Source organism: Helianthus annuus, chromosome 13, assembly GCF_002127325.2.
Source record: "Helianthus annuus cultivar XRQ/B chromosome 13, HanXRQr2.0-SUNRISE, whole genome shotgun sequence".
Taxonomy (NCBI): domain Eukaryota; kingdom Viridiplantae; phylum Streptophyta; class Magnoliopsida; order Asterales; family Asteraceae; genus Helianthus; species Helianthus annuus.
In genome coordinates this window covers 64,314,156-64,386,244 of record NC_035445.2, presented here as the reverse complement: position 1 = coordinate 64,386,244, position 72,089 = coordinate 64,314,156, and the positions used below count along the sequence as shown (strand labels likewise).

General features: G+C 35.9%; 1 protein-coding gene and 2 long non-coding RNA genes across 8 annotated transcripts; 1 reads left to right on the top strand and 2 right to left on the bottom strand.

Moving 5' to 3' along the window:
* The first annotated feature begins 9,366 nt into the window (after positions 1–9,366).
* LOC110897950 (UPF0481 protein At3g47200) lies at positions 9,367–11,060 on the top strand. The gene is made up of 2 exons (XM_022144687.2): positions 9,367–9,507; positions 9,674–11,060. The coding sequence occupies exon 2, from the start codon at positions 9,682–9,684 to the stop codon at positions 10,900–10,902; it is 1,221 nt and encodes a 406-aa protein (XP_022000379.1). The 5' UTR covers positions 9,367–9,507; positions 9,674–9,681; the 3' UTR covers positions 10,903–11,060.
* A 24,515-nt stretch (positions 11,061–35,575) lies between these two features.
* LOC110897951 lies at positions 35,576–38,735 on the bottom strand. 5 transcript variants are annotated; one of them, XR_002569114.2, is made up of 8 exons: positions 38,355–38,735; positions 37,889–37,991; positions 37,749–37,801; positions 37,528–37,642; positions 37,366–37,427; positions 37,134–37,220; positions 36,888–37,009; positions 35,576–35,883 (listed from the first exon to the last, which is right to left on the bottom strand). It is a non-coding gene; the product is annotated as an uncharacterized LOC110897951 (long non-coding RNA). The 5 variants fall into 5 exon arrangements; XR_002569113.2 differs by having other exon boundaries at positions 35,576–35,874; positions 36,888–37,000; positions 38,355–38,734; XR_002569110.2 differs by having other exon boundaries at positions 35,576–35,874; positions 38,355–38,733.
* Positions 38,736–41,066: 2,331 nt separating this feature from the next.
* Positions 41,067–43,602, bottom strand: LOC110897953. Of its 2 annotated transcripts, XR_002569117.2 has the most exons (5): positions 43,413–43,602; positions 42,631–42,778; positions 41,899–42,199; positions 41,557–41,776; positions 41,067–41,472 (listed from the first exon to the last, which is right to left on the bottom strand). It is a non-coding gene; the product is annotated as an uncharacterized LOC110897953 (long non-coding RNA). The 2 variants fall into 2 exon arrangements; XR_002569116.2 differs by lacking the exon at positions 42,631–42,778 and having other exon boundaries at positions 43,413–43,600.
* Between the last annotated feature and the right edge of the window lie 28,487 nt (positions 43,603–72,089).

Genomic DNA, 72,089 nt, shown 5'->3' with positions numbered 1-72,089 from the left:
ACATGGAATAACAGGCAAAATCCTGTTTTTCTATGAATAAAAGCATTAAAATGTTTTCAGAAAATAAAAAATCCATCCTTAAAAATAACTAAAAATGAAAATTTTCATTAATCTTTAAAAGTCTGCCATAACCACTGTTTTTGGTTCAAACATCTGTTCTGTTAAATGCTGTCCACTGCTGAAAGTCAACCTCTGTTCTCCCATTTCCTTTTTAATCACTGTTGATCAAACATCAGTGTTTTAACCTACTGATAGGCTATCCACTGATAGTTGAAAATCAGCCACTATTTTCATTGTAACCGTTGCAAACCACTGATATTGTTTTATCATCAGAGGTTGTCACATAGGCAGTATTTGGCCGTCAGATCTTTTGTAACCGCTGCCACGTCAACATACACTTTTTCCCTTATAAAACCCTGATCAAAACCACCATACAGGCTTTTCACTATCAAATAGAATTCAAAATTCCTTTCTCAAAGCAGTTTCTCCCAAATACTTTCTCAAATCACTCATCTTCTTCATTCGTTCTTACCATCTTCAAATCACCATGGCTCTCCCATTCAAAACTCCTCATAATTACTTGGGTTTACTTGAAAACCAAGTCATACCGAAACCTTCAACTCCGTAATTGATGCTCTGTCTTCTTCAAAGTACAAAACTTTGTTGACCTGTGATGCTCCGATTTACCTAGAAACCCAACAAGAATTTTGGAAAAATGCTAAACTTGAAACTAAGGGTAAAAAGCCCTTAGCCATTACTTCTTCAATAAAGGGTATTTCAGTCACCGTCACACCTCAAACCATTTCGGAGGTCTTTGAAATCGATGATCTTACAGGTAAAACATCTTTCCCAAAAACAGAGTATCAAACTGATTTCGTTGAAATTGGGTATGAAGAAGAAATGAAAAAAGACACTTTACAAAAAGGCAATTTTCCACCTGCCAAAAGGTTTTAATTTCACACCCTCCTAACGTGTGTGTCAAACAAGACCACTGCTTTCAATGAAATCCCATTGAAGATCCAATACTTGGGCTATGCTATACTACATAAAGAAAATTTTAACTATTCCCAGGAGATCTTCAATTATCTTGTTACAAATGTTAATAAAAAATCATTTTTGTTATTTCCAAGGTTTTTAAGTTACTATTTTAAAAAGAAATTTTCAAAAGATAATACCCATGTGCTTATCCAGGGCAATCCTTTTTCAATAAACAGCCTAACCTCTGAAACATTTACAAGGCTGTCAAAAACTTCCAAAACACAAACAGAGGTTCCTGAGCAGACTTCAGCAGCAACCACTGCTCCTCAAGCACCTGCTGTTGAGCCCCTTGCTCAAGGTGATCACAGCAGCATAACCACTACTGTGAAACCCACACCTAAAACCACCAAAAAGCCCACAAAGAAAAATACCAAAAAGCCCCCCAAACCCACTAAAAAGGTAACTCTAGAAGATGAGGTCCCAGAGGTTATACCTGTGACAACACAAAAGTCACCAATAACCACTGCTGCTACTTCCTCACAGCAGTTGGAAGAAAGACCTCAACCTGAGCCTAGAACTCCTTCTGCTTCTTCTCAAAAAGATCAGGTTGTAAGAACAGGGACACCACATTATGATGCTCTGGAATCACTTGATTCCTTCATCCACAGCCCACCTCTCGGGGCAAATTCTCTTTCTACCCCCATCCTCACTACACAAATTCCACCAACCATATTACCTCTATTGGACGCAGTTGATTTAGCCCAGACACAAATCAGTTCTTCTCAATCACCTATCACTGAGAATATGCCACAACAAGTGACTGAGTCTGGTGTCTCAATCTCTATTAACCCACCAATAGTTGAGGAGGTTACACTGCAGGAAGTACAAGTACTTCCTGTCAGTAGTTCAAGTGGAGCAGCTACTACAAGTGTTGAACCCACTGGTTTACACTTGGGCAGTAGTTTCATAAGTGAGACTCCCTTGAAGGCAATTTCTTCTTTGGGAACCAGGGTGTTTCCAGTATTCACTGGTTCACTAAAACTGGTTACCCCCACTAAAGGAAGAAGTCCCTAGTACCAAGAAAAAGGGGCATCAGTGGATGATTTCTAGGAATCTTTCCCTAAGTCAACCACTGATACAACCACCACTGGTGGGAAATTAGATGATCCCATTAACTTGGGTGATAGTTTAAGGTTTAATGTACAAAGAATTGACGGAGAGGGTTGATAAACTGGACACATCTGAATGCAGACATCAAATCTATGCTGCAACAGTTGTTACAAGCACAAAAGGCAACACCCACTGCTGCACCAGCTGCAACATCTGCTCCATCATCTACTCCTACTCCCACTGAGCTCTAGAGTTTATTTCAACCTATGCTTCATCAGCAAAGACAATATGCTGATTAACAACATGAAGTTCAAATTCAGAAGATCAGAAATCTGATGGAAGCTAGGTTCAAGGATACACAAGTAGACATCAAGGCAATCAAGGCCCATTTACTACAAACCACTAGTACTGCTCCTCCTACAATCATCTTTGTTGACAAAACACCTGATGATGCCAAAAAGGGGGAGAAAGTCAAGAAGAAAAAGGGATATGAAGATGGTCTATACATTGAACCAGATAAAAAATCTAGTCTGGCTGCAGAAATCCCTAGGCCAGATGGTTCCAAAAAGGTTGATGTAACCTTAAATGCTTTTGCTGATGAAAAAGCAAGGCTGAAAAAGGATATGGAGACAAAGGGTAAAACAAGGTTTGAGCAGGAGAAGAAAGTTTTAATGGAGATGGAAGAACCGGGTACTTCTGAGCCCAAGGATGAGAAGGAAAATCCTAAGCCTAAAAGAAGACAGCCCACTAGAAAAGTGAGGCAACCCAAATTCACACCTTCCAGAATCACAAAACATACTCCCCAAACTCCCAAAAACTCCTCACATCAAACTTCCAAACCAACAGATGTTAAAACACCTGTTGTATCAACAGCTATTGGTACTTCAGTGGTTTCAACAGATGTTATCCCAACAATTGCCACCAATACTACATCAACACACACTTCAACCACTGCCTCACCATAAACATTCTCACTACCACCAACATCACCTACCAAAAAACAGAAGACATTAGATAACACATCATATGTTGTAATGACAACAGTGGTTGAAACACCAGTTGTTTCAACAACTGTTAGTCAGCCACCTACCATTTAAATCACCACCACTCAACCCACCAAAACACCACCAACCTCTCCTAAACTCAAAAGGAGAAGGATAATACTGGAAGATGACCCTTCCCCAACTCAAACATCCACACAACCACTGACCCTTGCTACTATTCCAAACCCTGTTCCACTCTCTTCAGTACAAGTTGTAAATCCAAACACTACCATTGTTCCTGCAGGAGTCCAGTATCCATTAGATCTTCCAGCAGTTAGGGAGGAGATAAAATCCTTCTACTCTGAAGATGACCCTGCAAAAAGGAACTTGCCATCTCTTCAAGGTTATCCTAGGCCTAATAACATAGAAGAATATTTGAAGTTAAAGGCTCAACAGGCAGAGGATATCTCTAAAAGAAATACAAAGGGAAAATCTGACAAAGAGATTCACAGATACTACCAATATCTGCTCACTCAAGTCAGAACTTTGGAGCAGTTTTCAAAAGATCTTTGTCAGAAATTATCAGAAAAGGATGATGAAAGCCTGAGAAAAGATTACATTGAATACATTATGGCATTCAAGAAATACAAGGCAGAAAAAGCTCAATATAAAGAATGGACCATTAGTGAGCTTAAAGAGTTAGAAAGAGTGCAAAAGATGAATCAAGACAAAATAAAACACACTCCTCCTGTTTGGTCAAAGTACATGAAAAATGTACCAGAAAAGGCTTTACAGCTGAAGGGAATGAAAGAAGAGCTTATTGCTGCTGATTATGGGTCAAGGAATCAGGTTAGCAGGTGGAAAGAAGATAAAGTGTTGGCCACTTACAAAAAGTTGGAAGAGTTTAGAAAAAGGGATCTCACTGCTCCTCAAAAGCCTGATTATCCTGAAGCAGTGGTTCCAGTGAGACAACAAAAACTGCCTATCAGGAGATCCATTACTCCACCTGCTGCCATCCTTTATCAAAGAAGGAAACAAAAGTAGATGGATGCAGAAACAGTAGAAGATATAGCATAAGGGGATTACATTATAAAACTGGTCCTTCAGCAGATGATAGGAGAGAATCCTGAATTGGCAAAAGCTATAAACACTGCCCAACCAGTCATCACCAGGCCACAATCTCCAAACTCATCAACAATAAAAACTCTCCCAAGAAACCCATTGGATTCAAAAATACTAAAGTGGAAATATGATAAACAGACCCACGTATTGACTTTGCTCAAATCCAATGGTGAAGTGAAGCACATATAAAGGGAATAAGCACTTGGGCTAGGTGTTGAAGATCTGCAAGATCTCCTTGAGCTTCCACTGTGTAGGGATGAGGATGATACAAATTCCATGGACTTTGAATTACAATTCAAAGGACAAGTTAGGAATATTTGACGAGACAATAAAAATCCAAGAATAATGAAGAGTTTTGGCATCATCTGTTCCAGGGGAGATTGTTGGGATTGAACCCTACAGAGGAACAGTTGATTAAAGCCAAAACTGGATCAGATCAGTGGATTCAGAATAAGCAGATGTTTGTATTTGATCTTTCCCCTTGACAGTGGCTCTAACATCTGATGAATTCAAGCACTGCCCTTCCTAACTACTGCTGACCCAAAAGACTGACGAAGACTAAGTGCTGATGCTCAATCAAGTGTTATGTTTCAAGTACTGCTGAAGACTAAAGCACTGCTAGAGCCTAAGTAGTGGAATGAAGGATCAGTTGTTTTGTTTATACTTTATATATTGTAATCAGTTGTGTGTAATCAGTGGTTGTAATAGGTCAGTAGTTTGAGTTTGTTAGGAGGTTAGATGTCACTATCATGGTGACGTCAGCAAAGATGCCATAGTGGTTTGTTTTGTACTATAAATAGAACAGTCCCATGTACTGTTTTATTAGCTCTTTCTTCACAAGTCATTCTGTACGAACAAACCAGTGTGAGCTCAGGCTGAGGGGAGATTGTATTGCATGCATGCATTGTTATTGAATCATTGTAATAAATATAATCATTCGATTTCATGTTAAACATGTGTGTTGAAAGCAATTCTTCCGTTTGATTGTGTTGAAAGTTTATTTCATTTAATTCCGCTGCAAATTGTTTATCATTCATCTTCACTTTAATCAAACAAACACAATCTTAAGAAACTCAGATCCTAACATTGTCCAAGTTATAATACATTCGAACACACGATACACTCTCATTTTTATCTTCAGCATAAAACATAACTTCACCCCAAAATTTCGCCACACTTTTAAAATCGTTAGGTGTCCAAACACACAAAGGGAATCCCTCAATTTAAATCAACACAAGCCTTTATTTAGGAAAAAGACAGAAAAGCTAGATGTTAACTGAAAAATTTGACTAGATTTTGATTTTGGATGAAAATGACAACAAAATTAAAACCACAGGGACCCAGATTCAAAAGATTTGAGTTTTGGACTAATGTGCCAAATGTGACCAAACCTCAGGGACTTGGCAGTTTACTCCTTTATTTGCAATTGTATTATGTTCAGATACTCAAAAAGTGTCCCAAAAGTATATTGACACGTGTTTGACATTAATAAAAAAACCAAAAAAAAAAACAAATATCGGGTACCTATGTTGTTCGGATGACGCAGAGCCGTTCCTGGAAATTTAAGTGCCTTGTATGAGCCAAAAAAAGACGCTTAGACCTAACGAATTATATAAACTATTTTTTTAATTCATTTTTACAACGCTGAAACATAATTTTTGACTGATACTTAAAATGGTCCTAAAACTCTCAAAATATTATAACATATCTAAAAGGATTTCATAATAGGTTAATACACACATTTATAAAACGGTGGAAGTGCAAATTTTGCCTATGGTGGAAGTGAAATTGTCCATAGGTTAATACATACATACTTACTTCGACAATTCTAATTCTAAGTCTAACAATTAACACATTATTTAATTTTAAGTCTAACAATTAACAAAACACCTAATTTAAGGCTTAACATTCAACAACACACTCAATCTAAGACTCAACGTTCAATAAACACCCAATTTATGGCTAACTTAACAATTATAAATTAAAGCTAAATTGTGTGAATCAAGAAAAGGGAAAAACATATTTTGATTTTGTGCGACGATGGTCGACGGTGTCACGGTGGGATGTGGTGGTTGCCAGCGTGGCGGACTGGCGGTGGCTGGAACTTGAAAGTGTCGTGGGTCAATCGCTGAACTGAAAGTCGATACTTTTTTTTTAATTATTTTTAGTTTTTATTATTATTTAGATTAAGATTAGATGGATTTTGATATAAATCAAAATAAGTTTATATGGGCCCAATAAGTTATAAGGTTTTAGATTTTATAAAGGAAGCCCTTGTAAATTTGAAGGCCTTAAATTTTTATATGGTCCAATAAGTTTTAAGGTTTTAAAATTTTTATAGAAAGAGCCCAATAAATTTTCCAGTTTCACAATTTAAAAACGTGGTACCGGTGCCGTACCAAAAATCGTCAAAGTGGGTATCGGTACTAGTATCGAAAATGTTTGGTACGGTACCGGTACCGGTATTTGAAAGTCGAAATCAGTCTTTTACTGGTACCGGTACCGAAAATGTCCAAAAGTGGGTACTGGTACTGAAAAAATTCGGTACGAGAAATTCGGTAACGGTACCCAGTACCAAATGCTCATCCCTACGCCCCCCCCCCCCCTCAATCCTGCCTTGTCGGATGGTATCGGTTCTGTTCGTCATGGATTCTCTACAATATCGGTACGGTGTGGTAATCAATATAGTTTACGATACCAGAAATACCCACATCAAAATTGAGTAAAAACACAAACCGAAAACTGTATAGATTGGTAGTTCAATACAATTGGTATTGGTCTAGTAGCGGTACGGTATCGGTTCAAAATCCGATACTTGGTACTGTTTATGATATCAAAAATAATTTATTTTGAATACAAGTATGTTTAAAAAAACATATTAGATATTTTCAATTAAAATTATATAAGAATGTTTAAAAAGAAAATATAACTGCGTTTTTATATTTTTTTTAAAACATTATTAAACGCAAGTCATTAAAAAGAAACATATTAAATGGTAAAGAAATATTATTAAAAAATAAACAGTCATTGTTACTGTTGTTCAGTTTTTTAATATTAATAAATTTTATGTGTGCACTTTGAGAGATTATTAAAAGTGTGGGATCTCCACGAAAATGAGTTTTCGGGATTAAACTAACTCAAAGGATAAAATTGAAGATTAAAATAAATCTAAGGGTATCAAAATGTTCTCTCGTTCCTTAATGGCTTTCTATTGCTCTTTGATAGTTTTTGGGTATGTTTGCATGAAACTTTTAAAAGCTTTTAATAATAAAAAATCTTTTTTGATTGAAGGAGCTTGAAGCTTTTAGCTTAGAAGCTTAAAACTTCTGGTTGAACGCTCCTACTAGGGTATGTTTGGCAAAAGTAGCTGGTGGCTGCAAGCTAGTAGCTGGTGGCTGGTAGCTGTTAGCTAGTAGCTGTAGCTTTTTAGATGTATTTGATGTTTGGCAGGGTAGCCGGAACTTTTAATAAAATGTATAAAATGACCAAAATGGACGTAACTAAAAATTTAAAAAGTTCGTGCGTTAAAAAGTTAATTATCTATAGAGGTTAAAATAGTCATTTTATCTCTAAAAGCTAACGCTACTAATAGGAGCGTTCAACCAAAAGCTCCAAGCTCCTAATCTAAAAGCTTCAAGCTCCTTCAACCAAATAAAGTTTTTATTGGGTAGAGGTTTTTTCTTAAAAGCTTAGAGCTAGAAGCTCTTAAAAGTAGAAAGAGCTACAAACTTTTAAAGAAAAAATTATTATTTTAACCTCTAAAGATAATGAAGTTTTTAGGTATGTTCATTTTGGTCATTTTATTAAATGTTTCAGCTAGTTTGCCAAACACCTAAATATATCTAAAAACCTACAGCTAACAGCTTTCAGCCAACAGCTTCCAACCACCAGTTACTTTTGTCAAACATACCCTTAGAGTATGTTTGGCAAAAGTAGCTGGTGGCTGATAGCTGAAAGCTGGTGGGTGGAAGCTGGTAGCTATAGCTGGTAGCTAGTAGTTATAGCTTTTTAGATATATTTGGTGTTTGGTAGAGTAGCTGAAGCTTTTAATAAAATGTATAAAATGACCAAAATGGATATAACTAAAAATTTAGAAAGTTGGTGCATTAAAAAGTTCCTTATTTTTAAAGGTTAAAATAGTCATTTTTTTCCTAAAAGCTTGTAGATCCTTTAGTAGCGTTCAACCAAAAGTTTCAAGCTCCTAACCTAAAAGCTTAAAACTCATTCAACCAAACAAGACTTTTTATTGAGTAGTAGCTTTTTCTTAAAAGCTTAAAGCTAGAAGCTTTTAAAAGCTCCATGCCAAATGCCCCTATTTTAGTATTCGCTTTAGGCTCTCTGAGTCGACCCTAAATCTACATCTCTCTCTGAAATAACTATACTAAGTGAACGCAGACAATGTATGAAGGAACCAAAGTTTCCTCGGTTTAGTTGTCTTCAGGTGTGTAAAATAATGTCTCTATTAATCAGTGGGAGCGTTCCAGTCCCACAGTGAAGAATGATTGAGTGTTAGAATTAGATTAGATTGTTGTTAAAAAAGTATTGAAGGAAAATTGAAGCCTAAGATAAGGGGGTGACGTTTCCATAATTACGCAAGCGTGAAGTAAAAAATAAAAAAATATGTAATCGCTGATTTTTTTAATCAAATATCATAACTTTTTAAACACAGATAACTTTTAAATACTTTATTATTTTAGCGCGTCTTTGTTTATATCCTTTATTTTGGTTAATATTGTTTAACGTGTTAACGAATGAAAGCAAACAATTATTTAATTGACGCAGAGATTAAAACAAAAATCTTATTTTGTGTATTCCGGTTCAGTCAAAACTAAACAAACGAATACAAACAAAACCTTGTTGATGTAATGATGTTTGCTTAAGTTAGATATAATATAGTTAGATGTATATAATGAGATATTAAAAAATGTACTAATCAACGGAATTAATATCATGTGATACAAGCTTACAAAAAGCAAGAATCAAAACCTTAGTATTATATTGGTCTAAAGTGTTGCTCTATCAAAGAATATAAAAGCATTATTTTGTAAGTTTTCTCTTTTCTTTTGCCATTACGAGCAAGTCATCTTTTATTCTCTCTTTCCTTATTTTATACGCTATCAACCTTATAAATATCATAAAATGTAGCCTCCCAATTTAATTAATTTTTAAACTATATGTTTAATCACTGGTCAAACAACCTTAATACAAAAATCATAGTCATTATGAGGTCAAGTTTCATATGACCTACGATTCTAGGCAAAATCTTGGGAGCAAAGATCCTAAATTTTTGATAAATCAACTGTTGTAAACAAAGGTATGTTCTTAGTTGCTATTGTTTATAGTTTATTTGTGTATTTATTTGTTTTATAACTTGTATATATATATATATATATATATATATATATATATATATATATATATATATATATATATATATATATATATATATATATATATATATATATATTTTGGCTAAACAGCTTTAAAGATGGAGCTAGATCCTCAAGGGTCACAACATCGAGCTTCAAAGACGATCCTAATAGAACGCCACACGACTCTTATTTCGTCGATTAAGAAGAAAACGACCGACACATCTGATTTCGGTCGCATATGCAAAGTTTCGGAGAAGTTTTATACGGAGACAGAAGATATATACTTTCCCCGTATGGTCTCTATTGGCCCGTTTCATCGAGGTAAAGAGAAGTTAAATGACATGGAAGAGCGAAAATGGAAGTATCTCAACACGCTTCTCTTGCGTGCAGTAAATGCTGATACGCGTTTAGAGAAGTGTGTTGAGGTACTAAAAACAATGGAAGACCGCGCTCGAAAATGTTATGGAGATGAGATTCACATGACAAGTGACGAGTTTGTGGAGATGATGTTGGTCGACGGTTGCTTCATAATCGAGCTTTTTCATAAGTGTTGTTGTAGAGGAACTCGACGAAGAGGCGATCCTTTTTTCACAACATACCAAGTGTTTCCACAACTAAGACACGACTTACTTTTGCTCGAAAATCAAATCCCTTTCTTTGTTCTTCAACATTTGTTCAATCTTGTCCCCGTTCCTACACAATGCGGCGACTGCTCGTTAATCGAGCTCGCCTTTCGGTTTTTCAGGAAAATGGTCCCGGACGACCCGCACGATCTTCAAGACAAATATGGTCAAGAAATCCACCATTTGCTTGATCTAATTCACCAATCTTTTATACCCAAAACACACATTCTCCAACAACAACCAAAACAACCACATTCTCAAATGAATATTCCAACAGCAACAAATCTTCTCAAAACAGGAAAACAAATCAAGAAAACCAGGTCTCCAAGTATATTGGGATTAAAGTTTATCAAGGGATCACTTAGAATTCCAGCTTTGAGACACCATGACCTCATGGAAACTTTGTTGAGAAACCTTGTTGCAATGGAGAATAACTGTTACAATGCTACAAAGTATGTAACATCCTATGTGTTTTTCATGAGGCACTTGCTCCAATCGAATGAGGACGCGAAAATCCTTCGCAAGAAGGGGATCATTGACAAAGAAGAAGAGTTTGTTAAGTTGTTTGGTAAGATATTCGTCGATGTAGAGGCGAAAGATTTCTACTACGGCGATTTGTTGGAGAAACTCGACGAGTACATAAAACCAAACATAAGTATTCGGTATGCGAAAAAAGCTAGAAAGTATGTTGTAGGATGCCTACGACAACTATAGCTCTAATCAAACGTTGTGTGCATGTCTCCGGTATAATAAGCCATTTGAATTTGTTCGGTTTGAGGTGTGTATATCTATTTTATTTGAGTGAGTTGTGTTTGAGTTTACATGTTCGGAATGTGTAATCTATTAATTTGAATGAATTTGTTCGGGACGTGTCATAAAATAAAGAGTTCTGGAAATAATATGGAAACCTAATGTAAATCAATAGATCATTAAGAGGTATTGGGAAGGGAAGTAAATCTTGGGTGCCAATGGCTCTGAGATCAACTCAATTGGTATGGGAGAATGCATCTCATCATCTTTCAATACAGAGCTTATGGGTTCAAGTCCTATTTATTGTAATTTTTTTAAGTGGGCAAATGATTTTATTATAGTGGACCTTAAGATAGTGGATTTACCCTGAAATGGTGGGCGGGTCAGGTCACCACACTGTGTATATTTGCAGGGCATGTGTGGCCTTTTGACAATAGTTTTTCCCTGCTAACCAGGTTTGTATAGTATTCATTGGCCATTTGAAAAAAAAAAATTAGGCAAATCTTATGAGAAGTGCAGTCACTTTTAGTTTTATTTACTAACAATTTGTATCTACTTTAGAGGTTTTTATTATGAGGAAACACTACCTAAATCGTTCCTTTTTTTATTTATGCAGAATTTGAAGTTCTGAAACTTAGAAGAAATGAAAATAATAAAAAAATAGATGAAAAATGCAAGATTTCCTCATGCACGCCCATGCGCACCTTGGTGCACGAGCATGCTACCTCAAGACCACGTTTTGGAAAAGCAAACAAACTTGGTGGGCAAGTCAAAAGGTACACGCATGCCCGTGTACATTATTGTGCATGGTTGTGGCCTAGAAATGACAAACCAGAATAAGAAAAATCTGAAGACAAGATGTACGCTAGCTGTGGGACCTGTCGGGACACGTGTCCTATATATGGTCGTTCTTAACTAGGTATACCAGTGCATTATACCTGCACAATGACAAAAAGGACAACTTTTGAAAAAATTTACGACAAAAAGTACGTCCACACCCTTACCCTCTATAGTTGTGCACACCTGCCTCCAGAAACATTATAAATAGAGGCATCCCCAGTCATTTTCAACATGCCTTTATATACCTTTTGTGCAATTCTAAGCCTTGGAGTGCCAAGTGTGTAGGAAATAAGTTCACCTTTTGTAAAATATAATTACAAAATATATCATAACAAGACTCTCGTTATTCGTAGGAAATATCATTGTACAATAACGGTTGCAATAACTAAATAAAAGAATATAAATATAATTATATATACCAATCTTGATTCAAGCCGCATCTCTGGTGGGTCCTTCACGCGCACTTGATAGCATCCTAGACTCGAGTATTCATCATCTTGAGTCTTGAAAAATACCCCTTGACTGCAACAAAGAGCACACTAAAACGTTGACGATTTTGGTTGAGGCACGTGTTCAACACGCTTCCCTTAAAACAGATTTCGCGCCTCTACTAAAGATGACGCGTCTGTCTCCCAGGGTACAACAGCCGAAGCAGTCTGTACTGCCGGAGATGGCTCACCGGCCCAAGGTTACATCCGGTAATTGTAGTGTTTGAACTCATGTGGTGGAAACAATTAGAGAGTACTCATCTCTCTAGTTGGTGTTCAAGTGTTCATACTACTTCTAGTATTCTTCATGTATCAAGTAATATCCTATTCTTGTTGTAACAAAAAGAAAGGCACATAGCCTACTATTTGAACAAGACTAGTGAAATGATTCACTTAATTATTCACTTAATTAGTCACTTAATTAGAGACTTAAAACTCTAATAAAACTAATTAAATACTCAAGAGTTACTCTTTTATTTACCACATGAATATTCTAATTAATATTTATAATTTCATTAAATTATAAATATATTTAATATCCATTCACCAAATTTCCAACAATCCCCCACATGAATGGAGATCATTCAAAACACTTAAAATTTCCAATGTAACCTCGACAGTTGAGTTTTGCATACGATAGGTAGGTGTTACCCTTTGAACCTTCGCTCATGAAATGCACTTAGCCCACTAGCTCTAAGTAGATCTCGATGTTTTTGAACTCGTCTGCCGTTTGTGTAGACGACAATACACTTCACACAAGACTCTCCCTAGCCGGGTCATCTCCTCATAGTCGTGTCCAATAATGGTCGTGGAACACTTTCCTGGTTCTGCGAGAGCTCTAGAAATTGTTCCCTCAATTCCATTCGAAGCGACCCCACTTCTCTCTAACATAGGTGATTCTCCTTGGATCATTAAAAGCATTGTGGTTATCATGATCTATCCAAATCGTTTACCACATATTATGCTTAGCCTCACACTTGTCACTTTTAGGAATGGACTAGGAAGTTTATTAATCTTTATAATAAATTACCTTATTAAATGCGTAGGGTTATTCCCCCACAGTGACCTCGCTTATTCATACAATTAGGTTTTCCTATTGAACTCAATTCTTGGGATCTCCAGTCTACTGAGTTAGGTTTCCATCATATGAACTTCATTTTTCAAGGGCTTCAGTCCCATTCCACAACTTGATCTCTAATAAACCCTCAGGTTATTGGATCCATAACATTAGCAAATACCTTTGCGTATTTGAGTTCAGTTGTCATGATGTGTTATTAACTCATAAGTTAATTTTGCCTATTGTCAACTTCTAAGACTATAACCTCAGTGGCCATCTGAATCTGGTTATAATATATGTCTTTGTAAGATACGCTTATCATTTAAGGCAAACACATCTCCATTATGCACTGCGACCTTTGTGTCCTCCACATAGTCGTCTGTTTGCAATGTTAGATTGGATTACAAAATCCTTATTGTCAAACTTTTATGATACAAATGCAAGACACCCTCACATTTAAGTGTTATAGGATATCATCCAGATGGGGTAATGAAAACCATTTCTACATACCCTTATAGGGTTGTTTCTAAATGGATCATCCCCCACATTTCTTGCCATTTGATCAACATTTCCGTAAATTCACTTATGACGACATTTATACACATATGATTGAACAAGATCAACCTCATTGTATCAGTGAATTCAACTCATACTGCATTAGCTTACATAAGCTTCTGAGCTAACCAAAGAAACACTTGCCATTGTCATAAGTTTGTCACCAACTTAGAATAATTCTAATTTAACATCTAGAATAAGCTTAGACAATGAGTTCTCCTCATTAGCTTTTCGAACAAACTCTTAAAAGTTACATGTCTTTTCCTTATAATGAATGAAAAATCCTCTCTCAACTTTGTCTATACACAAATTCTTTTTGTGTTCATACACATTTGAATGTTTAGAGTTAATTAGTCTCCGTCAAGACCCATAATTAACCAAGTACTAGTCTAGCATGCTTTAGACTATAATACTTTAGCATGTGAATAGAAGATGCATCATTCTGATTCTTCACAGCCCTAAGGATATCATAATATCACTTTGCAACATTCATCCCTTGTTAAGACAAAATAATGAGACTTATTAAAATCCTAAAACATCAATATTTAGGAAAGTCTCACAAATTATTGTATATAGCACATAGCTAAATTTCATCATTCATTTAAGGAACATAACTTGTTTACCTTTGATCTCCAACATTCTACCATTGAATCATAAGTACTTAAACATAAGTCTTAATTCAAGTCACTTGGTAAACACATTCATCACCAACAAGATGAATGTTTCTCGTCTACAATCACTATTATGTATGAGATAGAGTCAACTAGATCGACACTCAACAACAGGGCATTCATAATTTGCCATAAGTGATTTGCACACATCTATTGTTATTCATTATGAGATATATATATTTAGAATGCTCTCCTAAATGAAGGTAAAATCTCCATATGGATCTAACAATGATCAAGTGGTAGACGCATCTATTTATAAATCTCGCAAGATTTATTAAAGGTATACAATAACATATAGTACTTTACTTTCATATGTTAGAATTGACACTTGTGAATTTTCCAACGACTTCTAATGAAGTATGTTGACATGAATGTCCTTAGTGTATTTCATCTCAATACACTTACTACGTTCTTTCATTACTCACTCATGATGTGGTTATACATTTGATGTTTTGTTTTGGACTTTTAGTCAATGTAACAACTCTCAAGTTATTTATGTCTAAGTATTTTCATGTACTATCCGTTTAAAACCATATTCTTTTAAACAATATATAACCGACGTTATAATTATTTTCCACAAAAATAATGTATACGTCACAACCATTAGTGATTTATTTTTTGTAAAAAATTGCATGTGTTATCCGAAGATATTGAACACAAAACAATAAAATACATTGGAAACTAAATCATAAGTGCCAGTCACTTTTGAAATTTAAATGGAACATAGACAATTTGTAGACATCAAATAGTAAAGGCTTTTATTTTCAACACTTTAAAATCTGACCGAAATCTTCTCAACAATATCGTCTCATGGCATGTCTTGAGGTACTCCCTCAATAAGACTCCATGCACTTGTAAGTACAAGTTCCCCATTTCATGTTTAACTTTAAACTTGGACAATTATGCTCAAAACAACACCAAGTTGTTACAAATACTACATTTAAGTAATAAACTTGAACAATTAAATTTGTTCACAACAACACCAAGTTGTTTTTTCACCAAATAACATTTTCTAACACGCATGTTAAAAAAAACGTTATAACAAGCACATTGTTTACATAAAACGTTTTCCAAATATATAGTTTATAAATAAACCATTTCTCATCATCTTTAATACTCACATAGGCAATTAAATGTTTACATAAAACATTTTTGTTCATTATGAACAATCTCTAACCTCGTATTCGTGATACACATTTTCTAACACACGTGTTAGAAAATTTAAGTCATTTTATATATACCGAACATGACCAAATTAGAGTATTAAATGTCATCATTAAAACTCATCAAATGTCATCATTAAAACTCTACTCAAGAGTTTCACCAAATGAAGAGTTAAGAGTCTCAATAATTATATACTTAAACTCTAATAAAACTCATCAAATGTCATCATTAAAACTCTACTCAAGAGTTTCACCATATTAGAGATTTTATTAGAGACATAAACTCTAATAAAAACTAATAAATTGACATAAATACTCTACTAAAAGTCTCACTTTATTAGAGATTTTATTAGAGGAATAAACTCTAATAAAAACTAATAAATTGACTTGAAACTCTCCTCAAGAGTTTATCTTCCATATGAAGAGTCTAGTAAATGATTTTAATTTCATTAAATTCATATAACTACCACACCATCACTTTATGGTTATTTAATTCCTTGAAGCCAATCAACCATTAACTTCAATGTATGACATTTTATTTCTAAATCATACAAAGCATTAAAACAATGCTATAACAAATTGCTTATATAAAATGTCAACATAAAACATTTCAAAGCATTTGTATTTTAACAATTTTTAACAATCATGTTAAAATGAAAGAAATTCTAACGCGCACGTTAGAAATATTAACATTTCCACAAAATGTTAATTCGACTTGCTAAAAACACATATATGGTTCGAATAAATAAGTCATTTCTAATACACCGTTAGAAACTAAACAATTAAAAATTTGCTTCAAACTAACGCGTTTCATGAACGTTTCTAACACACATGTTAGAAGACAAATGATTACAAAAATCATTATAAGACTTATTTGTTCATATCAATCCATGGGTGGATGAATAGTCTACTTTAAATAGAGACTTAATTAGAGACATAAAAGTCTAATCAAGTAACATAAAACTCTTATTTAAAGTAATAAAAAACTCTACTTAGGAGAGTTTAACGTTTACAAAAAACATATGGTTTACACCAATAATTCCGGTCTAACACACATGTTAGAGAATTTAACGTTTACAAAAAACGTATGGTTGACACCAATAATTCCGGTCTAATACACATGTTAGAGAATTTAACGTTTACAAAAAACGTATGGTTTACACTAATAAACCCGATCTAACACAAAAGCTAGAAAAATTAACGATTCCCAAAATCGTTTAAAAACCAAACGGTTGAACCAAAACTATTCGTTTTGTACCACGGTATAGGATTTAAGATTGTATCTCAATCTCAAGAAATCCAAACACAACAAGTTGTACCACATACATATTTCCCAAAAGAAAATATTTACAAGATCATAATCTTTAAAATATATATATATATATATATATATATATATATATATATATATATATATATATTTTATTATAAATCCTTTTGTGAACCCAAAATCCTTATAAATAAGGTTTTATGATTGTAGCAACAATCTCATGAAATCTGTTTTAGGTTTGTAGGAAATAGGTTCACCTTTTGTAAAATATAATTACAAAATATATCATAACGAGACTCTCGTTATTCTTAGGAAATATCATTGTACAATACCGGTTGCAATAACTAAATAAAAGAATATAAATATAATTATATATACCAATCTTGATTCAAGCCGCATCTCTGGTGGGTCCTTCACGCGCACTTGATAGCATCCTAGACTCGAGTATTCATCATCTTGAGTCTTGAAAAATACCCCTTGACTGCAACAAAGAGCACACTAAAACGTTGACGATTTTGGTTGAGGCACGTGTTCAACACGCTTCCCTTAAAACAGATTTCGCGCCTCTACTAAAGATGACGCGTCTGTCTCCCAGGGTACAACAGCCGAAGCAGTCTGTACTGCCGGAGATGGCTCACCGGCCCAAGGTTACATCCGGTAATTGTAGTGTTTGAACTCATGTGGTGGAAACAATTAGAGAGTACTCATCTCTCTAGTTGGTGTTCAAGTGTTCATACTACTTCTAGTATTCTTCATGTATCAAGCAATATCCTATTCTTGTTGTAACAAAAAGAAAGGCACATAGCCTACTATTTGAACAAGACTAGTGAAATGATTCACTTAATTATTCACTTAATTAGTCACTTAATTAGAGACTTAAAACTCTAATAAAACTAATTAAATACTCAAGAGTTACTCTTTTATTTACCACATGAATATTCTAATTAATATTTATAATTTCATTAAATTATAAATATATTTAATATCCATTCACCAAATTTCCAACAAAGTGTCCATCCAAGGACCTGCTCCATGAGCTATAAGGGACTCTTTTAAGGGCCATAGCTCCTTTGAATGTGTGGATGATCTATGGATCTTAGTGTATTGATGTCCAAGTATACCATTCTTATGATTCTTCACAAGCCTCCGTGCTTGGAAGATGAGAGGTTAATCCCTAGGGAAGGTATTCATGCCGACCGAAACCTCTTCAAAGATAGATTTCCAACATTATATCTTTGATCTCTCACTTCCATAGTAAGACATCCATAGTTAGTTACTAAATATGTGTAATGAATGAAAGTTGAGAGACACACTTTACACACACTTACACTTGAACTTGAGCTTGAGCTTGAGCTTGAGCTTGAGCTTGAGCTTGAGCTTGAGTTTGTTCATCATGCAAGATTGGTAGTCACCATGGGTAAAAGTGTTATGATGTTTATATGGTTGTAATCTCTATATCTTCTCAAACTCTTGGGTTAGTTTAACTTATCTAATCCAGTATATTTTATCTTATCAAATGTGTTTATATTTTAATAATTCTTGGTTTTTTATCTTTTGGGATAGGATCATTTGGCTCCTTTAAAATAAATTAACTTAATAACTTAACTAAATTAATCTAATCTAACCTAACTTGAATGGGTGTACGCATGGATTCTGGTATCTTTAATCAGATCCGGTGTAAGCTTCTGGTGTTGAACAAGATCTTACTAGGGGTTTTTTGATATTGAACCAGATTCGGGTGACAAGCTTCTGGTATTGAACTAAATGTTAGGGTAATAAAAGGCTTCTAGTATTACATGAAGTTCCTTAAGGAAGCTTCTGGTAATGCCCCAGATCCATCCAATTGGGGCTAAAAGTTAAGAAAGGTTAATTAATGGGGGTTGGGTAATTCGAAAAAGTATAGAAAACCCGATGAGATTATTACTATGTACTTATATCTCTGTTGGACCCGAAAATGGACCACCATATAAGAGATGTGCGAAGTAACAAGATCATAGGAAGGTCTATTTTGTTTATTCGGTAACTTAATTAATTTGGAAGTTAATCACCTTGGTAATTAATAGATCCTAACCGGAATCCCGAGTATAAGCTTGGGATAACACAAACTAACTAAGTTATAAAAAGATTATAAAACAAAGATGGCTTTCAAACCAGTTTTTTTTTGTGGCATATTGTTTACTAGTCGAGAGGCGAGGGATGGTCGAATAAGGAGTCTATAAAGCTAGAAACTTCAAATCAGTCTATCAATATGTTGTGACAAAACTGAGAGAAAGACGGTAACCTTAACCGGGGCCTATTTTTATAAAAGATAAATAAGAAGACTTATCCAAGAGTCTATCTATTATCATTTAGTCTACTATACAATCTATAAATAAAATCAGTCAAAATAATAACAGAAGGTTGAGTAGGGGAAGCGTATCCTTTGACGATACTTGATTCTTACCTAAATTATACTATGCGTGACGGGTACACCGTCTGTTGTGTGTGTTTAGTTTAAATAATATCATTCTTATAAAATTTAAACGGGATAACCGTGTTCCGCAGTTATTAAGTGAACTCACTACTAAACACAACACATCAATAGGTAAGCAGACATAAAAACCACACCGGCACACACGTCTTACATGGCTACACGACCACTCAAACTCTTCCATGGAGATCTGCGTGGTCCAATTACACCGATCAGTCTGGTGGGAAGTCGGTTGATGTGCTAAAAGTGATCAATTAAAAATTAACTAATATTAACCTAAACTAGACACTCTAAGTTTTAAATTTATAAAAACTAAGACTCTCTAACCTAGACCACACAACCGGTAAGTGTACCGGTCAATGTAGTATAACTTATGTAAGTCCGAGTATCGAACCCACGAGACTCTCTAATTACGTAAACTAGACTTTATAGACTTGACTGACTGACACGACTAAATTGATTTTATATTTCGAGGGGGGGGGCTAAAAATCCTAAATTTGCAACTAAATTAAAATTAATTAAACTAAACAACTAAGACGCGACTTTAACGAGGTTTTAATTCAACGATGACAAATAACTACCTAGGTTGGAATCCCAATTGATATCACATGATTTCTATCGGATGCTAATGTGTTATGGACCAGGATCTTTAAATACTAAACTCTAAGAGAAACCGAAAAGGACCCTCGACCCTTCTTGGGAAGACACCTATGGAACCGTAAAAGTCTGTTAAGACTACCGGTTTATTAGACTCCCATACGATTATCTAAGTATCAAGAAAAGTGCCCTAATGTGATTAACTACCTCACGGTTGGAAATCTAAGGCAACTAAGGAAACTGATTTAATTCAATAAGCAAATAATGAAAGGTAAACTAAGGTGATATTCTTACGAAGTACCAAACCCTAGCAATCTAACAATAAAGACGAACCGACAATCTCTCACCTTACGGATATAAAAATTAGTAGAATATTAAATCCTATTAAAAACCTTAATCACAGTTCCTACGGAAATCGTGCACAATTTACCGTAAACTAGTCACTAACACACAGACCTAACTAGCATTCAAAACAACTTATAACTTTTTGAAAAAGTGAATAAGTCACGATAGAGTGACTTATTGACTTTTCCCGTCACATAATAATTTCTTGTCAAACACTTTTTAACTTTTTAAAAAGTCAATAAGTAACTAAAATAAGGAATCCCAAACAGTAACACCCCCAAAATTAAAAATAACTAGTGGATATTTCCGAGCGTTGCATCGGATATTCGGTCGGTATCAGTTCGGTTCATTATAGTATATGTATGATACGGGCACTCGACAGCCGAAAGACATATGTCCAGGAAGATATTAACACTTGTTTTATATGTGTAGCGTTCCTTACGGTAGATAACAAAAAAAGTTGATTATATTTGACAAATAAAACTTTAATCGAAACATTGATAAGAGTAAGAACATCGCACCGGTAAATTTAAAGCTTTACAAAGTATTATATCATATTATTAAAATAACTAAAATGCTAAACGACGTTACTTTATATAAAAAAACAAATGCATGAGAGTTGAGACAACTTTGAGGACATATACTTTGTTTTGCTCACTTGTACAATGCTATTCAAAACTCAGTTTTGAGTAAAATTTATATCAAGATGTAGATAAAATAAGCACGTTACAACGACGTATTCGAAATTTTATCGAGCATCATACTTTAAAAGTTATAAAAGAAAAAATATGTTTAAAATAATATAGTAACAAAATAAATAAAATAATATAAAAATTTGTTACTATTCATTCTCCATCAACTTTAATATATAGATAATATATAGATAATATGCAATCCAAATCAACCCACAAGCTTGTATTAAAAGCCCAAATTTTAGAGGCACACGCCTTTGAAGGTGGTCAGGTCCAAATATGAGCAAAGAGATTATTTTTAAGTAATTGGAGTAAATAACATTTGCTGTTAAAAAAATCCATCTTTACCCATTTCTTTTATACTTTTGGGTTAGAATTGCCGGGTCTAAATTATAGATATCAATTCAAGTGTGTAGTTTATCAGCGCACAGTTTTGCTAAGACGTTACTTTTTTTTATATGGTTTTATTATTATATGCCCTCACCGCTACGTGTGGATGCTGACACCAGTGAGAAGTCATGAAAACATTGTTTAGCCGAAAGAGGGTGTTGGAGAATATACCGATCACAACCAAGCAGGAAACTTTCCAAAAATGGCTGTTGCAATCTTACAATCAGGTTTCTTGTCATCATTCGAGCATATAATTCAATCTGTATTCATGCATTTGGACTGTTTAACTGATAAATCACCCGCTTCAACATGCGTGATCAACTTCTTTTTTTATTCATAATTTACGAATCAATTCAATTTGATTAACCTCATCAAATTGCTCGGCGCTCGACGTTCACTCGGAATTTGCTCGTTCGATTCAGCTCGATTAAAAAAATGCTCGGTTCGGATCGGTTTGGTTTGTAAACGAACCGAGCACGGGCAAAGGTCCGTTCAGTTCGGTTCTGCTCCGTTGGCTCGATTTATTTTTTAATATATATATATATATATATAGGTAAAGGATACTGTACAAATTCCCTTATCGTACATTACGTACGCTACAATCTCAGCCGTCAGATCATCTTCCCGCAATGAAAATCGCATGTTGTTTTTTTTTTTTTTTTTTTTTTTTGTAATAATTTCGCATGTGATAAATTTGATGAAATAGCAGGTGTTTTTTTGTAACAATTTCGCATGTGTTAATTCAATTTCGCATGTGATAATTTTGATGAAATAGAAGGTTGTTTTTTTGTAACAATTTCGCATGTGGTAATTCAATTTCGCATGTGATAATTTTGATGAAATAGCAGGTTGTTTTTTGGTAACAATTTCGCATGTGGTAATTCAATTTCGCATGTGATAATTTTGATGAAATAGCATGTTGGTTTTTGTAACATTTTCGCATGTGGTAATTTTGAAGAAATCGCATGTTAAAAAACCAACATGCGAAATTGTTACAAAAAAACAACATGCGATTTTCAATGCGGGAAGATGATCTGACGGCTGAGATTGTAGCGTACGTAATGTACGATAAGCGTATTTGTACGTTAACCAGCCCCTATATATATATATATATATATATATATATATATATATATATATATATATATATATATATATATATATATATAGGGACCGCTAAAATGAAAACCACCTCCAGTTGTATTAACCGCGAGAACCAGTTCCTAACCACTAGATCAAGAAGATGGATGGATGAGATTAAAAGTAACTAAAATTAATATTAAATACATTTTATCTTATTATGTCTTAAATATTTTAATCCAAAAGGGTAGTTTAGTAAAATTACTATTTTTTGTCTTTTTGTCTTTATTATTTTTTTATTACTATTTTGTTTTATTATATTACTTTTTATTTTTTAAAAAGAATTTTTTTATTAAAGGTATTTTTTAATTCAAATTTTTTTAACAAAAACAATTATTTTTGCGCGCCGGTTTTTGCACCCCGTTTCTACGCCCGACTTTTTCACGCATCGTTTCTAACGGGTCGTTTTTGCACGCCGTTTTTTTCGCTCGGCGTTTTCAAGCGTCGTTTTTTTAACGCGGCGTTTTCTACGTCCCGTTTTTTTTTCGTGACGTTTTTATGCGTTTTTTACGTCCCGCTTTTTACGTTTTACGTTTTTATGCGTTTTTTTACGTTTTTATGCGTTTTTTACGTTTTTTACGTCCCGTTTTTTTTTTTGCGTTTTTATGTGTTTTTATGCGTTTTTTACGCCCCGCTTTTTTCGCGGCGTTTTTTACGTCCCGCTTTTTACGTTTTTTACGTCCCGCTTTTTACGTTTTATGCTTTACTTTAAAATTTTACGTTTTGCGTTAAATTTTTTACGTTAAACTTTTTACGTTTTACTTTTTAAGTTTTACTTTTTACGTTATACGATCTATGTAAAACTTTTTACGTTTTACGTTTTACTTTAAATTTTTTACGTTTTACGTTAAACTTTTTACGTTTTACTTTTTACGTTTAACTTTTTACGTTTTACGATTTATGTAAATCTTTTTACATTTTACGTTAAACTTTTTACGTTAAATTTTTTACGTTTTACGTTACGTAAAACGTAAAACGTAAAAAGTTTTACGTCTTACGTTAAACCTTTTACGTTTTACGTTTTACGTTAAACATTTTACATTTTACGTTAAACCTTTTAAACTTTTACGTCTTACGTTTTACATTAAACTTTTTACGTTTTACGTTTTATGTTAAACTTTTTACGTTTTACGTTTTACGTTAAAAAATTTACGTTTTACGTAAAAAGTTTACGGTTTTAGCTTTTTTTTTCAAAATCTTTTTTTACACAAAAATGAACACACCCAGAAATCGCAACTCGGTAAGTGTCTCAGATAGATTGTTATCATCATCGACTATCGACTGGAAAAAAATAAAAAATCAAGAACAAAAATCACAAAAACAATGTTTGGATTCTTGAAAAAAACGGGGTTTGGCTCAGATTTTTTTCCGATAATCAAAGGCTGCAAAATGGGGTTGCAGGTTGAAAAATCTACCATCCACCAACCGTGTCGCGCCCTCGTCATCAAAATAAACGTTTTTTTATCATCGCCGCCCCAATCAACCCCCAACATACCAAAATACCATATCAAAATCTCACCAAGTAATAAAACCATACCAAACATAAAATACCTGCATACCAACATAATCAAATCCATATCAAAATCTCACAAAATCACAAATCAGCAAATACCCACATAACCATTCATCTTCAGCAAATCCATATCAAAATCTCACCAAATCACAAAACGATACCAAACATAAAATACCCACATAAACATTCATCGTTATCAAATCCATACCAAACATAAAATACCCACATACCAACAGAATCAAAGAACCCCAATCAACCCCCAACATACCAAAATACCAAAAGAATCAAATACCCACATAATCAAAGCATACCCAAAATCAAAAGAAACCCAGCATACCCAAAATCAAAAGAAGCACAAAAAAAAATCCAAAAGCCTACCAAACCACCGGGACCACTGTACTTTTACGGCAAGGCCAACCCTGACGGCAGCTTACAGTGGTGTTGGAGCCGTCGGAATCACCCACCTCTTCCCCCACCACCACCGCCTAAGGGTCCGCCACCAAACCCAACGCAACCACCACCAAACACCGGTCGCAAAAAGAGGCGACAGAGAGGAAAGGGAGGCCGAAGATGTTGCCGGAGAGTCGCCGAAGATGCCGCCACCAACCCCAACGTTATAAACAACCAACACCGTCACCCCCGCCACCAACCACCATTCACCGTCGCTAACAAAACACCACCACTCCACCACTTCTGGTGTACATCTCCACCACTCCGTCACTAACAAAACACCACCGCCATCATCAGACGGCGAACAACACCACCACTAGCCCGATATCACCATCACTCCGCAACTCCAATCTTGAACCTCAACCACCACCGAAGCGCCGCTGCCGCCGTCGTCCACACACGCCGTCGCGTATGGTGGTCAAATAATAAAGATGAAAGCTTTGTTCTGGGTTTTTCTACACCAAACCCACTTCACCCCACCAACAAAATTCAATAAAGATGAAAGCTTTGGTCTGGGTTTTTCTAAAACATGAAGTTAATTGAAGAAAAAGGGGGGATGTTTGATGAACAAGAATGCGATGAGATTGTGATTTTGAATATGGATATGAAGAGAGAGAGACCAGTGCTTTTAAAAGAGAGATGAGAGATGAAATATATATAAAAAGTCTGTGACTTTAAATGAAGAGAAAGAGATAGATTTGACATTTCGGGTAAATGACCAAAACAGCCTTTAGGTTGGCATAATCTGATTGGTTGAGAGTGGTTCTCATGGTTCTTACAACTTGGGGTGGTTTTCATTTTAGCGGCTCCCTATATATATATATATATATATATATATATATATATATATATATATATATATATATATATATATATATATATAATATATAGGGGAGCGCTAAAATGAAAACCACCCCCAATTGTAAGAACCACGAGAACCAATCTCAACCAATCAGATTATGCCAACTAAAAGGGCATTTTGGTCTTTTACCCCAAATGTCAAATCTCCCCTCTCTCTTTCCATTTAATGCCACCAGAGTTTCTCTCACTTTTTTATTTCCTTTAATCTTTCTCTCTCTTCACTTCTTCAAAATGCAGAGTTTCTCTCTCTTCATTTCCCTCTCAAAACTTCTTCCCTGCCATCCTTAAACACACACACAAAACCCTAACCCCATCTCAAATTCGTTCCCTCACCCTCTGATGCACAGCCAACCGACACCCCCCATCCCCCCACTCTCGATGACTGGCCGGTGCCGGAGTCAGTAATCCAGCCACACGCACACATCACGACACCTCAAACACCCCCTCCCTCCGGTGAATACCTGCCAACAAGCTGAAACAAATCCGACCACCACCAACTCTTGGTGGCAGCGGAGAACAGCAGCAGCAACACTGCCACCATGGCGGCGGCGACGACGAACAGAGAGACGGAGAAAAATAGAGAGAGAAAGAAGAATCGGGGTTGTGGAGGGTGCTCGACGGCGAAGGCGCCGCCACTCACGGCGGTGGCAGTGGAGGCTCACGGCAGCGACACCGCCGTCTGCCGCGATGGCGGTGGTGGTTAATGTTGTTCAGATTTGGTCAAGGTTCGGTTCGAGTTTTTAACTTCAGGTATGTGGTTCTAGTTTGGGTCATGGTTTAGGGTTCGTTTAACATCAGGCATGGGTCAAAGCTTGGTTCGGGTTACGTCTCGTGTTTCGGCTTAGTAGGTTCGGGAGTTTCGGATTTCAGCTGAGTTTGGCGGTGTCACACCCCGATATTTACAGCTCAGCCCGGTGGCCCGGTGGCCCGGTGGGGAGTATCGTGACGTAAGACTGGTATCGTCATGGTCAAACATACACAGAATAGCACAACGGAAGTCTTGCAATATAAAATATTATTACAAACCCAAATGTCTGAAAATATAAAAGTATTAAGTACAGACAAGCTTGAAATAATCCACAGGCGGATCATTAAAACAAAAGAAGTGTATCAGACTAATGGCTTATGCGAAGGAGTTGCAAGTTCCTCGTCTAACAGTCCCGAGTAGTTTCCAGCCTATTTACGTATTTGTACCTGTCACTTAGACTTTTGAAAATACGTCAGTTTTCACTGGTAAATACAATCAACCGACACATTTGAAAAATGTTTATGAAAATTGGTTTAGATGCACAAGGCATAAATATTTTATACTTGGGACAAACTATATCTCATGTTATCAGTTTTACATAACTTGATCTACATACGGGGCCCGGTACTATGTCGGTTCATTATTAACCGACACACCACTTATTCCCTTATTGGGAAACCATATTGGGTATAAAATTATTTAATAAACCATATTGCATCTGTCAGGTGTATGCCTACACCCCATGCTTAGGTCGTGGCTATTTGCAATTAATAAGTCAAGGATATCCAGGACACGGTCGCATTAACCCCCAATGTTTCAGTCAAGCAATACGAATTAAAACAGTTTGTTTGAATTTCCCGACTTACTGGTCTTTGAATCCCATACCTAACCATGCGGTAATTATATTACCGTATCCCAAGCCCGTATAAGGGAAAATAGGTTAAGAGTATTTACCTGAGCTAGCTATTGTCTTAAATTGCAAGATTTATAATAACTCAGCCGTATTCAATTAACTAAGCGTAGGTACAATTTACCGGAAGGCTCTAGTCTGGAATGATGGTATAAATAACCAATTAGAATGCTAACGGGTTTTATTTAAGTCATAGACTTAAACCGACTAGCTGGAAATATTAAAAATGGTACGATACGCTAGATTAAGCGATGACCAGAATAAAATGTAATTTAGACCCAACAAGTATGAAGGCTTGTATAATATGGGTAAACTAAATACATTTTGGATTTTGAAGTAAAAATGATAAGATTTAACTCGTTTTGGTAAACTTACGTAAACTAGTTACGTAAGCTTGTCCATACGCGTATAAGCGTTAACGAGTAACCTGAGGAGTCATGGACAAGTTCCATATGTCAATATACTTTAAAAAAGTTAAAATATCAGTAGGATATCAACTTGAATGCCCGCTAAAGTTTAAAATTCAAATTATGCCCCATAAGGGCGTTTTGGTCATTTTACGATGTATAAAAGAAAGTTGAGCACAAACTGATGTTGCGATATAAACAATATTTGAAAACACTTTATTTATGATATAATATAAGTATGATACCAAACATATGTGTGTTTTATAGTTTAAAACCAAACTATGCTCCGTAGGGGCATTTTGGTGATTTCACACATTGTTTTGAAGGCTAATTTGGGAATATGAGTCTATACCATATACCTACTGTAAAAATATTTAAAATGATTTATAAAATCAATAGGTAACAAGTCTTGATTGGTAGTTATGGTTTAACACCATACTACGCGCCGAAACGGCGTTAAAGTCGCTGAATGATGATATTTGCGATCTTTTAGGAAAACTGATGTTATGACCAGATTTATATGACCAAAATATGTTAATTAATATAACATTTCGGTAAATAAAAGGTTTTGTTTGAAAATCATGCTTTTAAACCATTTTGGGTGCAAAAAGGGCATTATCGTCATTTAAGGACATAATTCAAAACTGTAGGCGAAAACTCAGTTTGTAAACTGAATGGATATCCCAAATTATCCTAATTATGATATTACATCAGTAGGCAATGAGTTTGTTATGAAAAATTATGCTTAAAACCGATCTATGCCTAAAGGGCATTTTAGTCAATTTAAAGCACAATTTATAATATTATATGCAAACTCAATTTATGATCAGCTCAAACATTTTAACATATCAGTACCTAAGTTATTTGAATTCTTATTGGTGTCTAAAACTTTATTTTTGCTAAAAATGGCATAACGGTTAAATTACGGCATATTAATGGAACTTGCATAAAATTCAGTTTTCCAATACGATTACGTAATATAACCTTATAGGGTTATGCTACATAATAATATGATCCTAACGGAACCTAAAATCAGTAGCAAACTAATCTAATTCGGTTCATAATCTAAAGTCAACGCAGAAGTCAAACTTCGCGACTTTCGGTTGCGAACCGACCCTAAAACTGGAATTGATGAGCCGAACATGTTTACACGTGTTCTAATAATTATTACCAAGTTGTTTAAGAGATAAAACATATTTTAGAACATTTCTAAACTCATATCACAATTATTTCAAAAACTGACCCGTTGACTTTTTAAAACAATATTACGTTGACTCGTCAATTGACCAAGTAAACGTGATTCTTAGAAGGTGCCCTTTTAAGGGTTTAACACCTACCTAATTACAATCTCGTAGCCATGTTTGTTGCGAACAATGGCTTGACCGTTTACGGTCTAACTAGAAGTCAAAGCGTTTAGAGTAAACGCTTGACTTTTCGGCTTTTAAGCCAAATAAAAGAACTAGTCATGAAAGGAACACTTACAAGTGGTCCTATGGATTGATGAAAACTCAAAGGTGGTTCCCAATTGCTTATGATCCTCCAACATGAGAAGATAGGAAGAAAGAATGAATGGTGCACTTTGAAAATGAAATTTCAAGGCCTTTATATAGTTTTGGAGAAAGGATAAGATCATGCCATGTGTTTAGGGAAATCATGAGATGATTACAAGTGTTATACTAGGTTTTTAAAACCATTAACAAGTCCATAGATTCATCAAATGGTTTTAGTTATGTGTGGGCTTTAAGTAATGAATAATAATAATAATAATAATAATAATAATAATAATAATAATAATAATAATAATAATAATAATATAATATAATATAATATATGCCCATTGTGACCAATATTAGGCACACCCGGGAGTATGACCGAGCATCACGGAGTTCCCGGTTCGTTTAAAAGGTCTCTCAAAGACGTAGATTTACACGTTGACGCTTTTAGTCCTTTTAACGCTCAAACTTGTGCGTATTATCGTTTAATGGCATCAAAGCCTTAAACGGCCAATATTAGGCATTCCCGTGAGTATTATCAAACATCATGATGCTTTGGGTTCGTTAAAGGTCACTCTGAGGTAAGAATTAACATGCTGACACTTTTAACCCTTTTAACACACAAACTAGTGCGTATTATCATTTATCGGCATTAAAGCCCTATATGGCCAATATTATCTATTCCCCAATATACAATCAGATATTATAACACTCCAGGTTTGTTAAAAGGTCACTCAGAGGTATAATTAAACATGTTGACGATTTTAACCTTTCGTCACGCAGACTTTTAATTAATTACGTAAACGGTTCCTTTCGATCAACAAGTGGCTCAAATATAATTACGTTTATTGTTATTCAGAGGCTTAGTTTAAGCATGTTAACACTTTCAGTCCTTCCCCATTCAAAGTTTTTGATTTTTCGCAAAATTAGTCCCTAATAGTCAACGTTTGACTTCATTAGGGTTTAGTATACGTGTCAACACATCGTTGGGCACGATTTTTACGAGGTGCTACATCCTCACCCCCTTAAAAGAAATCTCGACCTCGAGATTTGCTTAAAAGATGGAAGTACTTTCTGACGTATAATGGGCTTAACCTCTATAGCATATTAGGGCCTCTATGGCATCCCAGTTGACCTATATAATAGGTACATGCTTTCTTTCGGAGCTTCTTAACCTGTCGATCCTTAATTGTTATTGGTTTCTCAGCAAACTTTAAGTTTTCATTAATCTGTACATCATTATGTGATGATGCTATCGATTTATCGGCTGGACATATCCTTAATTCACAAGTGTGGAACACATTGTGAATTCCACCAAGTTCCTTAGATAAGTTTTTAGCTTATAGGCTATTGATATTGACGTATTCGATTTTCTTGAATGGTCCTATATATCTAGAGCTGAATTTGCCTATTACATCAAAATGCAGCACACCCTTCCAGGGTGGTACTTTCTGTTGAATTTTGCTCCTTATTGAGAACTTAAGAGGGTTGCGACTCTCATCAACATTGATTTTTCTGCCGATTACTGGCAACTTTCAGACGATCACGGATTCTTATTATCCTATCCGTTGTCTCCAGGGTAAATTCAGGTCCTGATAGTTGAACTTACCAAACTTCTGTCCAATATACGGACGTTTGACATTCCTTTTTATACAAGGTCTCCAAAGGAGCTGCCTTGATGCTTATATACTAACTATTAGTTATAGGATAACCTATTTAGGGTGAGATAGTCATTCTTATCACTACTTAAATCAATTTAAGGAATAGTTAACCTCATGATTAGTCGAACAAATCGACGATCCTGGGCAGCTGATAGAAATTCTCATTCGTTACCTAGTTAAGGTCGCGGTAATCAATGCATAAGCATATTGCATTGTGCTTTCTTTTATCAACAATAATCGGAGCTCCTAAGACGATGAGCTAGCTGTACAAGCCTATCTCCATAATGATTGGCTCTTAATTCTTCCATTTCCGTCGGTGCTAACCGATATAGAGTTTCTGTAACAGATATGGCTCCTAATAGGATGTCAATCCTAACTCCATTTTGCCTCTCTGGGGGTAACTAGGGTAGTTTGTCACTTATGCAATGAAAATGACACATCTGTTTTCATGAGTACATGGATGCATTAAGTAGAAACGCCTACTCAGGCATTTCTATAATGGATATCTTCTTTGAATACCACTAGCTGACTTTGGTACAATATGACCATTGGAAATATCTTAGTGGTTCCATCCATTAAACCTCCATACTGATCAGGCATGGAAGCAATCTATGGGACACATTAGGATACGCCAATCCTCATATGGCACATTTATCAAACATAGTTTGGCATTCGCAGTTGATAAAAATCAATGAGATAATATTAAAATAACGTATATTGTTGTACTTTATCTTGGAGAAAGAGTACTCTATATTCTTACGAGAGGATCATCGTCGAGAATGGAAGAAACAGTCTTTATAGTTTTCATTGGTAAGTTCTACCTTATACTTAATATCTGGGGTGAGATAGTCATTCTTATCACTACTTAAATCAATTTAAGGAATAGTTAACCTCATGATTAGTCGAACAAATCGACGATCCTGGGCAGCTGATAGAAATTCTCAATCGTTACCTAGTTAAGGTCGCGGTAATCAATGCATAAGCATATTGCATCGTGCTTTCTTTTATCAACAATAATCGGAGCTCCTAAGACGATGAGCTAGCTGTACAAGCCTATCTCCATAATGATTGGCTCTTAATTCTTCCATTTCCGTCGGTGCTAACCGATATAGAGTTTCTGTAACAGATACGGCTCCTAATGGAAGAAACAGTCTTTATACTTTTAATTGGTAAGTTCTACCTTATACTTAATATTTGGGGTTCTTACGAGTATAATCAAAAGTTTGCTAAGCTTATGGTCTATCAAAGACTTATTATTCCCCGAATTAAAACAAGACACTTAGCAGAATTGTTATTGATAAATGATAAGGAATGTACCTGATGCTATTATTGATATGTACTGTCTCTGGCATTCATCTGATAGTTCAGGCGTTTCCTTTTTTAGTCTCTCCAGGCTTAGTTGTACTTTCTTTGGCAGCTTTAGGGCAATTAGTACTGATGTGGCCCTTCTCGCCACAGCTGAATCAGACTGCATTCTTTATGCCCCTACATTCGTGGGACTGGTGACCAGTTCTTTTACAGATGCCACATTGCTTTGGCTTTTGGTTTGGTCGACACTGTCCCCAGTGTCTTCCTTTGCAGGTTTTGCATGTAGGCTTTTTATTGGAATCTTGTTGGTTCTTTTCGAACTCGGATTTGCCCTTCTTCTTAGAATTCTGGGAGTTATCCTCCTCCCTCTGTCTTTTCTCATTAGTCTCAGTCTTGACTGACTTTTGTCTCACTATATCTAGAGTGAGAGACAATGATAGATCCATAGTTGATCTGAATGTAGTTAGCCTTGAAGCCTTAACATTCCCTTTTCTTCCGGTGCCAGACCACCGATGAAATGCGCAATGCATTTAGCTTTAGGGGTAATTAAATAGGATACCGATCTAGATAGGGAGTTGAAGTCGGTAACATATTGTTGACAATCTAGGTTTTTCATTGTGAGAGTCAGAAAATTTGTCTTCATTTTTTCCACTTCGTGTTGTGGATAGTAGTTTTCTCTGATAAAATCCACAAACTTGGACCATCCCATATTGTATAGGGAAATTTTCCCCGTGGACTGTACCATGGCCTTCCACCATGCGAGGGCCTTGCCTTTGAAAGATTGTGAAACGAATTTCACTACATCCTTATCAGCACAATTGCTGATGTCCACAACAGTTTCCATTTCATCTAGCCATTTTATGGTATCGATCGCCCCTTTTTCCCCATTGAAATCCCTGGGTTTGCATGAGACGAAGTATTTGTATGTGCACCCGTCTTTAGTTGAATGGGGCTTATCATGGAGCACTAACTTCTGAGGTTCGCTCTTTGCATTTGAAGAGTGAACGGAGCTCTCCTTGCGAGCTGATGTATCTGGTTTTGTATGGGACTCTGAGCGAGTAGCACTTGACTCCTTATTGTTCTCAAGAACTTTACCCACAACTTTATTAACCGCTGCGTCAATCATGGCCTGTAGATCAGCGCCATTAACATTTACATTTGCATCATTGTTTCTATTTGCAGTACTGTTGTATGCTTCATCAAAATCCACCATTTTGAAGCTTTGGTAGTAAACACCAATAATAACAATTGCTTAGTTACAAAATAATAGTGAATCATCGTATTTTATGATTATCAAACTATGGTATCATTAAACCATATCGACTATTAGGTTTTAACTTCCTTATAGTATGTTACTTGAAATTATATCAATTATATTTGGCCTAGGTCACAAAAAGGACCATTAATGGCATTTAAGGGTTGGACCGAGTCCATTACCTTTTTGACAAGGGATCACAATGTCACAACTGTCTTTGTCATATAGACGATTATGAGTAGCTCGAAGGCTAGCCTTAAAGGACTTTAGTATATATATATATATATGGCACAGAGGCTCGTCATAGGGACGTAAAACGATATGTTATAAAGCCTAGTCATGAAGGACATAAGTAATCATATGGCATAAAAGCATTGTCGCAAAGGACATTAGTTTATAAACCGCAATCTTCTTAGATCAAGGGCTTTAAGGCTTGAACATAGTTCTTCACCTTTGGACATGGAGTCATAGACTACAACTGTCTTCGTTTTAAAAGGCGATTCATTTTGGCACATAGGCCAATCAATGGACATCACTAATGGATGTTTATATATATACATACATATAATTATCGTAATTTAAGATATCTATCAAGATCTGATCGATCTTATATAGTATGAGGCTTGGGCATTGCCCATCACCTTGGACAATAACAATAACTGTCACAATTGTCAATGTCACTAATGGAAAATTTAGTATATGGCCCGTAGGCGAAACATCACTAAAGGATGTTAAATAATGTGATCATCGTATTAGATGATATTAGTCATGATCATATTGATCTTTTAGACTATGAGAATTTGACATAGTCCAACATTTTTAGACAGGGGGCCGTAGACCACAACTTCCGTTGTCTTATTGGACAACAAGTTTAGCCCGTGGGCACTTCATCACTAGCAGATGTTTATATTATGATCATCACATTGATGCTACTTGCCATGATTTAATTCGATCATATAGGCTTTAAGGCTTGGACATAGTCCAAATACCTTGACGGCTGGTGTGGTTTCTCAAGTCACACTTCCAGGAGTGTTAACATGTCTTTAGATGTTAACAAGGATTAATTATCTTAAGAGTGTTTTACCATCATAGCATGTCTGTATTGACATATTGGCTAGGTTATACCATTAAGAAGATCTTTTGAAATTATACGTCAAAAAAGGCTTACGGTCACACAAAAAAAGTGTGACCATACACCTTTCGCCACACTTTTTTTTACGGCTCAAGTGTGACCAAAGGTTGAGTCATCGTAGGTATCATACAGCCACATTCACGTTTAGTGGCCGTAGCAACCTAAAAGTGTGGCTATAGGGTACCACATATCTTGCTGCAATTAGACATTCTGTACAATAAGTGTGGCTAAATAGTAGCAACAGCCACATGAATTTATTGTAAGTGTGTCCGTTTCTATTATATAGTCACTTAAAAGTTTGATTTAGTCACATCAATTAAAAAATGTGGCAAAAAAAGTTCTTGTAATCAAGCATTTCATTCATTAAGTGTGACTAAATGGTAGCAACGGCCACACGAACTTACTATAAGTGTGGTCGTTTTATTATTTAGTCACATGAGTTTACTATAACTGTGGCTAAAAACTATTTCTAGACACACAAAACAACTTTGTAATTTTGAATGTGACTATTGTCCAACCTCTAGTCACACATAAAGTTTTGTAATTTTAAATGTGACTATTGTTTAACCTTTGGTCACATATTCTTTTTTTTTTTTCACATAACGTTTGTTATCATTCCGTCACACAAGAAAAAAAAAGTGACCATAGTGTGGCTAATGTTTATGTAAAGCCACATAAAGTTTTATATTTTTAAGTGTGGCTAATGGCTAACCTTTGGTCGCATATAATTTACTTTTCTCATGGTGTTTGCTATCATTCCGTCACATAGAAAACTAATGTAACGATAATGTGGCTAATGATTATGTAAAGCCACATGAAACTTTATAATTTAAGTGTGGCTACCATCTAACATTTGGTCACACATATTCATTTTGTCCATTACGTATGCTAATATTCCGTCACATAAAAAAACAAAATAAGGATGGCGTGGCTAAAAAATATGTAAAGCCACATGAATTTTTTTTTAAAGTGTGGCTATTGTGTAACCTTTGGTCACACAGTATTTTTTTACCTATGACGTTTGTTAATATTCTGTCATATCAAAAAAACAAAATGACCATGGTGTGACTAATGGTTATATATAGCCACACGACCTTTAGTAATTTTAAGTGTAACTATTGTTTAAGCTTTGGTTACACGTATTTATTATGGTTCTATATGACCATTTTCGTGTAATTAGCCATTTTTTTGTAAAATAAAAACAATTGTAAACATGAGAAAAACCTAAAACCAAATGATATTAACAATAATAAAACAAAATTCATACATAAGTTTTCAACTTAAGACTAATAAAAAACCTCTGATAAAATCTATCTACAAAAGTTGAAAAAAGAAATGACAATACACATAAACTAAAACTATTTTAAAGCATGGCATGCCTTTAACATTTTTGATCAACTTCCTATTGCGTTAAAGTTCTTTGTGATTGGTAATTTTTCATCGTAAGTGCATCTTGGAAAATCCAGATTTCTCACCACGCATGGTCCTACCGGCAACTTGTTCGCCTTTGGACGAATATCCTGCAACAACTGATTTGTTTTAGTTTTCGATCTAATGATAGGTTCGGTTAAAGATAAGATGTGAGTAAGTACCTAATCAAGGATAGCATGTGAAATATTTTATTAGCTCATTTCTAGATTGTTTTTAGGCAGTTTTTAGGAAGCCTGGACTTTAGTCGAATCAGGTTCTGTTAGTATGCTATCTAACCAAATCAAATCCACAACTAAAACAAGTTTTTATTTTTTCTTTCTTAATAAAAAAGAAGATAAAGATTAATATGAAAAATTAACCAACCTTCTTACAAAAAGATGTGTCTGATGCATCTCCTTTGTTTTCATCATTTGTACTAGAGTTTGTTACGAAAGATGAAGCATTAGGGGAGGAGGGGTGGTTCACTAGTGATAGTTTCTATCACTCCCACTATCCAATCAAATCATGCCATGTCATCACCCAATATTCTATCACTAGTGATAGAAATGTAGGGGGGTGGTTCACTAGTGATGGAATTCTATCACTCCCATTTTTTTTTTAATTTTTATTTTAAAATTAGAAATTAAACACTAAATTATAAATTTCACTAATTATAAAATTAGAAACCATTTTTCATTAGGTACTGCTTATCACTAAATTTTTTTAATTTTCATTTCCAAAAGCCCAAATTGATGAACAACCCAAAAGCCCAAGACAAAACAGTAAGCCCAAGAAGCCAAACATTTCAAGCAAAAAGAAGCCAAACAGAAGGTTCGTCGAGGGTTTGAGGGTTCGTCGAGGGTTTGAAGGTTCGTCAAGCAAAAAGAAGCCAAACATTTCAAAAGTTCAACGCGTTATATGTTTAACGCGTTTAAAAAATAACGCGTTAAACTTCATGCGGCGGCGGTGTAGCGTGATGGGTTAACGAGTGATCGGGGTGGTATAACGGACCACCCCGTGTGCCCTTATAGTTATAAGTAGCATCTACAACTGCACCTTTGGGGTTTGTCTGATTCGATGTCTCATCGACAACTAATAAAGAGGATGGATTAAGCCTGGTTACCTTTGTTGGAACCGGTGCTGTTGTGGTTTGATTCAGTCCAACATAGTGACCATCAAGATACGACATTATCCACTCAATGGCTTTTTAACTTCAGCAGCTCAAAGTAAGTGTGCCTGCATTCACTAGTAGAAAATAAATCAAGCTACATTTTATTGATACACTAATATAGGTCTGAATATATTAGATTTAAATTATCTCAAAATCAAAAAATTTCAAAGCATGCAAGTTGTCAAAATACATGGATACCTAGAACTACAAGACGTCTTGCTTAAATTCACCTCAAAGCTTTCAACTTCATTTCCGATTCTATTTTATGCATGATTTTCACTTTCACTTTTGATTTCGCGAGCAATGTGGCGTAACCAGCCATGCATCAGGTCATGAAAATTAAGAAGAGTTAATATGGAAAATGTGAAATTTCACGATTCAAGTCTTTTTTTTAATTTCTTCAAAGAAAAATAGAAACTTTTTTAGTTACCGTTATAACATAACCAACCATGCATCAGCTCATGAGCAAGAATGGATCCAGTTAGCGACAACCTGCAGCATTTAATCACCAAAAAGGCTTTAAATTAATTTCCCACAAGTCATTTGTGCAAATTAATGAATTTAACTCAAAACGTATCCATAAAGACATCACCTCGGAAGACATATAGAACAAGAATGGCGGTAACTTCACATCTACAGGTAAGCTTGTGATGCCGAGTTCTCATTCCAACAAACCAACTGCCATCGATTCTTGGCCTTTTTAGTACCTACAAGCAATAAAATTATACAAATATAATCTAATTAATACGTAAAAAGCAAAGTAACAAATAACAAGTATCATTCTATCAACTATTAAGTTTTTAAAAGGCGTACACTTGCAATGGTCAGCTCTTTAGAAGCCCCTTGTCCCAGGCGAAGGCGAATCCCTGAAAGATAAGATTATAAACCAGAATTCTGAAAAGTAGCAAAAACATTTTGCTTTTTGGAAAAGAACCAGAACTGGTTATAATTACATTTTTCTCCTTAATAATTGCAACATTAAACTCCTTACACTCGGTCTGCATACGCTTCTCCATATTTTCTGCCTTTTTGCTTCTTTGTCTCGTTGGTAGGATGCTAAAAACAAGTTTTTTTCAAGAACTTAATTACATTAGCTGATATCCAATGTGAAATTCCTTAAAATTTTAACTACTAGATGCAGCCGATACCCTCCCTAATCACCATGGATTCTCTAAATGATTAGGGCTGAAACATGTAGAAAAATACCAATCTGCCAGTTCCATTACATGGCAGAAAATAATTAGGGCTCAAATTTGTAGAAAAATAAGAAACAAAACACCTTATAACTTATAAGACTAAACCAATTATTAAAAACAACAAACACCAACTATATAAATATATCCACTCTATCAACAAGTAGTTATAGGTTCTAACTGAGATTAAGACAAAATAGAATCACTGCATGTGTTCAAGACTAACCGAATGAAATAGAGGAAGTTGACGAAAACCTCCACAGCTCCTACCCACCTTCAACAATCACCTCTCCCGCACACCCTCCTTCACGACACCATCACCTTCGATCTAAACATTAGTCACTGTAACATTACAACCAGAACCACTGTCATAACCACCATCGTCATCCTTGATTGTTAGGGATTAGGGTTGTGGTTCAAAGGTTGAGTATGTAAAAGGAAGCTTGGGTCTTTCATTTGAATTGATTGGGGGAAATGAATCTTGTAGGAGGGAAATAAAAATTCATATTGATTTCGGTAGGAGGGAAATGAATTTTTGGGTAGGGAAATGAAAATTTAGATTGATTTTGGGAGGAGGGAAATGAATTTCCGGGTAAATAAATGGGATATGAGCATAGACAAATAATAGTTAAGGCATAAAAGTGACACCGTGACAAATAATAGTTAAGGCACAAGTGTATAAATGAATCGAGCTACTCGTGACTTAGTCAATCTCGACTAAAAAACCTCAGAATTAGTCATGTTTAAACGAGCTTGAGCCTTAGCCCGAGCCCAAAAACAAGCACATTTAGGAAAAAAGCACGAGCTCACTATTTATTTAAATTTTAATTATATAAAAATAATATTAAATAGCATTTATAATATTATAAAAAACTATATTATATATACATTTTAATTAATTAATAATATTAAACAAGCCAAGCCCGAGCTGAGCTCGAGCTTGAAAAACTATTTATGAGCCGAGCTCGGGCCTAAAAACTAAGCACAAATCAAGCCGAGCTCGAACCTTCATAAGTTAAACAAGCTTGAGCTCAAGCCTAGTCGAGCTTGACTCAGCTCATCTGCACCCTTACTAAAAGTCATATGTTTTTTAGTCTGCTGATATGGTTTGTTAAGACATGTATGATCCATTATTGGCTATTGTGGTCCATTAAAACTCAATATAATCTATTAAGACTCAATATGGTCCATTAACCCCCAATATGGTCCATTAGGACATGTATGATCTACTATTGGCCATCATGATCCATTAAGTCCCAATATGGTCCATTAGGACATGTATGGTCTACTATTGGCCATCATGATCCATTAAGGCCCAATATGGTCCATTAGGACATGTACGGTCTACTATTGTCCATCATGATCCATTAAGGCCCAATATGGTCCAATAAGACATGTATGATCTAATATTGTCCATTGTGATCCATTAAGGCCTCATATGCTCCATTAAGACATGTATGGTCTACTATTAGTCATTATGATTCATTTAGGCCCAATATGGTCCACTAAGACATGTATGATCCACTATTGGTCATTGTGATCCATTAAGGCCCAATAATCCAATATGATCTATGAAGACATGCTGGATGTAATATTGTCCATTGTGATCGATTAAGATCTGATATGATCCATCAAGACATGCACGATCTACTATTGTCCACTGTGATCCACTATGACCCAACATAGTCCATTATGACATGTACGATCTATTATTGTCCATTATGATATATTAAGGTCCAATATGGTCGATTAAGACATGTATGATATGCACATGACATTGTAGCCTAGTGACAACTTGGGATGGGATAAGACTTAGGAACCATTAGGTCCTGAGTTCGATTCACACAAGGGGGTTTTCCCCATACTTATGGGGTTTCCTCATGAAAACTAACTTTGGGCAAACTAAAAAGACGATCAAGAGACGGAAGCGGGTTACCTTAATCTATATTTTTTTAAATCATTATTACAAATTAAAACTATAGCTTAACAATCTATTTCTTTCGATAATATATACACACACACACACGCATATGAGGTTTAATTTAAATGAGCCAAACGAGCGAGCCACGAAACGAACCAAACCTACCTTGGTTGGGGCTCGACTCGTTTACAACTTACAAGTCGAGCTAAGGGGCCTGACTCATTTACAAACCAAGCTGAGCGACTTGGATCATTTAAAAACGAGTTGATTTTTAGTTTTTTTCAAGCGAATTTCGAGCAAACTCCGAGCTTGAGGTTTTTGAACAACCCGACTCTCGCGTGGCGACCCAACAAGTACAGTTTGAGAATTCATATGTGGGGATATCTAACATCATTAACTTCTGTCATGTTTGATTTCATATTCATAAGTATTATATTTGACTTTTAATAAAGTCAATGAACTTAGAAATTGATACCAACCACCAAAATTCATACAAATATCATGAGCAGATCATAACATTAGCAACACCAACGTTTGTCAAAGTTATGACATTCCTGACTTTTCAACGTCAATTGCATTCTACTACCTTGGATGTAGGGATGAGCATTTGGTACTGGGCACCGGTACCGAATTTTTCATACCGAATTTTTTCGGTGCCGGTACCCACTTTTTGTCTTTTTCGGTATCAGTACCAGTTCGGTATGACTCCGGTAAAATACCGAATTTTACCTTCAAATGCCGGTCCCGTACCAAATAGTTCTGTACCGGTACGGGTACCTAGTTTTGGCGAATTTTGGTATCGGTATTTTCTGTACCGGTACCGGTACCACTCTCATCCTTACTTGAATGTACATTCTTGACTTTTTAAAGTCAACTGGTATCAATGAATCCAACAAATTCAATAAAGTTTTCAAAATCAACATGAATAATAATAAAAAAAATAATACACGTGTTTGATTTTTGTTTATAATAAAATAATACACGCTACACAAAGAATACATATGACCCGTTAGAAAAGAATACAACCCAAACGACCCATTCATAAAAAAATGGACGATATGCTACATTCTTTTTACCTTACAAGAGGGGTAGAAATGGAATCATTAACCTCTTAAAAGCACCCAAACAGAGAAACAATAATAAAAAAAATTAACCGAACTTATAATATATAAATTTTCTCTTCAAACTTCCTAGTAGTCTTGACCTCTATTCCCCCATAGCAACCCCAATCAGCAACCTTTTAGCACATCCAACCTATAACAAATACAACTAACCATACCCACTAGGGGTGTTTACGGTTTGATTCCGTAACTGAACCGTTGGAAACTAAAACCAAACCAAACCGAACCCATGCTTAAATATTCATTCTAAGCAGCAACTTCATGCCAATAATCATACCCCTCCCCCAACATATTTAACTCACCTGCCATAACAACAACCAACCTCTTATAACATTGCAAAAGCATAATCCCTGTATCAAATTGAAAACCAGCTCTATCAAACATACCCAAACCTTGGACTGCTGAAATAAAGTTTAATCCGGTCAAGATGGGCAATAATTATTTTGGCAGTAGCACCGGAGAGGGCACCAACAACAAAGACAACAACATCTTCAGGCACAAAAGGGACAAGAGCGAGCCGGAGTTTTAACAGTTGGCTGGTGGTGGGTTCGAACTCTCACATGGCTTCAACTCTCTTGTCCATCAATGAAACAGTAGCAAAACCAACTGAAATGGAAGATCAAAGATGGTGAATCATGTATACATTTATAAATTGAAACGAGTGAAGTGCGAAAGAAACAGTGGAATTCGTTTATAGAATGGAGAGAGGAGATTGGGGGTATTTATACCTAGATGTTTGTAGTTGTAGTTTTTGGAGATTGTGGGTTTCCTCTAGGCGGGTGTGCTGGGTGATCCCGGCTACCCAGGGTTTTTGTTGCTAATAAAAATTGTTAGGCTTTCATAAAACAATACACAAAGAGTGATAATAATGTACCTGTACCAAATGATCTTGTTACCAATAAAGTATTCTCGTGGCGATGTTACTGAAGTTCGAAATCCTCAAGACAAAACAAATCACATCTGCATCACTTAGTAAATTCACAAACCTTGAAATTTAAAACAGTAGCTACCAAAGTAACTTGGCACACCCTGCAAGCATACAAGACCATGTTGATAATAACTTAGATAAACAGGGAACCAGGGTCAGAAAAGTCAAAAGTCAACCATAGTAACATAATATAAAAATCATAAAAGAAGGTTGTACGCACTGCCACATATGGTACAGTTGGATTCAGTCATTAAACTAAATGAGTTTATTGAACTAAGAACATGTGTAGTGGGAGGGGAAGATAATGCCCCTACCCTTTGGCGTTTTGTGCCATGTGGCGGTCCAGTCAGCATGTGGGCATTATGGGGCATTATCTTAAAACGGTTCTAGTGGTATAATGCCCCAACCAATCAATACCCAATTATTATTTTTTTTCAAATTATAACTATTGGCCAAAACATCAAGTGCAGGCGTTGGCAACGGTCTTATTGGCCAAAAAATCAAGTGCAGGCATTTAAAATAGGACACCCACCCATTTTTTTCAATAAAAATGCCCCCGGGGGCGATCCCAAGGCGTGTTTGGGCGTTTTTTTTTGGAGAAAAAGGCCAAAAAACCCCCCTACTATGGGTGGTCTTAAAGAAGTTTTGAAGTTCGAGCAGCTGCAATGCTTTGTACAGGTCTACATAGAAAATAAAAGAAAATTGTCATTTCTTGAATGATATCACTAAATATGATTAGCATGCCTTGAGTTGATAGTAATACACACATCAAGATTCAAGATATCATTCGAACTTATTAAAAACCAATACAAAAAATTGAATGTCCACAACCAGACAATTTAACACTATCTCAACATTATCATAACCACATAAGATTGAATAATTTGCATATTACAGGCGTTAACATCCAAACTAATAAACCATTAATTAAGAGGCATTTCATCAGACAACAAGTTGACTAGAGAAAAGTTGAACATCCAAAATCACACTACAACAATAACCGCAGTTCTATATACAACAAGGAAATACATAAAGATTCATATATATCTACATCTTCAATGATATACATGTGAAGCCCAAGATCATAATACTGGAAAGATTCAGAATGCTCCACACCACATATATAAAATCTACATAACTGCAAGCCCTAATTTTTAAACTTCAAAGTAATTCGACCACTCACGGCCAAAATAAATTCAGAAAAACCTACAAAACCAAATACGAACAAAACTAAATTCATAACCGGTAATTTCAGTTATAAGATTTCTAATTCTATAACCTAATTTTCTCAAAGTTTTGGTGTAAATCACTTACCAAACCAAGTCAAGCTTCAACCGATGTTGATGAACAATGGATATTGGATATTATCAAAATTTTCTCAAAAATGGATAAGCGATGAAGTTGAACTTATCGTAGCAGGTGATGGATTAGGGTTCCAATTGCAGGTGGAGGGTGGATGGTCACGTAAAATGACTAAGCCGTGACCAAAGAATAGTTATAGTCACATTTTTCTTTTAGCCACATATAAATAATTATAAGTGACTAATAACGATACTTTTGATCACACAAATTCGTTAGTCACCATATAAATTATGTTTTAGTCACATTATTAAAAGCCTACTATGACTGTGGCTAGTGATTGTCACATTTTTAATTATAAGTGTGACTAAAGGTTTCTAAAAGATGTGTTTCGTCACATGAATCAAAAAAATATTGTGGCAATAAGTCATATTTCGCCACACTTGTGAGTTATGGCTAGTAAATGTCACATTTAATACTAAAAATGTGGCTAAAGGTTTTGAAGTATTATACAATGGTCACATTAATAATAAAATGTGTGGCGAAAGGTATTGAACTGTTATTCAATGGTCACATTAATAATAAAATGTGTGGCTAAAAGTGTTTTACAATATTATAAATGACCTTTAGCCACACATATATTCAGATATGTGGCAGGTCGATTTTGGAAAAAATGTGACTAAAGCCCAGTTTTGACGTAGTAAAGTTCGAATAAAATTGATACTATTGTTTGATAAAGGACGAAATGAATACCTATATAAAATTTTCAAAACTTCCCATAAATCATTAGAAAATTTACAACAGTGCCTAAATCAGGACTTTTAGTATCCTATTTGTCCACAAGGACTATAAGGAAAAATATAAGTCCATATAAGGATTATAAGATATTATAAGTTAATATAGGGGTTATATTAAAACAAATTTGCCCATGAAGGGTCTTTATGGAAATGTTTTGTTAAGGATCTATATTGAAGTAACATGTCCATTAAGGGACTATAATGAAATCTTGTGTCCGCAAAGGGACTATCTTGTAATAGCCTATCCCCCAAGGGGTTTCAATGAAATAACACATTCATACAAGGACTATATTGGTACAGCATGCGCACAATAGGGGCTTTGCTGAACAAATGTCCTCACAGGGACTCAAATCGAAATATATGTTCATATAAGGATTATAATAAACAAATGTCCATACTGGGACTATATAGAAGAGATAGGTCCTAATAGGGACTTTGAAGCAATGCATGTCCAAACGGGGATGAAAGGGAAAAATATAAGTCCGTTTAGGGACTATAAGACATGTCAACATCGGGACTATAGTGAAACGATATGTCCTCGAAAGGACTATGATGAATTATTATATTCGACAGGGAACTTTAATGAAATAACATGTCTACAAAATATTTTTAATGAAATGACATGTCCATGAAAAGACTATAACAGAGTATGTTGTCCACGAAAGGACTATATGGAAATATAACGTCCATGAAGGGACTATATTGTAATATAATGCTCACGAAGAGACTATTTTGAAACATAATGTCCTCAAAGGGACTTTATTGAAATATAATGTCCTCGAAGGGACTATGATAATTAAATGCCCATACAGGGATTTAGAGGAAAAACGAAATATAATGAAAGATCAATTATTTTTTATTGCCTTCCTTGCTTCATTCCGATTGTTTCTCTTCTTTATTTGCCGTATGCTATAGCGACACTGAAGATTTTAGTGAATTAAATAAGCATTCCAGATCAGGATTTGTTGCTAGAAGTAGGATCCAAGGATTTATGATTTGAAAATTTTAAATTAGATCACAGATTTGTAGTTTAATAAGCATAGTCCAAGTTTGGAAATTCAAAACTTGGAGATAGAAAATAGGGATTAATAGCATCCACATGCATCATCTTCAGTATGGGAGCCTCAGGGACCTTCTGGTATGGACTCCGAAGTCTGGTTAATAGTTTAAATAGGTTTGATTTTGGGAATAGGTCCATAAAGGTCTTTCCTCCAACTGGTTGCACGCTTATCCTAGCCGTGGTACGAAGCTTGGCATTTCTAGGCTTCGAATGTGAAGAATTTCCATCAACGGATTCTTTGCTTGGTGACATATTCATAGAATACATAAAATCGAAAACAATGTTTACTTAATAGGGATGAGAGCATTCCTATGTTAAGTCTAGACTCAGGAGGTCTAAGGAATATGCTACTATGTCATTTGAGATTAAACACAAAAAGGCTAGTGTTTAATTCACTCAAACATTGGCTCTGATACCAACCTATCACACCCTGATATTTACAGCTCAGCCAGGTGGGCCCGGTGGGGAGTATCGTGACGTAAGACTGGTATCGTCATGGTCAAACATACACAGAATAGCACCGCGGAAGTCTTGGAATATAAAATATTATTACAAACCCAAATGTCTGAAAATATAAAAGTATTAAGTACAGACAACGTTGAAATAATCCACAGGCGGATCATTAAAACAAAAGAAGTTTATCAGACTAATGGCTTATGCGAAGGAGTTGCAAGTTCCCCGTCTAACAGTCCCGAGTAGCTTCCAGCCTATTTACGTATTTGTACCTGTCACTTAGACTTTTGAAAATACGTCAGTTTTCACTGGTAAATACAATCAACTGACACATTTGAAAAATGTTTATGAAAATTGGTTTAGGTGCACAAGGCACATAATATTTTATACTTGGGACAAACTATATCTCATGTTATCAGTTTTACATAACTTGCTCTACATACGGGGCCCGGTACTATGCCGGTTCATGATTAACTGACACACCACTTATTCCCTTATTGGGAAACCCATATTGGGTATAAAATTATTTAATAAACCATATTACATCTATCGGGTGTATGCCTACACCCCGTGCTTAGGTCGTGGCCATTTGCAATTAATGAGTCAAGGATATCCAGGACACGGTCGCATTAACCCCCAATGTTTCAGTCAAGCAATACAAATTAAAACAGGTTATTTGAATTTCCTGACTTATTGGTCTTCGAATCCCATACCTGACCATGTGGTAATTATATTACCGTATCCCAAGCTCGTATAAGGGAAAATAGGTTAATAGTATTTACCTGAGCTAGCTCCTGTCTTAAATTGCAAGATTTATAATAACTCAACAGTATTCAATTAAGTAAGCGTAGGTACAATTTACCAGAAGGCTCTAGTCTGGAATAATGGTATAAATAACCAATTAGAATGCTAACGGGTTTTATTTAAGTCATAGACTTAAACTGGCTAGCTGGAAATATTAAAAATGGTACGATACGCTAGATTAAGCGATGACCGGAATAAAATGTAATTTAGACCCAACAAGTATGAAGGCTTGTATAATATGGGTAAACTAAATACATTTTGGATTTTGAAGTAAAAATGATAAGGTTTAACTCGTTTTGGTAAACTTACGTAAACTAGTTACGTAAGCTTGTTCGTACGCGTATAAGCTTTAACGAGTAACCTAAGGAGTCATGGACAAGTTCCATATGTCAATATACTTTAAAAAAGTTAAAATATCAGTAGGATATCAACTTGTATGCCCGCTAAAGTTTAAAATTCAAATTATGCCCCATAAGGGCGTTTTGGTCATTTTACGACGTATAAAAGAAAGTTGAGCCCAAACTGATGTTGCGATATAAACAATATTTGAAAACACTTTATTTATGATATAATATCGGTATGATACCAAACATATGTGTGTTTTATAGTTTAAAACCAAACTATGCTCCGTAGGGGCATTTTGGTAATTTCACACATTGTTTTGAAGGCTAATTTGGGAATCTGAGTCTATACCATATGCCTACTGTAAAAATATTTAAAATGATTTATAAAATCAGTAGGTAACAAGTCTTGATTGGTAGTTATGGTTTAACACCATACTACGCGCCGAAACGGCGTTAAAGTCGCTGAATGATGATATTTGCGATCTTTTAGGAAAACTGATGTTATGATCAGATTTATATGACCAAAATATGTTAATTAATATAACATATCAGTAAATAAAAGGTTTTGTTTGAAAATCATGCTTTTAAACCATTTTGGGTGCAAAAAGGGCATTATCGTCATTTAAGGATATAATTCAAAACCGTAGGTGAAAACTCAGTTTGTAAACTGAATGGATATCCCAAATTATCCTATTTATGATATTACATCAGTAGGCAATGAGTTTGTTATGAAAAATTATGCTTAAAACCGATCTATGCGCCTAAAGGGCATTTTAGTCAATTTAAAGCACAATTTATGATATTATATGCAAACTCAATTTATGATCAGGTTCGTAACATCGATATATGTTAAACATTTTAACATATCAGTACGTAAGTTATTTGAATGCTTATTGGTGTCTAAAACTTTATTTTTGCTAAAAATGGCATAACGGTCAAATTACGGCATATTAATGGAACTTGCATAAAATTCAGATTTCTAATACGATTATGTAATATAACCTTATAGGGTTATGCTACATAATAATATGATCCTAACGGAACCTAAAATCAGTAGCAAACTAATCTAATTCGGTTCATAATCGAAAGTCAACACAGAAGTCAAACTTCGCGACTTTCGATTGCGAACCGACCCTTAAACTGGAGTTGACGAGCCGAACATGTTTACACATGTTCTAATAATTATTACCAAGTTGTTTAAGTGATAAAATGTATTTTAGAACATTTCTAAACTCATATCACAATTATTTCAAAAACTGACCCGTTGACTTTTTAAAACAATATTACGTTGACTCGTCAATTGACCAAGCAAACGTGATTCTTAGAAGGTGCCCTTTTGAGGGTTTAACACCTACCTAATTACAATCACATAGCCATGTTTGTTGCGAAAAATGGCTTGACCGTTAACGGTTTAACTAGAAGTCAAAGCGTTTATAGTAAACGCTTGACTTTTCGGCTTTTAAAGCCAAATAAAAGAACTAGTCATGAAATGAACACTTACAAGTGGTCCTATGGATTGAAGAAAACTTAAAGGTGGTTCCCAATTGCTTAGGATCCTCCAAGATGAGAAGATAGGAAGAAAGAATGAATGGTGCACTTTGAAAATGAAATTTCAAGGCCTTTATATAGTTTTTGAGAAAGGATAAGATCATGCCATGTGTTTAGGGAAATCATGAGATGATTACAAGTGTTATACTAGGTTTTTAAAACCATTAACAAGTCCATAGATTCATCAAATGGTTTTAGTTATGTGTGGGCTTTAAGTAATGAATAATAATAATAATAATAATAATAATAATAATAATAATAATAATAATAATAATAATAATAATAAATAATAACAATAACAATAATAATAATAATATAATATAATATAATATAATATAATATAATATAATATAATATAATATAATATAATATAATATAATATAATATAATATAATATAATATAATATAATATAATATAATATAATATAATATAATATAATATAATATAATATAATATAATATAATATAATATAATATAATATAATATAATATAATATAATATAATATAATATAATATAATATAATATAATATAATATAATATAATATAATATAATATATGCCCATTGTGACCAATATTAGGCACCCCCGGGAGTATGACCGAGCATCACGGAGTTCCCGGTTCGTTTAAAAGGTCTCCCAAAGACGTAGATTTACACTTTGACGCTTTTAGTCCTTTTAACGCTCAAACTTGTGCGTATTATCGTTTAATGGCATCAAAGCCTTAAACGACCAATATTAGGCATTCCCATGAGTATTATCAAACATCACGATGCTTCGGGTTCGTTAAAGGTCACTCAGAGGTAATAATTAACATGTTGACACTTTTAACCATTTTAACGCACAAACTAGTGCGTATTATCATTTATCGGCATTAAAGCCCTATATGGCCAATATTATGTATTCCCCAGAATACAATAAGATATTATAACACTCCGGGTTTGTTAAAAGGTCACTCAGATGTATAACTAAACATGTTGACGCTTTTAACCCTTCGTCACGCAGACTTTTAATTAATTACGCAAACGGTTCCTTTCGATCAACAAGTGGCTCAAATATAATTATGAATACCGTGTGTTGTCATTCAGAGGCTTAGATTAAGCATGTTAACACTTTCAGTCCTTCCACATTCAAAGTTTTTGATTTTTCGCAAAATTAGTCCATAATAGTCAACGTTTGACTTCATTTGTAACATCCACAGAAAAAGGGATCCTAGAAACACGGCCCGTTTTTATATCTGATATTTTTTTTATTTATTAAAAAAACCATAGCAATACTCTATTTTTGTTTATCTATTAATAATATATAATAACAAAAAAAAATTATTCTTAAAAAAATTTATATATATTTACACATATTAAGTCTTGGAAATTTATTTTATAAATTCTAGTTCAAGAAAAGTTATTATAAAAATAAACTTTTAGTTGTTTTCTTTATATATAAATGTTCATGTCGTAGTTCCATTTGAGATTTTAGTTTATCAATTTTTTATGACCATTAGTGGCTCTCTAAATTAAAAAAACGTTTAAAATCAAAACTTTGAAATTAATGCTCACTAATTGAAAGATGACCCATTTAAATCAAATTATGTATTCATTAAAACTTTGAAATTAATGGTCACTAATTGAAAGATGACCCATTTAAATCAAATTAAGTATTCATTAAAATGGGTTATAAGTTACATGTAATGTAACTGAAAGTAATAAATTAAGTCTATATAAATTTTAATCACTACACTCTTAAGCAAGGATGAAATTAAAGTTATTTTTTTATTCTTCTTAATTCTTTTAGAGTAAAGCCTAATAAATAAGATTTAAGAGGTTATAAAAGGTTCGTAATTTGTGATCATTTCATCTCTCTACACAAATATCACCAATATCAAGTTTGAAAGCTACAAAGATCTCTAAAGACTTGGAATTTCCTTCTATAAATTCAATCTCAATTCTAATCTGTTTTAGATAATTCTTGACTCTAATCATATTATTTTATTTTCATCTACAAAAGACCTTTATCAACTTCTGTTGATTAAGGGCAACTGATTCTCCATTTGAGAATTTATTTGAGAATCAAATTCTAGGGTTCATAATTAAAGTGAAGATTGTTACATATTTTTTTTCATTTTAATCTAATTAACCTACGTATATTATTTCAATTCATGCCAATTGATGTTTCCACACTTGTTATGATGATAGCCATGATTGTATAAATTTCTAAAAGGTAATTTTTATACTCTTTAATTTAACCCATATGTATTATGAAGTAAAAATAATATATTTATATTATTGAGATCTTGTTAATCACTTTATACTATATAATAATTTTCCAAAACAATATTAGAAGTTATAACAATATAATTTGCTAATTATTCTTATACATATCTCACCATTTAGACTATATAGAAATATTTATTATGAAAATAGGTATTTCGTCACATTATGAATTATAGTTTTTAATAATTAAATATAAATAACTCGTTACACTTATACAATTGCTAGTGTTATACATTCAAGCCTTTTTTATATGCATATAAAGATACACTGTATGTATATTTTTTTTTGGACTTGTTAAATGTACTCTAACACGATACTAGTAGACATCACGTTGTGGGTAACTAATAAAAAGTCGTTTACATGTAATTTTAGTCAAACTATAAAACATAATATGCTATTTAGTCGAAATCACACATAACTATATTTATTTCACTATTCTATCTAAATACGATTTATTATTTTATTTTATTTTTTATTCTTATTTTTATTTTTTTTATTTGTATTTATAAACCTTTGACACCGTACAAATCATTTGACGTTTTGATCATATTAAACTAGAAATCCCATATACTCATATGAACCTAGAAATCGCTAACTCATTCGGATTTGTTTTAGACTACTATTCATACTTGTTTTCATATATATGTTGTTAGGATAACTTTTGGAATATTATCTTCCAAAACGCTACAACTTATCTTAAGTTGTATTTGGACACTTCGCAACTTGTGAGTAAACTCTCTTCCCTTTTTTTGTCATTACTGTTTTGGGGTGTATCAATGTGTTTTGACCAATTGTTTTCATCTAACGTCGAGCATGCAAAGTCTAGTATGTTGTAAATGCATTATATGTTGTTGGTGTTGTTTGTTGAGGTTGTTGATGTTGTTGATGTTGTTGTGTTGGTCATGATAGTCAATAGTCAATAGCCATTCATTCAGTGGATCCACGGCTGACCTTTCCTCATGACTTGAAGATGTCGGTATCGCCCCATTAGTCTTGGGTTGACCTTTCCTCCTAACTATGGGATGTTGGTATCGCCACAGTCACACCCTTTTTGGGTGTGGGACGCAAAGTGTTGGTGTTGGTTTTGGTTTTGGTGTCGGTCTTCGTCTTATACATTATTCAGCTACCTTTCTATGTTCATATTACTTGTGCATTGCTTCCAGATGATTGATTGCATGCTTAATATTTAAATTATTATTTGGAATTAAAAAGGTAAAACATATTACTTTTATTTCTAAATTTTAAAATGGTAAACCTCTTTTACTTAACCAAGGTTTACTCGCCAGCTCTTGTAGCTGACCCAAAAAAAAAAAAAAAAAAAAAAAAACTATTTTACACGTGATACAGATGTTGAGGATTGAAGACTGGACTGGATCAGGATCACATAGGAACTTTGCCTTAGTAATAAAAAAAACAAGTTTGATGTTTGATTTGAATATTTGAAACTTATATGAAAAATGTGACATTTAATCATGACATGTTTATTTATGAAATTTTAATAGTGCCATAAGCTTTGGGCAATCATCATGCCCTGTACCATTCCGCTGCGGGTCGGGGTGTGACAACATTAGGGTTTAGTACACGTGTCAACACATCGTTGGGCACGATTTTTACGAGGTGTTACAGGCGGTGACACAGTTCAGTAGCGGCTCGGGTTTCGGCTCGACGCGGTGCAACTCGGGTCAGTTTCGGTTTTGGTTTGGGTTTGGGTCTAAAGCAGTCAACGGACCCGGTTCGGGTCAGCAGCAGTCAAACAAGTCAAAGATGGTCAACTGAGGACCGATAAAGTTTAAACGTAGCAAGTTATTATTACGTTAGTTTAGATTTTATTTAGTTAACACGCACTGAGCTGAACCGATACTTTAGTGACTTGTTACGTTTGGCATTTTGATTGAAATTTTATATATGGTGTTTATAGTGTTCAAAATTGTTGAGTTTGAAAAGATAACGATAACTTGATTTGTCGGCTTATTCCAAAAACAAAGGAAACTCTGTCCATTTTCCGTAAAAACGTAAAACGTAAATAGTTTAGCATAAAACGTAAAACGTAAAAACGTAAAACGTAAAATGTTTATCGTAAAATGTAAAAAGTTTAACGTAATACGTAAAACGTAAAAAGTTTAACGTAAAACGTAAAAAGTTTAACGTAAAACGTAAAACGTAAAAAGTTGAAAAAGTTTAACGTAAAACGTAAAACGTAAACTTTTTAACGTAAAACGTAAAACATAAACTTTTATGTAAAAACTATTTAACGTAAAACGTAAAACTTTTTCTACGTAAATTGTAAAGCGTAAAAAACCATATGATAAAACGGCGCCTAAACAAGGGGCGTGAATACGGGGCATAAAAATACCGCGAAAAAAACGGGACGTAAAAAACGCCACGTTAAAATGGGACGTAAAAAACGGCGCGTTAAAAAACGACGCTTGAAAAAGCCAAGCGTAAAAAACGACATGCAAAAACGAAGCGTTAAAAAACGATGGATGAAAAAGCCAGGCGTAAAAATGGCGTGCAAAGACCGGCGCGCAAGAAAATTTGTTTTGGTAGAAAATTTTGAATTTAAAAATGCTTTTAATAAAAAAAATCTGTTTAAAAAATAAAAAGTAATGTAATAAAACAAAAAAGTAATAAAAAATAATAAAGACAAAAAGACAAAAAAAAGTACTTTTACTAAACTTCCTTTTAGATTAAAATATCAAAGACATAATAAGATAAAATGTATTTAATATTAATTTTAGTTAGTTTTAATCTCATCGATCCATCTTGTTGAACTTGTGGCTAGAAAGTGGTTCTCTCGGTTCTTACAACTGGAGGTGGTTTTCAGTTTAGCGCTCATATATATATATATATATATATATATATATATATATATATATATATATATATATATATATATATATATATATATATATAGAGGCCGGTTATCATACAAATAACCTAATCGTACATTATGTACGCTTCATCCACGACCGTCAGATCATGTCATTTAAACAACGTGTTTTACTATTAAATTAATCAAATTAAAATTAATAAAAAGAAACTGCCAAGGTTAAAATCGACAAATGCGAGATAAAAACCCTGATAATCAGCAAACAAAACCTAAAAAATCATAACGTAAGATTCTAAATCAAAACCGTAATCGAAATTATAACAATTAATCAAAAATAAATCGATTCCTATTCACCAAATCCTTTTGTGAATTGAACTTCTGATGAATTTGGAAATTCAGAACTGAAACAAATCGATGGACCGACTATCGAAGAAGATGATGCAGGGTTTGATATAATGTGCGAATTCATGACAATGCAAATGCGATTTCAATAAAAAAGATGAATTCTTTGAAATTTCATATAGTGTGCGAGTTCATGATAATACACATGCGATTTCAGTAAACAGTTGAGAATTCTTTGAAATTTCATATAGTATGCGAATTCATGACAATGCACATCCGATTCAGTAAAAAAGTTAAGAATTCTTTGAAATTTCATATAGTGTGCGAAATGATGACAATACACATGCGATTTCGGTAAAAGTTAAGTATTCTTTGAAATTTCATATAGTGTGCGAATTCATGCTTTTACACATGCGATATCAGAAAAAGGATAATTATATTTAGGTTTCTTATTGTTTGCGAATTTGTTTTCGATTCAAATGCGATTTTGAATAAAAACACTGAAAAATAATTTAAAATTACTTTGTTCTAAAAATGCAAAAAAAAAAAAAAAATTAAATAAAAAAAACCAAATTACGAATCTTAAAAACTAAAAATAGAAGTATTTTATATAAAAAAAACTCAATTTATTACTGATGTGACTGTAATTTGACATGTAATGATCAATTTTACAATAAATACTACTGAACTTACCATCCTACCTACATAATAAATTTACTATATTAATATAAAAAACCTAGATATAACTACCTTCCATATTAAGACATAGAAGACGAAAAAAAACACACACAAAAAACAGACCAACAAAAATGGCATCTGAAGATTCAGAAAAAAATAAAAAACATTGCAATCAAAGAGCTATTGTCAACTCGCACGTTGACAGAAATTAGCACTGATGTCACCTCTTCTCATCTGGTTCTTGATGTACAGGGCAAAATTCTTGAACAAATCAAGAAAAATCTAGTTGTATGGGAAAGACTACTTCAAGAACCACCATCAAGCTTCAGAGATAGAACTTTGGATCACATAAAGGAGCAATCTCGAGCTGATGACTTAGCCTTCTCTTTCCTGACAGATGCTCTAAACACTGTGAAGGAGAAGATGGAGTTCAGCTCTTCTGAACGTGACAAAATATTTGCTTCAAGTAACTAAAATCTCTTTTTAATTGTTTTGTGGTTGTTGCTGTGTTAGAAAAAAACAACTATTCTTATATTTTGGGTACATGTTTTGAACACATATTATGCTTGCTTATAATATTAAATCGCATGAATGATATAGCCATCATTGTCACAGAACAAAACAAAGGTAACTCAAAAAATCGCATGTAATATAAGTGAAATCGCATGTAAGAATGATTATAAAATGAAGCTTTAAAATCGCATGTTTATATACTGAAATCGCATGTAAGAATGATATAAACAAAAGAATATAAAAATCGCATGTGTTTCGTATAAATTCGCATGTTCATTTTGAAAAAAAAACTACTCATCCTCATCATCTTCCGAAACCTCCTCCCACTGATCTTCTTCTTCAGATCCATCATCACTACTGTAATCTTCAAACTCATCTTCCTCTTCGTCGTCTTCGACGTCATTGTCTTTATCTCTGGCAACATTTTTGATCTGGACGCCCTTCGTCTTCTTTTTTTGCTGTTTACCTTGTTGTTTGGCTTTCAGCCCCTCGCAAGTCCGAATGTCATGACCTTTTACATTGCATACGCTACATGTCCTTGACCTTTTCCCTTTGCGGCTGATCATTTGTTCCTTCTTAGATTTAATCCTTTTATGCGAGCTGCGACCTTTGTTTCTTATACCAGCCGGCACACGGACAGTATGTCACACCCCGATTTCCACGTGTCTCACCGGTGGGCCCGGTGGGGGATTACCGTGACGATGTTGGCAACAATATAGTCAAACCACACAATTATATAATGCACAGCGGAAGCTTAAAGATAAATATATAAATTTCAACCTCTGGTTGTAATATCAAATGTATTACAGAAGTTGAATATATCCACAGCGGATCGTAAATAAACATAAAGTATTGTTCCATCAGATGCTGCAATCAAGCTTGCGAGACTTATCACGACGCTAGGGAGCTAATACCAGCCAATTTACGTTTAGGTACCTGCACTTAATCTTTTTGGGGAAAATACGTCAGTTTACACTGGTAAATACATTCAACTGACACATTTGAAAATGTTTATTAAAATTGATTTGAATGCACAAGGCACAAACTCTTTTATAACTTGGGAAAATTATAATAAAATCTTGTGAACGTTTTACATGTTCTTTTATGCGTTCAGTAGCCCGGGTCGTGCCGGGTTAAAGATTTATAGACACACCACGTTTGCGTAAAACTGTAGTATAAAAACCAACGGCTACGTCTTTTAATTTAATGTCGACACTTTATACCGGGTGTACGCCTACACCGGGATGTCGATGGTCGTGGCCATTTCGTAAAATGATGCCAAGGATATCCGGGACAACGGTCATTAAACCCCCCAAAGGCTTATAAGCAACAAAACTGTTTAAATGAGCCGATCATATTATTTAATTTAACCACCTAAGCGATGGAAGAATATAATGCTCAATCAAGCGGTATTAATATACCGTAACCCAAGCCCATATAGGGGAAATAAGTTAAAGTATTTACCTTTGCAAGTATATTTCCTTAATTTGGATTAAATCACCGATAGCTTTTACTGGGGCTCCTAATCTGGAACGAAGGTTTTAGTTAACCTCTTAGAATCCTAACGAGTCGTTATAATGGCCGTAGCCTAGACCGGTTGGTTCCGTTATATATATAGATATGGTTTAATCGCGCGAAAAGGCGAAAACCGTGAATGGAGTGTGATTCTGAACCAACAAGTTCAGAGACTTGTTTTATATGGGTTTATGGTTCACACTCTGGAATTTGGGGTTCAAATAATATAATTTGACCCGTATCGGCTAATTTTTGAAAACTAGTTTCATAAGCCGAACCGTGCGCGCGATAGGCGAAACGGTTAACCATGGTAGTCGTACGCTTATTTCCTAAGTCAATATGCCTTAAATGGGTTGTGGTATCAGTAGGATACCTCCCGTGACGCCCGTAACGAGTTTAAGTTAATATTATGCCCCGTAGGGGTTTTTCGGTCATTTTAAAGACTTTAAAAGGGCTTTTCGAGTTCTACAGGAAATCTGAGTTTCCCGAACAGCTTATAAAGCTTAAAATACTTTATTTATTATTTAAAACTAGTAGCAACTGGAATCGGGTCAAAAGACCTTGTAGAACTCATGTTTTGGCCGAAAAGGGCATATTCGGTATTAACCGAACCGTAGCCATAACCGCAGGTTATGAGCAAGGTAAAAATTATTAAAAATCTTTAAAATTCCCGAAATATTATTTTAATACAGTGGGTAAAAGTTTTGGTGACGAAATCTTGGTTTAGATAGGTGTTATGCTAATCGCGCCGTTTATTACAAAAGTTTATTTAATTTGCGCTATTTGGCATAACTCTCATTCTAGACCTCGGATTGACGTGAAACTTTAAGGACATGCTTATAATTTAATAAGCAAGGTTATGGTCCGTTCACGTGTCCGAAATACTCGTTTTATTTTATAAAGGCCGTTACGGTCAACTTTTAGGCGAATGACGGAAATGCGCAAAAGACTCGGATAACTCATGAACCGATCACAGAGGTTTATACCGACATGTGACCTGGTCCTAAGAGAGTCCTAAGGTATATCTATACCTCACTAAAACGGGTCAGAACTGAAGTCAAAGCAAAAGTCAAACTTTTGCGACATTCGGCTCCGAACCGGGTCATTATAGCAAATGATCGATTCAAACGAGCGTAAGCAAGTTTATATACTTAATATCACGTTTTATAAGTGTCAAAACAGGTTTCATAACATGTACATTACAGATTATGCATAAATCGCTAAAATAACTTTCTGTTGACTTTTTAACCGCACGTTTGACTCGATTTTTGACATAGTTAGAGTGGTGATTAGGGGGAACCTTTTTAGAGGTTTATTACCCACATAATTACCTACTCAAAACTACTTTTGATCCGTCATAAGACTGAACCATTTGCAAGTTATTGTAATGACAACCGTTAGTTACGACGGTTGCGTTTATGAGCTATAACTATGGAAATGCAGGACCAAAATGAGTATGAACGACTTACAGAAGTGTGTTCTTGCTTATAGAGCAGAGAAAGATGCTTGGAGCTTCTTTAGAATGACCAGAGAAGTTGATTTGTGTTGTGTGAATTGTTATGAGCCAATGTGGCTATTTATAGTGAAACTTAGGCTCTAAGATCATTACAACTCATGCTACACTGAGTGTGGATGATGGGCAGATGTCCCCTAAGTGTTATGGGTCGAGCATAGAGTGCCCATGCCCCATTAATTGGTTGTTGGTCGTTCAAAGGGTCCAAAGGTCAAGTAGTTACAATGTTTCTGCATCTGGGCGTCCCACGCGGCCCGCATGGACATTCCATGCTACTTTCACTCGGGCCGCCTGAGTTTAAGAACTCAGACGCGTAATTGAGGTGGCTCGCGGCCCGCCTCAACTTATGTCTAAACCTCACGCGGGCCGCGAGAGGTTAGATTTCCAGAATTTCTAAATCTTTTGAAATGATTACAGAATCTGGTAATTAATAACGAAATCTTTCGTAATGATTTACCTGACCTTTCGGGTTTGAAGGGGTAACTTTGCGGTTTGGCCCTCGGTTATTTACCGATAGGGGCCTCGTGTTATATACCCGCATTATAAAGTCCCCGGTTAGTTTATTAATTATTTGGAAAGCCTTAACTTTCACTGTTAACGCTTTTAACCCTTCTTATACGAATTCGAGTATAACTCTTTTGTTTTAAAACGGAACTTCGCGGAATTTATACAGTATATTCTAGTGAGCTTATAATACTGTTACGAAGCCTTGGGAACGTTAAAGGGTCACTCAGAGGTATAATTAAACATGTCGACACAGTTAACCCCTGTAGTTCGTAATCTCTCACTTTCTTCCGCGTTTCGTTTCCGTATGATTTATGATTTATTCGTTTGAAGGTACAAGCATTTATTTAGGGTTATTATACAGTATATTTACCCTTGTTGACATTCATAACCCTCGAATTTATATACTTTCAAGGTTTGTCAAAATTAGTCCTTTATTTATTATGGATGCCACGTGTAATCAAACGACACGTGTTAACACATCATTGGACACAAAAATTCGAGGTGTTACACAGTAGGAGGAGCATTAGTTAATGGTTGTTGATAACCAATCAACTTTGAAAATCGGTCAAATTTTGGATCAAGTTGCTTGGTTATTCGACTCTGATCAACTCTCTGTTTAAGCTGCATCATTTGATCCCTCACTAAAACAAGTTGATCAAGGTCGGAAATCAAATTACTAACCAAATACTCCCTTGTATGGATGATTTCACGAGCAATCCGTTTAGCCTTGTGTTGCACATCCTTGCCACCCACATTTAAATTGTACTTCACATTTAACTCATTCGGCACAACATCCTTCGTCCATCTCTTCTTAACATATTTGTTTGGTATTTCTTTAACACCAACCATCTTGAAAAGAAAATAAATGTGTTTGCATAGCAGCCCATACTGCTCAAAACGCAAACAGCTACACTGTGCAGTTACATCATTTTCAAGATTCTTGAACCACACCTAGGAAAAACCAAAAAAATATATAATAAAAATTAAAATCGCATGTATAACATAACAATTTCGCATTTCTAAAAAAATCATGCAAATGAATATATTTAAAATCGCATGAGAAAAAACAAAATCGCATATTGCAAGATGATGATCTGAAAAAAAGGAAATTCGCATGTATGTTATCAAAAATCGCATGTTTAAAATAAATATGCTATAGTTGTGACAACTCGAGTTTTTGACTTTCACTTTCGCATCAAATACGCGCTGACTTTGACTGTTTAGTTGCTTGGATTGTGGACTTGAATTGTACTAGTTGTGTGTTAATGAAATGTATTGTCGTTTTGTCTATATGTGATTATTTGCTGTGATAGAATATAATATTAGAATTATTATTATTATCATAATAACTTTTGGTCTAGACCTCGAAAGATAACATACAGATCGAAGGACTCGAAGGACCACGAAGGATATCCTTCGATTCGAAGACCACGAAACATATCCTTCGTGCACGAAACATAACCTTCGAGCTCGAAACATATCCTTCGGCATTGTTCGATATGTTTCGGCCCAGTTACTCTAATGGGCTTGGCCCATTTCTGTGAAAGGTTTAAATACGTAAAACTTGTAACCGGCAGTTAGTTTTTCAAAAACCCTAGTTTTCTTTTGTGTGTGTGTCGGCAATCACAAACAACCGGAAATCACCTGCTGATCAATTCCCTTTGCTTTCATTCCCGGTTAGTGCTAGTTGTATGGTTTTAATTGATTGAATGATGATATTGTTGCATGTTTTGGATTATATGATCGCATGATTTGAATAATTAAGGATGTCTGACTAAGCTTGTTTGAATCGGCTGCCATGTTATAGATCTGGATTGTTGTATAGTAACATTAGATTTCATGCTTGATAATCGACTAGCATGATGATGACTAATATGATTTCATGATCAATGCTGTGAATTGGTTGTTAATCGGCTGGGTAATCAGGTCAGGGTGATCGATATGTATTGATGTTTGATAATCGGCCATACGTGTATGCTTATGAAATTGGATCATAACATGATTAAGTGATTTTGTGCTTATGATCGAATTAGGGTTCTTGAGTGAAACATTGTGATTATGCTTGTTTGATCTTGTTGGTGTTGGTAGAATTGTGAAATCGGTGTTAAATGATAATCGGGTAAACTTGGAATAAACGTAACTGCTATGACCGAAAGATATCAATGGCTCGAAACATAGTTTGACCGAAAGATACTAGTTTGACCGAACCATTATTGGACCGAAAGATAGTTGGACCGAAAGATAGTTGGACCGAAAGATAGGTTGGCCGAAAGATGACATAGGATTCGGAACATAACATTGGTCCGAAGGATAATTGTGATAATTGTTTCCGAAAGATAATTGTGATTACTGTTGTCGAAAGATAGTGACTGGATTCGAAGGATGTTAGGGATTATGAACATACTTTGACTGATTGATTATATGCTGGATTTAATTGGCATGCCATGCTTAGAGATGAATGTTAGCATCTGTATTCGTGCAAGGTGAAATAATACGTGTGTGCTGTTATGCAACTGACTGTTATGTGAACATTAAACTGCATGCGTACAATTGCGAACATGAACTGATTTGTTATACGTGCATACACTAGGACGTGATTAATTACTTGTGAGTGCATAACTTAGCATACCGAGCAAACCAAGGTGAGTTCACACTCCTACTAAGGCATGGGATTCCCGGGTTGTGGGAATGGGTTAAAGGTTATTATTGAAAGGAACGTACATATGCTTTACTAGACTATCACCTATCATGTCCTCGGATGTCAGGACGGTTACGTAGGTTGGGATAACACCTACGGGTTCACATGCCATTCTATCCTCGGTTACGAAGGATACGCACGTAAAACCTACGTGTACGCATTACTTACTTCTATCCTCAGGTTACGAAGGATACGTGCGTAAAACCTACGCACACTTTATACACACTTCTGTTCTCGGACGAAGAACAGGGATAATAATACGAACAGTCTAGTGGTCACTTAACATGGGAAGCCCCCACCAGCATAACTTACTATCGGCCCTGTAGAGCCACCTGTTACTTACTGTTACACATTTACTTACTGTGAACTCGCTCAACTAGTTTGTTGATCATTCTGTTACATGCCTTGCAGATCGTTAGGTACTGGGAGCTTGCATTGGAGAGGCGGGTCGTTGTGGACGAGGATCGTGTTTCTTATGTTGAACTGTTACAACGCTTAAACTATTTACTACTGTTGGTTTCTTTACTATGCTTCCGCTACACTTTAAAACGATGATATGTTTTGAACACCTTTTGTATTGAATGGATGGTTTTCTTTTATCTTACTTAATATTAAATGCATGTTCAATATGATTGGTGGCTTGATCCTGGTCAGTCACGCTCCCAAGCGGTGATACTCCAGATGGATTTTGGGGGTGTGACAGATTGGTATCAGAGCCATCGGTTATAGAGAACTTGGTTTTAATATGGGAAAACGTTTTTATTAAAACCAGACTATAACCAGAACAGTGCTCTCAACGATCCACAACGACGCTTCGCTCCACGTGCAAGACTCAACTTCCTAGGTAATAAGGTTTATGTTTATTGCCTACATGCTAGAATTAGCATAGGACTTTGCTCGTAGTATGCTTACATTACTTGCTCACAACTTGACATTGCATGAGAATACTTATGTGCTTACACTCTTCTGTCATCGCACTATTCGCGAACCTTTCTCACTAATGTTGCCTTTGATGTGAAGATCAATGGCCGCACGAATTAACATGACACAAGCCCAGCTAGAGGCACTCGTTGCTGCGGCGGTTGCAGCCGCACAAGCAGGTAGTATACCCTGCAGTATAGACCCTAGGATCTTTAGATCCTACATTAATTCCTGTACTTAACTTTGCCCTATTCGTACACAAGCAGGTCAACCCGCTCAGCAACAACCTGGGTGCACTTTCAAGAACTTTATGGACTGTCGCCCAAGCTCTTTCAGCGGCACAGAGGGAGCGGTTGGACTCCTCCACTGGTTCGAGAAGCTAGAATCAGTATTTGAGATGTGCGAGTGCCCTGAGGCTCGCAAGGTCAAGTTTGCCACCGGTACTTTAGAAGGAATCGCGCTAACCTGGTGGAACGCGCAGGTGCAGATTCTTGGGTTGGCAGCTGCTAACGCCACCCCATGGAACGATTTTAAGGAACTCATTAAACGTGAGTATTGCACGCGTGAAGATATTCACAAGCTAGAAGATGAGCTGTATAATCTGAAGATGGTTGGTTCGGAAATTGAAGCTTACACCAAGAGGTCAAATGAGTTGGCTGTGCTGTGCCCAACTATGGTAGATCCTCCATACAAGCGAATTGAGTTGTATCTCAAGGGGCTCGCGCCAGAGATCCAGAGCCACGTAACGTCGGCTAACCTCAACAACATCCAAGAAATTCAGCGCCTCGCTCATCGCATCACAGATCAGGCAGTAGACCAGGGCAAACTGCCAAAGCGTATCAGTGCTACCGCTACCGCTACTGCTACTACTACACTTGCCACTCCCAGCGAAAGTAAGAGGAAATGGGAGGGGGATTCTAGCAAGGGATCAGCATCGGTACAGTCACAGTCTCAGCAGCGAAAGACGGATAGTTACCAAAGTCCCAGTCAGCACACATCGAGCAGCCACAGACAGGGAGGGTATCGAGGAAACCTTCCAAAGTGTAACAACTGCAACAGGCATCACAGCGGCCAGTGCAATAAGGGCCGTTGTCAAAGGTGTTTAAAGATGGGTCACGAGGCCAAAGATTGTAGAAGCGCTCGCCCTGCAAATCAGAATCAGCAGCCTCAGCAACCAGCTCCACAGAATCAGCAGAATCAGCAACAGGGCAACAGGGGGTGTTATAAGTGTGGGGCTGAAGGTCACTTCAAACGCGATTGCCCACAGTTGAACCAGAACCGCAACAACAACCATCAGGGCAACGGGAACCATAACAACAATAATGGGGGCAACAACAACAACAACGGCAATGAAGCTCGTGGTCGAGCATTTGTGTTGGGTCGAGGAGATGCAGTGAATGATCCTAACGTAGTTATGGGTAAGTTCCTTCTCGACGATATTTACGTTACTGTCTTATTTGATTCGGGTGCTGATACAAGTTATATGTCCATGAAAATGAGTAACTTATTAAAACGTACACCAACACCTCTAGACACTAAACACGTCGTAGAACTAGCAAATGGTAAAAGTGTAGAAGCCGCTCATGTAGTCAAGGGTTGTAGCATTGTTCTAGCGGGTCAGACTTTCACGATTGATCTTATACCCATAGTCTTGGGTAGCTTCGACGTCGTCATCGGCATGGATTGGTTATCTCAACATCACGCAGAGATCTTATGCAAGGAAAAGGTTATTCGTATTCCTCGCTCCAGTCAAGAACCTCTCGAAGTTCAGGGCGACAAGAGTGGTGCTGTGGTTGGCATCATCTCTTACTTGAAGGCGCAGAAATGTTTACGAAAGGGGCATACTGCCATTCTGGCTCTCGTTACTGATGCATCAGCAAAGGAAAAGAAGCTGGAGGATATCCCAGTTGTACGTGACTTCCCTCAGGTGTTTCCTGAAGATTTACCAGGCTTACCGCCTCATCGTCAAGTCGAGTTTCAGATCGAATTGGCACCTGGAGCAGCGCCAATAGCCCGCGCACCATATCGTTTAGCTCCAACCGAACTGGAAGAACTGTCGAAACAGCTGCAAGAGCTCTTGGAAAAGGGCTTTATTCGTCCAAGCTCTTCGCCTTGGGGAGCTCCAGTGTTATTTGTGAAGAAGAAAGACGGTACGTTCAGGATGTGCATCGACTACCGTGAACTCAACAAGGTGACGGTGAAGAACCGTTATCCTCTTCCACGCATAGATGACTTATTCGACCAGTTGCAAGGGTCGTGTTACTATTCCAAGATCGATTTGAGGTCAGGGTATCATCAGCTGAGAGTCCGGGATGAGGACGTCTCCAAAACTGCTTTCAGAACTCGTTATGGTCACTACGAGTTTCTGGTCATGCCATTCGGGCTTACAAACGCACCTGCAGTCTTCATGGATCTCATGAACAGGGTGTGCAAACCGTATCTCGACAAGTTCGTCATCGTTTTCATCGACGACATTTTGATTTACTCCAAGAGTCAGGAGGAGCATGAGCAGCATCTACGTATTATCTTGGAACTTCTTCGAAAAGAGCAACTGTACGCAAAGTTTTCAAAATGCGACTTCTGGCTTCGTGAAGTCCACTTCTTAGGCCATGTGGTAAACAAGGATGGGATTCATGTCGATCCATCCAAGGTTGATTCGATCAGAAACTGGCCAGCACCACGTACACCGACAGAAATACGCCAATTCTTGGGTTTGGCAGGTTACTACAGGCGATTTATTAAAGACTTCTCCAAGATCGCGCAACCACTCACTATGCTTACACAGAAAGGTGTCGTTTACAGATGGGGTAATACACAGGAGACCGCTTTTCAGTACTTAAAGGATAGGCTTTGCAGCGCGCCTATTCTCTCACTGCCCGAGGGCACGGATGACTTCGTGGTTTATTGTGACGCATCGATACAAGGGCTTGGTTGTGTATTGATGCAACGGGATAAAGTGATCGCATACGCCTCTCGGCAACTCAAGGTTCATGAACGGAACTACACGACGCACGATTTAGAGCTGGGAGCTGTTGTTTTCGCGCTTAAGATATGGCGACACTACCTGTACGGTACCCGGTGCACGATTTACACCGATCACAGGAGTCTCGAGCATATTCTTAAGCAAAAGGATTTGAATATGCGTCAACGAAGATGGGTTGAACTTCTGAACGACTACGAATGCGCCATCAAGTATCATCCAGGCAAGGCCAATGTTGTGGCTGATGCCCTCAGTCGGAAAGACACTCTACCTAAGCGCGTGCGAGCGCTACAGCTTACCATTCAGTCCAGTCTTCCTGCACAGATACGAGCAGCTCAGTTAGAAGCACTGAAACTTGACAACGTCAAAGCTGAAGCCTTACGCGGTTCAAGGCAACGCATGGAACAAAAGGAAGACGGTGCTTACTATGTAACGGGGCGTATTTGGGTCCCACTTTATGGCGGCTTACGCGAACTTGTGATGGATGAAGCTCACAAGTCTCGCTATTCGGTGCATCCAGGGTCGGATAAAATGTACCACGACATCAGCACTACTTATTGGTGGCCTAGTATGAAGGCTCACATCGCTACGTACGTTGGAAAATGCTTAACCTGTGCGAGAGTCAAGGTTGAATATCAGAAACCAGCCGGTCTACTTCAGCAGCCCAAGATACCGCAGTGGAAATGGGAAGAAATTTCCATGGATTTCGTTACGGGCTTACCTAGATCCCAGCGTGGGAATGACACTATTTGGGTAATCGTTGATCGACTCACAAAGTCTGCTCACTTTTTGGCTATCAAAGAAACGGATAAGTTTTCTACTTTAGCAGACATTTACTTGAAGGAAGTTGTTTCGAGGCACGGAGTGCCCACCTCTATTATTTCGGATCGCGATGCACGATTCACGTCAGAGCTTTGGCAAGCGATGCACAAATCCTTCGGCTCACGATTAGACATGAGCACAGCATATCATCCTCAGACAGATGGGCAGTCTGAGCGAACTATTCAAACTCTAGAAGACATGCTTCGAGCGTGTGTTATCGATTTCGGCAACGGCTGGGAAAAGCACCTCCCTTTGGTGGAGTTCTCGTACAATAATAGCTACCATACCAGCATTCAAGCCGCTCCATTCGAGGCATTGTACGGACGAAAATGCCGGTCACCTCTCTGTTGGGCAGAGGTGGGGGATAGTCAGATTACGGGTCCAGATATTGTTGTGGACGCCACAGAAAAGATAGCACAGATACGACAACGCATGGCGGCAGCGCGCGACCGTCAGAAAGCCTACGCGGATAAGCGTAAGAGACCGTTGGAATTTGAGGTCGGGGACCGGGTTTTATTGAAAGTTTCACCCTGGAAGGGTGTGGTACGTTTTGGTAAACGGGGCAAACTCAATCCGCGGTACGTCGGACCGTTCGAGATCATTGAGAAGATTGGCAAGGTAGCCTACAGATTAAACCTACCTCCTGAACTCGGTGCAGTTCACAATGTATTTCATGTGTCGAATCTGAAGAAATGTCTATCAGATGAAACCCTTATAGTTCCTTTTAAGGAACTCACTATTGACGAGCGGTTGCAGTTCGTCGAGGAACCAGTTGAAATCACGGACCGGGATGTTAAGGTCCTCAAGCACAAGAGAATCCCTCTTGTTCGAGTTCGTTGGAACTCCCAGCGTGGCCCAGAGTATACCTGGGAACGCGAAGACCAGATGAAAGAAAAGTACCCTCAGTTATTCGAAACCAATGCATCCACTTCTGAGGCTGAAGCTACTACTACTGAATTTCGGGACGAAATTCCAAATCAACGGGGGGATGATGTGACACCCCAGGAAAACCAGTGAACGATGTAACTTACCTAGCTTCCTCAGTAAGTGCGTACCAAATTTCGGGACGAAATTTCTTTTAAGTTGGGGATAATGTGACAACTCGAGTTTTTGACTTTCACTTTCGCATCAAATACGCGCTGACTTTGACTGTTTAGTTGCTTGGATTGTGGACTTGAATTGTACTAGTTGTGTGTTAATGAAATGTATTGTCGTTTTGTCTATATGTGATTATTTGCTGTGATAGAATATAATATTAGAATTATTATTATTATCATAATAACTTTTGGTCTAGACCTCGAAAGATAACATACAGATCGAAGGACTCGAAGGACCACGAAGGATATCCTTCGATTCGAAGACCACGAAACATATCCTTCGTGCACGAAACATAACCTTCGAGCTCGAAACATATCCTTCGGCATTGTTCGATATGTTTCGGCCCAGTTACTCTAATGGGCTTGGCCCATTTCTGTGAAAGGTTTAAATACGTAAAACTTGTAACCGGCAGTTAGTTTTTCAAAAACCCTAGTTTTCTTTTGTGTGTGTGTCGGCAATCACAAACAACCGGAAATCACCTGCTGATCAATTCCCTTTGCTTTCATTCCCGGTTAGTGCTAGTTGTATGGTTTTAATTGATTGAATGATGATATTGTTGCATGTTTTGGATTATATGATCGCATGATTTGAATAATTAAGGATGTCTGACTAAGCTTGTTTGAATCGGCTGCCATGTTATAGATCTGGATTGTTGTATAGTAACATTAGATTTCATGCTTGATAATCGACTAGCATGATGATGACTAATATGATTTCATGATCAATGCTGTGAATTGGTTGTTAATCGGCTGGGTAATCAGGTCAGGGTGATCGATATGTATTGATGTTTGATAATCGGCCATACGTGTATGCTTATGAAATTGGATCATAACATGATTAAGTGATTTTGTGCTTATGATCGAATTAGGGTTCTTGAGTGAAACATTGTGATTATGCTTGTTTGATCTTGTTGGTGTTGGTAGAATTGTGAAATCGGTGTTAAATGATAATCGGGTAAACTTGGAATAAACGTAACTGCTATGACCGAAAGATATCAATGGCTCGAAACATAGTTTGACCGAAAGATACTAGTTTGACCGAACCATTATTGGACCGAAAGATAGTTGGACCGAAAGATAGTTGGACCGAAAGATAGGTTGGCCGAAAGATGACATAGGATTCGGAACATAACATTGGTCCGAAGGATAATTGTGATAATTGTTTCCGAAAGATAATTGTGATTACTGTTGTCGAAAGATAGTGACTGGATTCGAAGGATGTTAGGGATTATGAACATACTTTGACTGATTGATTATATGCTGGATTTAATTGGCATGCCATGCTTAGAGATGAATGTTAGCATCTGTATTCGTGCAAGGTGAAATAATACGTGTGTGCTGTTATGCAACTGACTGTTATGTGAACATTAAACTGCATGCGTACAATTGCGAACATGAACTGATTTGTTATACGTGCATACACTAGGACGTGATTAATTACTTGTGAGTGCATAACTTAGCATACCGAGCAAACCAAGGTGAGTTCACACTCCTACTAAGGCATGGGATTCCCGGGTTGTGGGAATGGGTTAAAGGTTATTATTGAAAGGAACGTACATATGCTTTACTAGACTATCACCTATCATGTCCTCGGATGTCAGGACGGTTACGTAGGTTGGGATAACACCTACGGGTTCACATGCCATTCTATCCTCGGTTACGAAGGATACGCACGTAAAACCTACGTGTACGCATTACTTACTTCTATCCTCAGGTTACGAAGGATACGTGCGTAAAACCTACGCACACTTTATACACACTTCTGTTCTCGGACGAAGAACAGGGATAATAATACGAACAGTCTAGTGGTCACTTAACATGGGAAGCCCCCACCAGCATAACTTACTATCGGCCCTGTAGAGCCACCTGTTACTTACTGTTACACATTTACTTACTGTGAACTCGCTCAACTAGTTTGTTGATCATTCTGTTACATGCCTTGCAGATCGTTAGGTACTGGGAGCTTGCATTGGAGAGGCGGGTCGTTGTGGACGAGGATCGTGTTTCTTATGTTGAACTGTTACAACGCTTAAACTATTTACTACTGTTGGTTTCTTTACTATGCTTCCGCTACACTTTAAAACGATGATATGTTTTGAACACCTTTTGTATTGAATGGATGGTTTTCTTTTATCTTACTTAATATTAAATGCATGTTCAATATGATTGGTGGCTTGATCCTGGTCAGTCACGCTCCCAAGCGGTGATACTCCAGATGGATTTTGGGGGTGTGACAATAGTACCTCCAATAAACCATCTCCATGGGCTTTAAAGTCCTTCAACATTATCCTGATCTGTGGACCCTCGACTTTGGTGTCCATCGGCAGACATACGGAAATTGTTCTATGAATCTCTATTTGCTGATCAAAGAATATAGACCTGGTGTAGATCTTAGCAGCATCTTTTTCCAAAGTAGTTTCGCTCCAATCAGCTGGCTCAGTATATCTTGAAATATGATCATTCTTTCTATGATTAAAACGTTGGACATCCATTGCACCATCAAAATGATTCATAAACTCTACGAGAGTGAGTTGTGAATTAGCCACATGGCAGAAAAAATGGTTCTCACTCTCTGATCTTGAAGTTGTTCTCATAAGTCCCGACATTGGCTCGTGACGGTAAAAATCCGGAATCCACATGGATCTCATCACAAACATATCATCAATCCATTTGTTTTCTGTGAGACCGAACTCAATCATCACCAACTTCCACTGTCTCTCGAATTCTTCGGGCTCAATCGAATCAGTCCATACAATGTCGCACATCCTCCTTTTAAACTCATCGTTATTGCACAACTCGTGTCCAACCTATAAAAATAAATGCTTTTTATATCAGCCTATAAAAAATATAATATAAAAAAATAACACTAACAGAAGACAATATAGCATGCTATACCTTATATGCCACTTTTTTCATTATGTGCCACATGCACAATCTGTGTCTGCTGATAGGGAAAACCTCCTCAATAGCTTGTTTCATAGCAAGGTCTTGATCCGTCACTACAACCTTTGGCTGCTAACCAAATGACTTTAAGAATGAATTTAGAAGCCATTTATATGATTCAATGCTCTCCGATGACAACAACCCAGCTCAAAGTGTTACATTTCGACAGTGATTGTCAATGCCAGTGAACGGAACAAACACCATCTTATACCTGAACAACACATGTGAAAACACGTTGAAAACATGCAAATTATAAAAAACCACATGCGAAAACAAAAAGTATAACATACGATATATTCAACACCACTTCTACACATGCGATATTACAAGCTCATGAAGACATATAACATGCGAAAAAAGTAAAAAAAAAAACATGTTTGTCTTGAAACACTAACCTGATTGTCTTGAAAGTTGCATCGAACGATATAATATCCCCAAATTCCATATAGTTAAGCTTGCATAAACCATCAGCCCAGAACAAACCAGTTAACCGTTTGTCATCATCAACAGAATATTCAAACGAATAATCAGCTAAATACTGTTTTTTGTCAGTCATCCTATTAATCACCATATCAACATCATATTCTCCTATATAGCTGTTAATTCGCTTCCTAAAATTTTTACAATCATCAACCGTGGCACCAACGTTCTCGAAACCACCATAACGTTTCCTCATTATATGGAAAGCTTTAACAGGACCAAGGTTTAAAGTGCCTAGTTCCCATACCATCTCCTCCTGCACATCTGACAATTGTCTGTAAGCTGGCAGCATGTGAATATCATTTTGACATATAAACTTATGATTGTGGCCATCAACAAATCTCTTTACTGTATATAATCTACCATCCACAGTGCAAATCATAAGTTGAGCTTTGCATCCAGTTCTAATTGTCCCCCTGTTCCTTGTTTTGAATTGCTTCTTTGACTTCGAATAACGATCGTCAATACACAGTGGCTTATGTCCCTCTTTAGAACAAACAAAATACTTAGTTTTGATTATACCACCACTGTGCACTTCACCACCTTTCCGAATAGAAAAACCAGCTAACTTAGCATATGATTGGTAAAACGCATATGCTTTTTCAATAGAGATAAATTGCATTCCAACAACAGGTGTAGCTGATGCTTGAACCTCCGGATTGTAAACCCTTTCATCTAAATGAATCAAATAAGAAAAACATGCGAATTATCGGACTATTTACATGCAATATATTAATAACAACATAATTTCATTTTAAAGAACGCCAACAAATGCGAAATCTATGGAAAAACATGCGAAATTGATGATTTTGATTAATCTGATTTATACATGCGATTTATTATACCATAACATGCGAAATACTTAAATGAAAATAACAATCAAATGAGAATTGAAAGACTCATAACATGCGAATTTGTACATGTTGCTTTCATGTGAAAAATATACTAACATTCAAACTTCAAAAACAGTTACAACAATGAAAAATCAATGGAAAAACAAAAAAACAAGTATACAAACAATTTAGAGATCTGAATTAACATAATTACCATTAGAACAATCGTTTACAGCACTTGAACTTGCAATTGGATTTGGATTTGCAGGTCACGGATTTAAAACATCCTCAATGGAAACTCTCTGATATGCAGATAATTGAGCATGATCACCGATCAGTCGACTTTCTTCAAAATCAACAACTGCTTGTCCAGTGCTGCTCTGTGGATCCATCGAAAAAATAAAACATTTGAATGAAACCCTAACACAGAAAGAACGAAAACTGCAATTTGAGAATTATGAAAAATTTGAAACTGATTCGAATGATAATTACCAGGATATTAGTGTAACGAACTTCTCGCTCGCTGATTGAACGAAGAGACGAATTTACCCTCAGATGATTGAATTAAATGCCTGATTTAACCTTATATATGAAAAAATGAATCAGGACACGTGTATGGCTATTATCGTCGCGTATGTAATGTACGATTAGGTAATTTGTACCATACTCTTTACCTATATATATATATATATATGATAAGGATCATGTGAGAAGTAGTAGGCTAATTGAGAAACTTGAGAAACATT

Bases quoted from the DNA above. Each gene is read 5' to 3' on its own strand.
- LOC110897950 (XM_022144687.2), top strand. From the start codon at position 9,682: ATGGAGCTAGATCCTCAAGGGTCACAACATCGAGCTTCAAAGACGATC.